The following is a 72,089-nucleotide window of genomic DNA, read 5'->3' as shown; positions in this document are numbered from 1 at the left end:
CCAACGAAGAATTGCTTGAGGAAGTCACAAAAAGAAGGGAAATAGAACATGATCTCCAAATACGAAAACACGTATATCAAACTAATATGGTGGAGAAATGGCATCCATATTGATGCTATGAAAGCGGATTTTGTCAAAAAGGTTGCAAAATTTATGGCCCATGAAGAACACTAACAAAGGCTATAGGCGCAGGTCAAAGAGCACATGAAGGAGCTCCAAAGTGAGAAAATAGAATGTGAAGTAGTGGATAATCAAGACCCAAGAGTTTCAAGACAAGCTACAAGTAATAAGCGGGAACAAAATATGAAGCAAGAGTTAATCAAGACCCAAGAGTTTCAAGACAAGCTACAACAAGTACAAAGTGAGAACAAAATGTGAGCCAAGAGATAATCAAGACCGAAGAGTTTTAAGAAAAGCTACAACAAATACAAAGGGACTTCAAGGCACAAGCAAGAAGCCGATAGAGGAAAGGATCTTGGAATTACACAAAGATGAAGAGGTAAAAAATCAGAGGATTGAGTATCTTGAGAAGGAGTGGGAGGAGTTGAATATGCAACTTGCACTTGCAAAGCCCACAACACGAAACTAAAAGAGAGCAAAGAGTAGCTTGTCAGTAATTGATAAACCACTAACAAGTGGTAGCACACCTCATCACACCTCTCTCCAAGACTCAAAGGTAAAATCACAAACCGAGGAGGAACTTGCACTAGGAATTAATACAGTTGGAAGCACATGTACAAACATCTCAAGAAGTTGCAACCAAGTATGACAAGTTGTTTTACAGGCATGGGCCATGAGAGAAGAAGCCATCACAGTGCTCTTGATAGATCTATATTGTTGCATGCTAAGTATCCTAAGGAAGATGTTTTGGTGCAGCTGTTAAATACAGATTATGAAGAATTGATCAGAGTTGGAAACCTAATACTCAGGACACAAAGCTGTTCTTAAAGGTGCTCATATAGGTGACTCCATTCAACCCAACAACAAGGATTTTTTTTAAGGCCTATAGTACTGCTTCTAATAGCTTGCCATATGCTCCCTTTCTAATTAAAGCACCCATACCATAATGAGAAGAATTAATGCCAATGGGCACGGGAGGGTACTCTATGGGAGAATTTGGTAGTCTCCACCAAGCTTGCTAGCCCACAATTGTAAGATTTTCTCTACATGATAGCGTATAATTATCGTTTACAATTATCATAGGTGGAAGAAGGAGCACCCTAGTAGATACATGTAATAGTGGATACTCAAGGATAGATATAGATGAAGCTAAGCCAAAGATAGAAGATTTTGGGATTCAACTAGAATGGAGGAAATAAATCCTCATTCCTGAGTATGAAAGCATTCGATGCACCCACCACTGTACATGCCAATCAAGAGGTAGTTCGCCCCCCATCTGCCTTTGTAGCAAAATAGAAAAGGGATTCTCATGTTTGTTATAATTTTTGAGCCTACCACTTTGACAACATAGAGAGACAAAGAAAGGGCTATTGTGATCAAAGATCATCCTTGGACTTGACCACTTTTGACAGCATAGAGAGATAGAGAAAAGGGCTATTGTTTTGGATTAGAGCATGGAGGCATATCATCCTCATACCTGGTTTGTTAGATCAAAAGCATGAGACAAAAGAAAATTTTGATAAAGAAGTACTATGCTTTGACATGAATAGGGGACTTAAAGAACATGACATTATGTATTACTATTATCGTCTCTATTGTGTTGAGGTACATGTATGTCACTTTTGAAGACATGATAGATACATCTTTCTAGACACCAGAACTCTCTGTAAGATGCGATCAAGGAGAAATCATTATAGATTTAAGTTGGGAGTTAGGCCTTGAATGTTTCGAGGATGGAACAACCATTACATAGGGGGATGCTAACCTCGTTTTAGGCTTAACAAAGACCCTCCCTACTACACATGGGAGTAGCCCAATAAGTGTTATATAAACGGCACTCAAAAAGTTATATATATCATGAGAAAAGTTGGTAAATGACCAAGCTTAGTAGATTAGGGTTAAGTTTGGGCAACCAAGTGTGAATAAGGGCTAGTTGTATATAAATGAATTTCTCATAATGAAAAAGACACAATCCTCCTTTATGCCAATTGATTTATGTATGTCTACTCGCTCTTATCTTCTTTTGAGAGAGAGAGAGAGAGAGAGAGAGAGAGAGAGAGAGAGAGAGAGAGAGAGAGAGAGAGAGTTGCAAAAGCAACGGATTCAAAAGGTTTTGATGATGATGAAGAAACTAAAATAATCTGTGAGAGCACCCAAACTTGATACCGTTGTACATGGTAAATGTGGATGAGGCAATAAGGCAACACACAAAAACAAAGTCCGAAATGCAGAGGTAGTTAATGATCAATCAAAGAAATCAGAAGCAAATTTTGGGAAAGCAGAAGGCTCAAAGCTAAGCAAAGCCTTGCAAGAGAAAGCAATGGAAGAAATTAAGTGGGCTTAGAATTTGGAGCAAGAAGAAGGGATCCAAGAGATCTGGGATTGGGTGAAAAAGCAAAAAGAGAACTAGGAAAACAATCCAACTAAGGTGAGCGCGAACAAACTACAAGAAGTAAATCTAGGAGATAGAAAAGAAGAAAGAAATGTAAAGATTAGCCTAGAAGTGGAAGATGAATTCAAACAGGACCTAGTATCACTGCTAAAGGAATACCAAGATGTCTTTGCTTGGTCATATGAAGACATGGAGGGCATTGACCCTAAGTCCTTCCAGCACAGCATCAATTTAAAAGGAGCTGTCAGGCAATGGAGTTACAGAATGAATCCAAATTATGCCAAACAATAAGTAAAAGAAGAAATTGATAGATCATTGAGGGTAGGTTTCATTGTACCAGTAGAAAAAGCTGCATGGATATCTCCTATTGTAGGAGTTCCCAAAAAGAACACGAAGATCAAAATATGTGGATTATCACAAACTGAATGCAATAACCAATTCAGATCCTTTTCCGCTCCCTTTCACAGATTCCTTGCTAGATGAGGTAGCTGGAAAAGAGATGTATTCCTTCTTAGATGGTTTCAGTGGATACAACAAAGTGAATATAGCTTCGGAAGATTGGGAAAAGACTGCTTTCGTCATCGAATGGGGGGTCTTTGTGGCAACTATCATGATGTTTGCTTGAAGAATGCACCAACAACTTTCCAGAGAATGGTGCAGGAAATCTCCTATGACTACCTGATAGATTTCATGAAAGCTTTTGTGGATGATTTCAGTGTGTCTGGGGATAAGGCGAAACACATCTATCACTTAAGGTTATGTTGGCAGAGATGTAGAGATACAAGGATGAAGTTGAATCCGACCAAATGTGCATTTGCAGTAAAATCTGGAACACTATTAGGACACATTGTGTCAGCCCAAGGATTGGCCATAGATCCAGCTAAGGCAAAGGCCATATCCAAAATGTTTGCTCCCCAGAACATAAAGTAGCTTCAAAGATTTCTTGGCAAAGTGAAGTGGCATACAAGGTTTCTGAAATATTTGGCCCATATAGCATATCCATATGCGCTTACAAAAAAGGATGCTAAATATGAATGGAGCCTGGAATGTCAAAAAGCATTCCTCTGGCTAAAGTGCATGGTGTCATCTGCACCGGTAATGATCAATTTTGAATGGAATCTAATATTTCATATTTATGTAGATGCTTCAGATAAAGCAGTAAGCAGTGCACTCATGCAGGAGAAATAGAAAGGGTACATGCAACTTATACATTACGCTAGCAAGGCTCTCACAAGAGTGAAAAGAAACTACAGTGTAACAGAGCGAGAAGCCCTCTCCATGATCTTCGCTGTGAACAAGTTCCGGCACTACCTTTTGGGAAACAAATTCGTTTTCCATGTGGATCATCAAGCTCTCATCTATCTAACAAAGCCTTTATTAATTTGAGTTCACCATTCAACACACACCTGTAAAAGAAAGGGTACATGCAACTTATACATTACGCTAGCAAGGCTCTCACAAGAGTGAAAAGAAACTACAGTGTAACAGAGCGAGAAGCCCTCTCCATGATCTTCGCTGTGAACAAGTTCCGGCACTACCTTTTGGGAAACAAATTCGTTTTCCATGTGGATCATCAAGCTCTCATCTATCTAACAAAGCCTTTATTAATTTGAGTTCACCATTCAACACACACCTGTAAAAGAAAGGGTACATGCAACTTATACATTACGCTAGCAAGGCTCTCACAAGAGTGAAAAGAAACTACAGTGTAACAGAGCGAGAAGCCCTCTCCATGATCTTCGCTGTGAACAAGTTCCGGCACTACCTTTTGGGAAACAAATTCGTTTTCCATGTGGATCATCAAGCTCTCATCTATCTAACAAAGCCTTTATTAATTTGAGTTCACCATTCAACACACACCTGTAAAAGAAAATGCAGTGGCACACTTTTTGTCCAGGCCAGATTCTGGAGAACTTGCTTTGGAGGGTGCAGAAGGTCAACTTCCAGATGCCAACTTGTTCACAGTTGCATCATCCAAAGTAGAAGAAGACTGGAATTATGACATGATGCAGTTTTTGGAAGATGGGTCTTTTTCGAAGGGGTATACTGCTGACAAGAAGAAGAAAATCACCATTAGAAGCTAAAATTTCACCATGATTGCCGAGAAACTTTACAAAAGAAGCATAGATTAGATTCTTTGAAGATGTGTTCCAGACCATGAACAGCCAGCGATGCTAAAAGGGAAGCACACCATAGCATTATCGAAGGACACATGGGTGGTGAAATAATAGCTGGGAAAATTTTACAAGCAGGCTTATGGTGGTGGCCAACTGTCATGAGAGATGCCAACATGGAAGCAAATAATTATGATAGATTGCCCATCACACCCATACTACCACTAGCACCATTCATGAAGTGGGGACTGGATTTTGTTGGACCTTTCAAACCACCCACAAAAGGAAGAAGATGTGAGTACAACATTGTAACAACAGAATTGTAACAACAGAGTACTTCACCAAGTAGCCAAAAGCCAAGGCTGTGAAAAGCAATTCTGTAGAAGTGGTGATGAAGTTCCTTTTCAAAGACATTATTACAAGGCACGGGTTGCCAGTAGAAATAGTCAATAATCAATGGTCGCATTTCATGAACAAGGTAATGAAGGGATTAATGGAAAAATACTTGATCAATCACAAGAAGTCCTCACCTTACTATCCACAATACAACGACCAGGAGAGTCTACCAACAACAAGGTGCTTACCAAGATTTTGAATAAAATCATAAATGTAAACAAAAATGATTGAGACTAGAAGTTAGCTGCTTCCCTATGGGCATTCCGGACATCATTCAAGGTTGCGACTGGGAAAACACCATTCAAACTGGGAAAACATCATTCAAGGTTGCGACTGGGAAAACACCATTCAAACTGGGAAAACATCATTCAAGGTTACGACTGGGAAAACACCATTCAAACTTGTTTATGGTTTGGAAGCAGTCATGCCAATGGAGTATGTGGTGCCCAGTCTAAGAGTAGCCATCCAAGAGAAGCTTCCAATGGAAGAATCATGGGAGCATAGAATACAAGAACTTCTAGCCTTAGAAGAAGAAAGACAAATCATCTCTATGAAAGCAGAAATAGTGCAACGAAGAAGGAAGGCTTGGACATAAAGACATCTCAAGCATATAATTTTTGAAAAAGTTTACCATGTGTTAGTTTACAATGCCAAACTGGGACCCCATCCGAGGAAATTCAAGATCACGTGGTTAGGACCATTCATAGTAAAAGACATGGTTAGCTAAAATGCTTTTTCCCTAGAGAACTTGGATGGTTCACCCTTCCCAAAAATGGTCAATGGCTTCAGAAGAATGAGAAAATACAAAGGCCATCTGATGGAGATTCTACCGGAAAAAGAAGAAGCAGAAGACCAAGAGACAATCAGGAGCATATATTGCAGCATGATTTCACTTGTAGAGGTCAATGCCGAAGATCCCACAAATTGCAAGACTGCAAAAGAGTGGCCAGCAAATCACAACCTAAACGACAAAAGAGCAAGTGACCAAACATGCGCCAGTCCGAGCCACATGGATAATTGCATGAAGAACAAGTGTCATAACATCATTAAATCTCCACTCACAAAGTAAGGCGGGAAAATGGTGAAAACGCCTTAATTCCATTAAACCAAGGTGGTAGCCATGATGTAAATCAAAGGGCACATCACATCGAAAATAGGGAAGCCAAAAACAACAACACCCCAAAAAAGCAAGCCAAGAAGAGGAAACATCGGCAAAAAGAGCACAAACACTTGCGTTCTCATTCTGTGCTCTCGCTTGAAACAATCTCACCCATCTGCAGCATTCTTTCAGACAATAGCACCATGCCGAAAATCAACAAGATGCTCAGGTCCGACAAAAAACCAAAGAAGGGCCTATGCATGCCCATGTTCATACTAGACATGAGGAAGTAGGAGCATCAAGAATGGACAAAAAGGTGCGGATTCAAAAAACTTCTAGATCGACAATGGGAGGAGCTGTAGGACCTAGAAGATGGAGGAAAACTCATTAATCAATTTCTGGAAAAAAACATTGTGCATGTGGAGGGGAAGGAGACAATAAAAATATCACAAAACGTAGTGCACCATGCGTTGGGTCTGCCTATGGATGGCGCTCTAGACACCAGCATGAAGCCAAGGGTAGAAGAAGATATTCCTAAGACCGGTAACATGCACCAGGTGAAGGACGTAGCAAACGAGACCCAGCGGGAGAAGTTTATCTTCTTCTTACAAAACATCATGTTTATGGGAAAGCTAGAGGACATGTCCAACAAGAATTACAGATTGCTCAGAGAAGCGGAAGCAGGAGAAAAGATAAATTAGGTGATAATTTATAAGGAGAATCTAGCGAAGAGAGCAACCACCTGGGCAAAGGAGAAACAACCACTATAGTGCATGTACACCTAAGGGCAATCGCCCAAGCAGCGAGATCTGTAGACCGCCGGATGGGAGGATGTCTCCGACAAGCAAAAGCACAAAGAAGCCGCAAGATCTTCAAAAGCCCCCAAGGTAACTTTTAGCTTGTTCAAGGACACGATGTGGACGATGAGGAGGAGTGGCAAAAGATCACCCAAAAAGTGAGCAAAAAGAGGAAGAATAGAGTCGATGAAGAACTGCGGCTTGACCCGGGAAGAGGTTAAGAAACAGAAGGCAGAAGAAGAAGAAATGAAAAAGGAACTAGAGGAGAAGAAGAAATAGGAAGCTGCTGGCTGAAGCCAAAAGAACGAAAAAAGTTGAAGAAGCAGAGAAAAGAAAGGAGGAAGAAGAAATAAAAAGGAAGGAGGAAGTAGAGAAGAAGAGAGAAGAGGAACATTAGAAAAAGAGGAAAGAAGCAGCCCAAAAGGAGAAGATGCCTGCGCCACAAAAGAGCTCATTATACCAATGCAACTGCAACCATGGGTAGTAGCACTAGCACAGAAGGCACAAGAAGGGCCGAGTCACGAGGGCAAATTGTCCAAAAATTTGGAGGCAGAACTCCCTAGCCAACAACTTCACATGGACAAAGGGCTACTATCCATGGCCCATAAGATTCTCTCACACACTCTCTCTACAGTAAAGGAATATGAAACAAAGGTCTGAAGTACAATCACCTAGCTGAGTGCACTTAATCACAAAAGTAGCATGGTACGTTAATGAGTGCCACAAGTAGAACCAAGGAGCTAGAGCACAAGTTATAGTCAATGATGCAACAAAATGAGGAGCTGCAAAAGAAGATAGCCATGGTGGAAAGGTCACTGGTAGACCAAAAGGAGCTAAGTGAAGGAAAAATCAAATCCCTCATTAGTGACATACAATTACTCAAAGCACAGATAAGAAGGTTGAAAGTGGAGTTGGAAGAAGATGCCAGGACTCCAGCCAAAGTCTGGGCCGACACAATTCAAGGTCTGAAGAACGAAGTGCTAGATAGCACAACAGTGTTGGCCGTAGCACAATCAAAAGCACAAGCCCTAAAGAGCCTGGAGGAAGAAGAAGAATTTTGTGTCTTCCACTGAACGCCAAAGTAGTAATGATTAGCATAGCAAAGGTCAGACTAAGCAAGGTATGGGATCAAGCGTTGCAAGCTTTGGTGGAGATCCATGAGCAAATGTCATGTGAACCCCAACAAGTCATCCATGACTTGGAGGACGACAAGGATAATGATTGGGAGCAATAGCAGCCACATCAACAACATCAGCAACACCACCAACGTCAACAACAACAACAACAACAACACCAACATCAAAAACAACAACAACAACAACAACAACAACAACATCAGCAACACCACCAACGTCAACAACACCAACAACATCAGCAACACCACCAACGTCAACAACAACAACAACAACAACCAGTAGACCATGAGTATTCTAGCACTGGTACCTCTAGAAAAGAAAAACAAAAAGAAGATGAAGATCCAAGTCTAATGCAGGTACTGAAGGCCACCACATGTGGAAGGCAGAACATTGGGAGAAGAAAGCAAAGAAGTTGGTGGAAAAGAACAAGTTATTGCACAAATAGTTGTAGGAGGCCACTCCTACCAAAGGAATATGCAGACATATTAAGAGATGCACTTCATGAAAGGGACATGGCAAAAGACCAAGTAGAGGAGTACAAGAAAAAGTTTGAAAGAAGTACAAAATTTGAAATGGACGCCATCAAAGGAGCTGAATGCACTAGAACTAGAATTGTAGCAGTGCATGGAGGATGAAAGCCAGCTCAAAAAGGAAGGATCCAGAGACTAGGAGAATTACAAAGCTACCCTTGAGGTACAAATAGAAGAAGCATGGCAAGTAGCTAAAAGGGTGCAGTAGACCCAAAAAACAAGATTACAATGGAAATTAGAGATGAGGGAAGCGAAGGAAGAAATCTCCAAACTCCAAGCAGAGATTGCAAAAGTAAAAGCAGATGCAGAGCTGAGAGCACTAAAAATACACAGATGCTATCATCCGGTGTACCCAGAAAGGAAAGAGGTGAACTGTTGGTTGAGGTTCAGAAGCTGCAGGATGCCAACCAAGGTTTGCTCAAAGAAAATGAATGCCTAAAGAACCGTCTGGTCAACAGTTCTTCAGCTCCATGGGTCAGCATAGATAACCCATTCTTTGAAGCATGTCATGTAATGTTTTTTGAATTGATAAAGGCGAATATGGAATTGTGGCAGTACTTTAGAAATGCAGAAAGAATAAAGTCTACACTCACCTAGAAACCTCTTCCCCTGGAACACCCGTACTCTCAATTTTTGTTCTCTAGACACCAGAGGGAAAGAGAATGCTTCCACCCAGAATGCAACCACCCGTAAATATCAACACATGGGAATGGGGCACCAGAGAAGCAATGGCATAAAAGGCAAAAATCCCATCATTAGATAACCTGGAAGAGTATGAGGAGGCCACCCAAGTTAAATGGAGACCCATACCAATGGCAAAAAAAAAGATTATGGGGAAAACTCCACTCAGACCAGTGGTGAGACTCTTTGATCAAAAGAGATCACATGCAGCCAACATGGGTCTAGGTTGTTTAGAAGAACGTGCAGAAAGGATGAAGAAAATACAAAAAGTGCCACCTACTCCGACGAAGTTTACATTTCGGATCATGCTCCCCAGAGATGTTCTTTAAATTCAAGAAGCAAAGATTTGTCAAGTGCCACCTACTCCGACGAAGTTTACATTCCGGATCATGCTCCCCCAAGAGATGTTCTTTAAATTCAAGGGAACTGGTCCAAAAGCAGAAGCTCTATCACTCGGCATGCCAGGTGTTGCACCTGTCGGTGCAATGGCAGCGGAAGGGTCAGTGGTGGCAGTTGGCGGAGTAGTCAACCCAACGCATGATGTGAGCACCACCTCGATGTCACACGTGTAGTAAAGGCGGCAATCTACAACCACCATGGAGCCGTTTGCCAAGATCAAGAAAGCATAACTTAAAAGAGCACTCAACTACTACGAAGGAGAGAGATGGATAAGGAGAGAGTGTTGGGGGGTGTGTGTGATAACATGCGGTCTGTGTACTGCAATGTAGTCTTGTAAGCTCACAATGTTAATCGACTGGCATGTCATGGAGCTTGTTTAATATGTCAGAGTCTAGAAACTGGTAATTGTATTGGGTGTCTCTTTTGTGTTACTTTGTAATGCTTCTGGAATGGATCAAAAGGCACACCACTTGCTCTTACTCTTCCCTTCTGTGTCATATGTTACTTTGTAGTGAATGAACATGTTGTGTTTCTGCTCATGTGTACATTCTATGTAAGAGGTGAGTGAGAAAGAGAGTGAGGTGGATCCACTATGCTTAAGCTTTCCCACAAGAGAGAAGTCTGATACTTTCCCCCACAACCACTTGAGAGTTGGTGTTTGAACCCAGAACCTCTTGGCGAGAGTCTTCAACTCTCCCACAACATTGCATGACTAGTCTATCACACCAGATTGTTGTCTTTCCATTCCACTGAAGGGAAATTAGCGAGAAACAACCTTACTAGACCAAGTGAAGAACCTTACCTGAAGAAGCTAAGCTAAAGAACCTAAGATATTATTCACTACCAAAGAGCCTTGCTCAAAGAGTTCCAAGATATTTTTGCATGGATGTACACTAACATGAAGGGAATTCCTTAAGAAGTGGTGAAACACTTCCAAGATGTTTTTGCATGGAAATGTACACTGACATGAAGTGAATTCCTTTGGAAGTGGCGAAACACTCCATGTCTTTCATTGAGATGAAGGCACAAAACCATTAAAGCAGAGAGCCTACCATATGAATCCCATGTACAGATAAATGGCCAAAGAAGAGCTAGAGAAACTTATTGATGTGGGATTTATGCATGAGATTGACCACACTGAGGTCATCAATAGTGATCATTCCAAAAATTAACATAAAGCTTAGTGTGCGTGCTAACCTCAAAAAGGTTAATGCCACTACTATAGTCCACGATCACTATCCCCTCATACACTAACTATATGTAGGAAAGAGTTGTTGTAATAGAGGCTTACATATGAAATTAACCACATCGAGGTCACCACCAATAGTGACCATTCCCAAAAAGAACATAAATCTTAGAGTGTGTGCTAACCTTAAAAAGGTTAATGCTACTACTATAGTCCATGATCACTATCCCCTCATACACTGAGAGGGCACCTGAATTGGAAGATCATCTTTCTTATCTAAGGTCATTTTTAAGAGATACAAACTCTACCACATCTCATTAAACCCACTCTAAAGTGCCATTTTTTGGGTGAAATATGCAAAGTCATCTTTGGGCACATTACTTCCGAGACTGGTATGATCTCTAAATATGAAAATAAGATATACGTGATCTTGGAATTAGATACATTATCTCTTCACTATACAAAATGTGTTTTGTTTATCGACTATCAAGCCTTGCTTTACTAAGCCTTGCACCACCATAGGGTGCATCTTGGTTGCTTATTCTTTTTTAAAATTCAACTTTAACACCACACTGAGAAAGGGATCCATGCATGTTCACACCGATCACCTCTCAAGAATTCCAAATAGAGAAACCCCTCTAAAAGTGGAAGATGATCTTCTCGATGCCTCTATATTTCAAATTGAGACCACGTAGTATTAAACACATAAAAACTTAAGGCAACATCTATAAATAAGGATCAAGTTTTAGGTAAACATGATGCGTCAAGAAAAAACCATTATGTACTTGAAGACCAGCCTATATAAACATGCAATAGCATACATGCCGAGTATAGGATGAGTAAGCAAAATTAGTTCTAACCTGATTTATAACTTAATGGTTTACAAGGAGTTGAAGGGAAAGAGATTTCATACCCACTCATTTTATTAAATGTGATTGAGATGTTTGAGGGCTATGCTTTTATAGTGTAGGCCAAAGGTGGAAAGTCTAATAGGGGTGAAATCTCCCTGATTGCACACACAATGGTTCCCTGAGAGTGGCGTGGTCATGTTCATCAACTCATAGCACGTAGGTTTCTAATTCTTGTTTTTTGAATTTTAAACTTTTACTTTCTTTTTCAAGTTGGCTATTGGAAGTGCCTATTTGGTTGGGTATGTGGTGCCTTAATTAAGTGGGTTCTTCACATGGATTTTGACCCAAACTCTAGTCCAACTCGCATGGGATTGCGAGTGTTTATTGTTCACTACTATGAATTAATAATGAGAAGATAGAGACCTACATTATCACAATTAAAGATTGTGATTGACCAACACATAGTGTTGTTTGATTGACTGGGGCTAGTCTTGTCCGTAGCGACAAGATGTACTAGTCCGATTTTATTTCATTGAATTGCTTTAGGTTTTACAAGAGAGGAAATCAATTAGTTTCATTTCTTGAAGATCCTCTTTCGTGTCCTTTCTAAGGTTTGGATAATCTTAGAATAAGGTCTGTAGAGATCAACTGATTCTAAGATTCGTAGTAATCTTAGAGTGAGGTCCATAGTGATCCTTGAGTTTGGAGTTTACCCAACATAGAGAAACCTAGGTGTTGATGACTTGAACTGTGGTTCAACATGACTTCTAGAAAGTACGAAGCTACTTAACCTACATATGGTGAAGCATGTCATTGCTCCTTTTGTTTGAAATGAGAGTATCCCTAATAGGCCTTGTTGTAAAGCTAGCTTGTTTGGCTATTCTTTAATGTCTTAAGAGATTACTTTTAAAAATACTCTAGATTGAGTATTGGAGGCTGTGGAGCTTCTTTATAACTCCTTAAAATTAAATCCATGTTGAACTTTGGAACAGCTTGTGCATGGTTCGTCTAGTGCAAACACTCATGGGTGCATAATCATCCATATGCTTGAGATTTTGTTTCTCAAGGAGAGGAAAAGAGTCTGCTTGTGTGTCATAGTGAGCTTCATGCTCATTTGATGGTATGGGACATCAAATGTTCATGAAGGTCATGGTGGTATGGGATACCAAGGCTTATACACATAGGTTGACCCTTTGGTTGCTTATACGCTTGCTCCATAGTGATCAAGTAATTGGACAAGATTGAGTTTGAGACTCACTTATAGCCTTTTGTTGTTGGGAAGAAATCCAATTGACAGAGTTTAGAGAACCTGTGTAGCATAGCCATGATTAAATACTCGTGCTGGAACAGAGCGATTTCTAGTTTGTGAGTGCTATAGAACCATTAAAGGAGGGAGATTAGTATTGTTGGATGGATTTAATATGTGGGGGACAACCTACAATATTTAGGGAGTGTAATCTTTCTATATCCAACACCAATGTTCATTTTTTAGTGCATGTTTGGCAGCTATCATGTTTGGCAGCTATCATACAAATTATGGAAGTATGGAATGACTTTCATAAATAAAAAAAGTAAATTCTTAGTTTACTTGGGCTATTTAGCATTGCAAAGTTCATGTCCTGTGGACTACATCACCTACCCACTCCACTTAGTGTGTTCACATTATGGAACACTTATATATTCTCTAGTATGTGTGTTACTCACTTTATCTCTTTAGTAGACCTCTTTTGTTGAAGAAGAAGAAGAAGAAGAAGATCAATTTTTAGCCTCTCATTTTGTGTGTTCTCTTCTAGGGTTTGTGTGAGTGTGTGTGTGCTTGCAAGAGCTCAAGCTCTCTTCTCCCCTGCATCTTTTCATGGTATTAGAGCCAAGTTCATGCTAAGAAGCTAAGAAACAAGAAAGAGAAGCATAGGAAGCGGTACGAGGGTAAGAGCTTCACCTACTCTTCCTGCTATTATGTGTTGGCTACTACTACACCCTTGTCGGGAGCTCTTGGGAGGCACCGGCAAACAAACTCCAATTGAGGAGCTGTCTTTGTGGGAGTGGAGCTACAGGGAAACTATAAAATCCTTTGGACATAATTTTGTGGCCTAAAATGCATTTCGGGCACGTCTGGACCTCTATTTTTCAGTTCACGGGTGTCACGGGCACTATGGGATAAGTTTTGATTCTCTATAGAATTCTATTTTTAACGCTACAGGAAGGGCGATTGGTTGTATAGGCATTGTGTGTACAGTAAAGAGGTCTTACATGTCCTATTGGATGTATGTATGCAAGTTAAGGTCATTGGTTGTTGTGACAGTTTGGGTGTAGCATAGTAATACTGCAAAGAATACAGTAGGTTATGCAGGTCAAATAAGAGTGTTATTTTTGGTGAGTTTGTGTTGCAGACAAGATGTCAAATGATGGAATTAACCAGATTGTTGTAGAGAAACTTGACAAGAACAACTTCCATGCTTGGAGGTCTAGATTGACAAACTTTCTAATGGAAAAAGGCTATTAGGACTACATTGAAGGTGAACATGAGGAGGCACCAGATATACCAGAGATTAATACAACTGCTGCAAATGTAAAAGAATACAAGGATTGGAATCAAGGAGCAAGGAAAGTCATGTATTGGCTTTCTATTAGCATAGAAGACACTATGATTGGGCCATTAGGGGAAGGTTGAGGTCTATAGGGGCCCTTTAAGCTGCCATATTATGATTTTAATGACTTTTTGTTAAAACGTTAAGTTTCTTTGACTTTAGATACCTTCTTGTTCTTCAAACGGCTAGAAGTTTGAATTTCAAAGTTTCCCGCCAAAATTGAATTTGAAATCGAGCGAGCAAAACTATATCATGTGACATATCTATGGAAAGAGCTCGACAAGTAGATTCTGGATCTGTAATCTCCGACAAATTTTGAGCTCATATGTAGAAGTTATGGATGTCCGAAATTTCAAAAACTTTCCCCTCCACTTTTTGGAAATGAAAAGTACAAAAAGGCATCTTCTAGAGAATCTTTTGACCACCTTTAATCACCCAACATTTTTGTATACATGGCATCACACGATTGGCTCTTTTCCTTAATAACCTTTTAATCACATGGCATCTTAAAGGGCCCCTATAGACCTCAACCTTCCCCTAATGATTACAGGATGCTAAGTCACCCAAGGAGGCAAGCACAAGACACCTTGGTAAAGCTGTATGAAACTAACACCAAGGCACGGAAGATTCAGTTGAAGAATGACCTTCATCCTTGCTTTGGGGTCCCGGGGGCAAGAGTCCTTGACCAATCATATGGGTTTATTATTAGTGGGGAGGCGATGGTCGGTTGGCCATGTTTTAAGGGTAGTGTAATCGTGTCTGCTATTGCATAACCATGTGCATTGTATACATGTCTACCACACCACTTGTAGCACTATATATGGACATAGTTATCACATATGCTAAGGTATCCAATGCTTTTATAAGTATCCACACCCTCTACACTTAGTACATATTCCATCCAAATTCTATCTAGATCAACATCTAAGCTCTAATTGAGAGCACACACAAGGGGAAAGCACCATCACTTATTACATCTTCCATCCATATTCTGTCTAGATTAACATCTAAGCTCTACTTGAGAGCATACAAGTGGAAAGCACCATCACTTTGTACCTATCTTAGAATTTTATACTCTCTATGTATCACATTGTCTATTGCACTTTATTTTTCTATTTATCTTTCCGTTGTGCTATATTGTTATATGGTATCAAAGCTTAGATTCTTTTAGTAGAAATAGTACATAAAGTGTAATCTTTCTTTATACAGAATACTAGGAGTGATGGCTTCTACCTCTGCTCCTATGAAAAGATTAGGGGAGAAGAGAGAGCTTGAGCTCTTACAAGCACACACACACTCTCAAAACAATGGATAAGACACACCTAGAGATGGAAGGTTGAAATCTTCTTCTTCTTGTTGCTCTTAAAAGAGGTCTATAAAAGATAAGTGAAAGCCAACATAAGTACTAGAGTACTATGTACAAGCAGTCCATAATGTGAACACACTAAGTTGGTGATGAGCTGGCAAGATAAGTATGCCATAGAAGACTAGGTAGGTATAGTCCAGTTGTAGAATCACTGGTAAAGATTCATCATATCAATTGCCAAATGTGCTAGTGGTGTAAAGGTGGAACGGTCACCCAAGCATGTCATGAGTGTCAGTTGGTATTGAGATTTATATCTTAACACTCCCATGTAAGCTTAACTCCATATTCAAGACTCCAAGCATAGTGTAAAATCTCTGAAGCTTCTCTGCTTCCAATGCCTTGGTGAAATGTCAACTACCTACTCCTCTTCTGTGTTGAGGTAAATGAGATTAGCATCTCTTTCTAAGACCTTCTCTTTGATGAAGTGATAATGGACCTCTATGTGTTTGGTATGTGTATGAAACACTAGGTTCCTGGGCCAACTATATGCTACTAAGGTTGTTGTAAATGGATGACAACCTGCTTGTCCAAATGTAGCCCTAAATCTCCAAGTAGCTTGCATAAGCAAGCTACCTCACATGCTGTAGTAGCACCCCTATACTCTACCTCTAAACTCGATAATGCAAATGTAGGCTACTTCTTATTGCTCCATGTAACACCACCGCTCCTGAAGAAAAACATAAACCTACTACTAGTAGAACTTCTGTCTAAGATGCTACCAACCTAATCTATATCAATATATCCATACACCTATAACTATATACCAGCCTCGTAGAAGAGTCCATAATCCACTGTGGAACTCACATAGCGTAGTGTGCACCTCACACTATCTAAATACGACTTCCAAGGAACTTACATAAATTGGCTCTCCAACCAACTATGTAGTTCATGTTTGGCCTAGTGATCATTATGTTTAGCCTCATGATTGTCATGTTTTACACTCATCTTGCCATTCTAATTCAACGGTATAGAAATGGGTTTATAACCATACTATATTTAAGTAAGATGTCCAATGCATATTATCTCTATGATAGCTATATGTCCTCAGGTGTCCTAATGACCTCAATGCCAAGAAAGTATCTCAGCAGCTCACCCAAATCCTTCATGTCAAACTTCTTCTTGAGAGAAGACCCTTTACATTCTCAACTTCCTCTTCATTGTCACCCCCAACAATCAAGTCATCGACATAGATGGTGATGACCATAAACCCCTTATCACTCTTTCACATACAGTGAATGATTAGCATATGCCATATGAAAGCCAACGGTGATAAGATACTATGTGACCTTATCATGGCATTCTCTCGATGTGTGTGCTTCAAGCCATTCAAGGCTTTACGTAGCCTGGACACATAATCTAGGTGACTCAAATCCTCATAACCAGCCAGTTGTTCCAAATATACTTATTCTTGTAACTCACCATGCAAGAACACATTCTTTATATCCATCTGATTCAAAACCCAATCTTTTGATGTAGCCCACTGTAATAAGAGCTCTCACAGTTGCCGTCTTGTGGAAACGAGGCTGAATGTCTTCTCATAATCAATGTTGTAGGTAACCTTTGGTAACCAATCTTGCGTTGTGCCTACTAATGCTTCCATTTGAGTTGTGCTTCACTTTATGGACCCACTTACATCCAATAGCCTTTTTACCCTCAAGCAAAAGCACTAATTTGCATGTCTTATTCTAATGCAACCATTTCTTTATCCATGGCTTTCTCCCAATGTTCATGCCCAACAACATCCTCAAAACATGTGGGTTCAACCTCCTACACAACCTTTGCCATGTATGCATAATGGTTAGCTACATAACCATCATATTTCAATCTCTGAATAAGGTTTTTAACCCTACTTGACCTACTTGGTCTTAGATCTATCATCGGTGTCCTTGCAACTACCTTAGCCTTCCTTGCACCAAGTGTCCTGATACATGGAATCCCAAACTCCTCATCAAGGCTCTGCTCTGAGCCACTAGACTCTCCATCAACATATGAATGTCCTACTGAAATGTTAGCCATATCAAGAGACTTATCAACCTTCTCTTTAATTTTATGTGATACACTTGCTGAACCTACATGACTCATTGTCTAACACAGCCTACCACTCCATGGTTTGTTAACAAACCCATTACTAGAGGACCCTCTCTATCCACTCAATAACTATGATTGCTGACTTGTATTCTATGCAAATACCTACTCCTTTTACAGCACCATACCAGCTAATCTCATGAAAGAAAACATCCCTTTTGCTCAAGGGAGTAACCAATGAACACATTTTTCAGCCTTTGGATCCAACTTACTACGTAGCTCATTAGGAATGTGGACATATGTAATACATCCAAACACTTTCAAGTGTGACAAATCTATTTTTTTTGCCAGTTTATTTCTCCTCTAGAGTCACACCATGCACTGCCACTATGGGGTCTTGTTTATAATATAAATTGTCGTTGCAATTACTTCAACCCAATAGTGGTGAGGCATGCTCTTGTCATCCCATCAATGCACGAGAAATATTTACAATATGCCTATTCTTCCTCTCAGCAACACCAGTTTACTATAGAGTGTACCTCGTTGGGGAAGTACTCTATCTGACCTTAGGCACTTAACCTGCAAACCTGTTTGCTTTCTAGCCAACATTTTGAAATTCTAAAAGTGAATAAACACTTTAATTTTCTCTTTCATGCTCACTTACATGTTTAATAATGGCCTCATGCTATGGTAACTCTCTTTCCTTTTAAGGCGTAGCAAATTGTCGAAATTCAAGTGACCAAAGTAGGCATGCCATAGCTTCACGTCACTCATAGCACGTGTGGTTACTGAACAAGCATTATGTGCCAATCCCTCATACATGTCCAACTTATAAATCCCATGGCTTAGAGTATTAAATACCACAGTGATGTCTCCATCACTCCGATCATGAACTGTACACATGTCATCAATAAATCTGAATAGTATGCCTAACCTAGGAATGGCAAAGACTAGCAAAGACTAACAACAAGTAATTTTAATGCTTAGCATAAATAAGACTTCTGAGAGAGTGATTTTCCTACAGCAGTCAATGTGAGCACAACCTTACCAAATATAAGGAGTTGTTTGCACATACGACTGTGCCTCCTTGAGGAGTACACTTAAGGGAGAAAAATTCCAAGAAGTAATGTGCTTGCTAGCACCACTATCAAAATACCAGATATGTTGACTGGCACACATCATGGATAGAAGGGTCATAACTGTAATAAACAATGGATGCCTAATGATCATATGTATAGTTTGTTAACTACTTCTTTTCAACACTTGATGTAGCTAATGCATCACAACCATGCCTAACTCATTCTTCTTCTCCTTTTTCTACATTCATATTGATATAATGGTTTGTCTTTCAAAAATAGTTGCATTTGCCTTTGTTCTTAGGCTTTTACCCAGAAGACTATGCTGATTTTGCCTTTGGTTTGTAGTCACCTTAAGAGAAGGCTTTGCCTTTACCTTTTTGACTAGGAATGAATTCTTGATCTCCCACACTCATGACGGTCTGGTTTTGCCAAGATTACTGTTCTTGCAAGGGCATTGTAGCCAACTCATCAAAGCGTAAGGGCATTGGGGTTAACTTTTCTCATGAGTTGAAGTGTGGATGCAAAACCCTAGTATGAATAGAAATAGATACATTTGTCATACCTATATTTATATCATCAACCCTGGATGCAAACCCTAGTATAAACAAAAAAAGATACACTTGTCATACCTCTATTTATATCATGAAAACCAAAAAGGAAATCTTTAATTTTTTGGCTTCACTTCTTTTTTTCTAACATTGCACTCTTCAAGAATAGTGCAATGAGAAAATCTTATAGATACACCATGAAAAATATATTAAATCCTATTTTTAAAAAAATCTTTAATTTTTTAGGCTTCACTTCTCTTTTTATAACAACATGAGTCGAATAAGAATCTTTACTATATATAGGAATGTGGGTTAAATAAAAAACTTTACTATATATAAGGATGTGTGTGTTCTTGGATTCTTGGATACCCCTCTTGCATGTAGCACATGTGTTAGCAATGAGCCCTAGGGAAATGTCAAATGACATGAAAGGAACGAGTTGGTTTTCTCACAAGAGAGAAAAAAAACTTTGACTTGTGTTCAAATATGAAAAAACAAAGGAGGATATCTTTAGACTCACACGACCTACCAAAAAACTAGGTCAAAAGACTTAAGGCAAGCTTTTTTGTTGACACTTTGGTCCATAGGGTTAAATGTATCAATGTCTCTTGTTGGTGTAAGAAGAAGCTTATGAAGATTAACTTATATTTTCACTGAATAGTCTCCCAGGATGCTAAAGAGTTTCCCTATGTTGTATTTTCGTTAAAGAGTATCCCCATGATGCTCTACATCCCTAGCAAACAATTGGGTTTTCTCTCAGGCACATTGGTCTAAGGAGAGGGTTCTAGGTCTCTTTTCCTTTCAGGTCCATTTATGTATCATTAGTCCTACAATTGAGCCACCAAAGTTGCATAAGATTGATTTTTAAAATTTTAAAGAATGATAAGGCAAATCAAGTTAGAACTCCATGAAACTCTTGAGAATTTTTTGATCTAAGGAGAGGGCTCTAGGTCTCTTTTCCTTTCAGGTCCATTTATGTATCATTAGTCCTACAATTGAGCCACCAAAGTTGCATAAGATTGATTTTTAAAATTTTAAAGAATGATAAGGCAAATCAAGTTAGAACTCCATGAAACTCTTGAGAATTTTTTGTTAGCATGTATCTACCTAAAATCAAAAACATGTAAATGTACAATCCTTATTTACTTTAAAAACATAAAAATCTTATCTTTAGGAATGTGTATAAAAAAGTTATTTTAGTTCATCTCTCTCTCTCCATATATGTGTGTGCGTGTGCGTGTGCGTGTACATGTGCGTGTGCATGTGCGTGTGCGTGTGCATGTGCGTGTGCGTGTGCGTGTGTACCTATATTGAAAATGCCTAAATGATAACCATGAAGGACTATATAAATGTGTGTGTGTGTGTGTGTGTGTGTGTGTGTGTGTGTGTGTGTGTGTGTGTATTAAAAGCACTTGATATTTCTTTAGGAATTTCTTTAAGATAATATGTGGGAAGAAGTGGTGGACATGTCTTAACCACTCCGTGTTTTGCATGTCGGACCTACCATAAGGCAATTTGCCATCCTACCCGCATGAAAACGGGAACTTAACTTTTGTAAAATGGTACTCAAACGTATAAAGAAGCTTTACCATGAGCTTAATAGGGAAATTCTATGGACATAGTGTACATTCTTACAATAGCTTCTTCTTCTTCCCCCACCTATGTGAGAGAGAACCATCTCGAAGAATCAACTCTTCTTTCCCCTTGAAATATAATTGTATTCCTTCTTTCTTGTACATAATACAAAGCAATAGTTTAGGACTCTTGTGAGTGCTATATGTGTGATTTCGCTTCACTCTTCTTTTTATCTCTAGAAAACCCTAGGACGCCACAGCCTTGAACCTACATGTGCATTCCACAAACTTTTGCACACATAGGTGCACACATTTTCACCCCATAAGCCCATTTGCATGTGTGCACACCCTTACAAAATGGTCCATTCACTTACATTTGCACATGTATATACTTGTGCTTTCTCGCATGTGCACCCATTTTACACATGCACGTGCACCTCACCACGTACCCCACAAGTTTCTACGCACATATGAACATGTGCACGTACACTTACACCCGTGCATGTACACATACCTCCCACATGTCCGCATTAAGGCACCTCGTGCACCCATGCACTCCCACATTCCCATGCACTCCCACATTCACATGCACAACCACCCCTCCCCCACGCACGTGTACACATTTTCATGTACACGTGCACCTTGCACTTCACATGAGCATATTTGTCGTGCGTGCACACATGCACACACACACTCCCATGTGCACCCATATTCACGCACTTATATGTGCACACGCACACCCACACGCACTTCACATTTGCATATGCATACATATTCCCATTTTCACGTACACGCACCCTTGCACACCACGTGCACACATGTTGTGCATGTGTGCACACACCCTTACACGCACACATTCACCCATGCACCCACGCATCACACCTTTACACAAGCATGTGCACACATCATGCACACCTTTACATATGCGCTTAGACCCACACGTGCACATACACCCACTCGTGTGTACACACCCAGTCACACACACACTTCATGTCCCCGCATGCACCCCATCCATTTCCATGCCCTAGACCCTACACGTGACGCGCGCTCCCATTTACACTGCAGACATACCCATGTGTACCAAGGCACACCCCCCAATGCAGGGTATGTGTGTCAAGAGAGAGCATCCTTCTAATGCATTAACCCATTAAATGGCATCCCTAGTGTGGTTTGCATGCTTATCTTATTTTATATACATGCACATGCACATATACGAATGATGTGATGTAAGAGTTAGGCATTGTGAGCATGAGAGTCAAAGAGAGGGAGAGAGACTATGTACGCCGTACCTAACGCTATGTAACAATCATGTTTAATGAAGCCACATTCATGATATAATAGTCATTGTGTAGTAGGGAGGGCTCAAGCTTTTTGCAGGACCAGAAAGATGCCCACCACCTTGGACTCTTCACCAACATAAACCCCAACCCCTTCATGTTCAAGGCACCAATACACCCACCATCAGCACAACCACCAAGGCCATCGGCAAAGCTACATGCCCCCGGTGGTAAGAAGACCACAATGCCAACAAGCCAACCTTGAAGCTGCAACCGTGCAACCACTGCAGATGAGCACACCACATCAACACCGACAATAAGGTAAAACTGTCGTCAGCAAAAGAAGCAACCAGCGAGAGAAGAAGACTTCATCGGGCCACAACTAGAAATCCAACAAAAGCAACGATCAATGCAACACCGACCTCTCCTTCTTTCCCAACAAATCGGTAAGTGCGGGTACACTCTTCAACCTCCTTTTACTGCTTGCTTTGGCTTCCCACTGAGTGGGTACAATGCTCCCCATGGATGGCAGAGTTGGTATAACTAAAACTACTTACAAGTACATTGCTCGCATTTCCCAATTACCAAATAACCCACAAGTCTAACATAAAATCTTGCTAAGACCAAACCCAAATCAGCTTACACTTAACAGCTAGACCCTTGCAAGTTTTCAATGTGCAATCAATCCTCTTCACTCACATATTTTGCCATTGGCACTTTGGCACATAGAACCTGACCGTCCTTCTTTCGTCCATCCGTGCACTCATGCTTTTCACCGATGATCACACACACCGAATGGTCTTAACTAGACCTTATCAACGCCCTCCCACACTGAATCACATTCTTGCACGCAACATCCATGCCAACACTTTGCATGGTTGCCTTTGATCTTGTTGTCTTGACTTTTGCATTGAGTCTCGTTCTTGCTTAATCTAGCCCTCCCATCCATGACTCACCATTCTGGCATCTACACCCTCACAAGGGCTACTAGACTTCCATCCACGCGTGGCATACCTGGACTTTGCAAAGACACAGTCACTGGAGAATCCTCCATCTCACCTAATTCAATGGGCATCCCAATCATGCCCTATGGAGCCGTCAGATCCTTGCACCCAAATAGAGTTCTTCACACAACGTGGTGCTTCAATTACCCATGCTCTGCATCTCTTCCCAAGGCCCAAAACTAGCCTACATCCATGCGAATCAAGCAAAGCGAAGATACCCAAAAGGTCAAAGCAACACTGCATGCTATAGGTCACCATTGCCCGGCATTTCACCCCCAAGCCACGATAGCTCTGTAATGCTTCACTTCTTTCCCGTGTTATCATTAAGCTTCGCGTAAGCACTCCGAAGAGCCACCAACACTTCAAAAATAGGCTCAAAAAGTGTGTGGATGCATTCGACTAGGTCCCAAAATCCACCCATAGTGTGTGGTTTACCAATGTTCCAACTATCCTAGTTGTCCTTTAATTCTCATGAAAACCCCAAACTCATTCTCACCCGCCTTATTGGCCAATCTCATTACACAACAACTACCAGTTTCCTATATCAAACCATGTGTAAGTGTCAAAGAAAGCATATCAATAAGTGTCGAAGAAAGAAGTGTTGGAGTTTTTACAAGAAGAAGCTTCTACACAAGCCCAACTTTTGTCCAGTGCCCATGCACGTCACCTGTAATATCCATGGACTCTACACGTAATCAACATGAACCTATCATCGCCTCATCTTCAACCACACCACTCATTTGACCCACACCACCTCTATTCCAAGTGCTCAACAACGCCAAATCCTTTGAGCCACAAAGGCCGCCCAAGCCCCTTGCAGTTATGGACACAATCCGCTACCATGTCTCAAACACACTATTGATTTTGACTTCCTAAGAAAAGGACTGTCAAGTAAATGTCAAAGAAAGCAACAAAAAGAGTGAAAGAACGCAGTTGTGCTAGAGAATTCTTTGTGCTGGAGGAGTACACCCACATGGGCACACCTTCCACCCATTGCCTATTCACCTCACTTACATATTTCACTATGGGCATCATTATTTTTTCACTTCTCGTATCTCATGGCATGCACATACACTTGCACTTGCAACTAACATCGTCAATGGCAACCCTCTAGGTAAATCTTAGGATAGAGGGACCATGGTGAGTGCAAGCCTGGCCCATGGTACAACCCATCGTCTAGAGAACCCTTCGCGCTTCGATGTATATAACATTTGCTTCGGCTCCAATTCACACCAACTACATCTCACCTTGACCGACATATTTGTCACAAAGAAGCCAAATCTCTAAGCATCACGCTATGAGATCCTAGCATAATATCATGTGGCGCCAAGACATCCTGCCTCTCGATCCATCCATGCCAATCATTCCATGGTATCTTGACACTCATTCCACCAGTCTCACAGGGTCGAACTGCTTCTACCAAGTGCCTCATGTTGAAGGGTCCACACCGCATTCACAACCAACAGAGGTCTGACATGCAACACCTCTGCATCACATGTCCCTTTCTATGCCGCACCTCGACAAGCGACCTGCCACATCAAGGCTGCCCAAAGCTCCCCATCACTTTGCCCTACATCTGGCTGTGGATCGGTCTTGAATTAACCACTTAACCTCGGCCAACTACTCCGTTTTTATGTATCTTTGACCATCTACACCATCCACTTTCTAGCAACAGCTTCACCATCGACTTGGGTGACGCAAGGACGCAGTCACCATTAGGAAGGAGAGTATGTCAACCACTCTGTATGTCGACATAGTTTCGCCCACCTGACCTACTGTAAGTCGCTTTGTCATCTCACCCGTGCGAGAACAGGCACTTAACTTTTGTAAGACAACACTGGAACATATAAAGCATTAATGTCAAATAAAGAAAGTCTATGGACTTAGTGTACATACTTGCTTACGACTAGTAATAGAGATCGGAGCATTTTTAAGTTTGGTTGGCCTAGTTTGAAAATTAGTCAATAGTATATAAGCCATTTTTTACAATAAGCAAGACACAATCATTCCCTTGCAATACTTTACTTATGAGCTCTCCCTCTTCCCTCTTCTTACTTAGCTTGCTTGTATGCTTTTGAATCTTGATTACTTAATGGATACATGCTAGATAGGTTTGATTGTAGGTTTTCTTCTCACTAGAGCTTCTTCTTCTTCCCTTGCCTATGTAAGAGAGAACCATCGTGAAGGACCATCTCTTCTTGCCTCCATCTAAGCATTGAGAGCTCTCCCTTCACCCTTTGGCAAGGAACATTCCTATCTAACAACAAAGTGAGGACATGATGAACGAGCTAGCGCAACCACAATAGAAAGTTGCATTTGCAGCTCAAAGGCAAGACCCAACGACACATGCTTCAGTGAGGCTAAGCTAAGCTCTTGACTTGACCTTTGTTAGAAAAATTAGTGGTATACTTGGGCATGGTGATTTGTATACGAGTGGAAGGGGATTACCCTTAGTTAAAATCTTGGTTTGCAATGATAATTCAAATTTATTTTCCACCTCTCTTGCTAGATCTTGATCTCTGTAAAGTTTGTTCTATTTGTGTTGATGCACAAGTTGCCATTTCTTAAAGTACATACCTATGAGGGAGCTTAGATGAAGATCTGGAAAGACACTAAGACGGAGGTTTTATGCACTTTGAAAGAAGGGCACTGAGAGTATTGAAGGTAGATCTCCAATTAATAATTTGAATATAGGGACAGTCGTATGATATGTCAATACATGTCCACTACAGTCCTACATTGAGTCTATTTGGAACCAACAGAACCCATCACCCTATTGGGATAATAATAGACCGCATAAATTCGATGTTTTGGTGGGAAATTTAAGTTTTGATGAATTTGGTGAGAAAATTTATGTGAAAGAGTAAAGCTAATCAAAAACCCTTTCCTATGATCACAGGGATAGGATTACTTTGCCTAGCAAGTTGGGTGTCTATGCTTACTAGACTTCAAGAATGATGTGGTGGCTAGGAAGGCTTACTTGCTAATGAAATATCTTTACACATCAACGGTCTTGCATTCTAAACAACGAAATTTGGTTGAGGATTCTCTTCTTCAATTCAAGGAGCTCTGGTATGGCATCCCTTGGTGGGATAAGACTGTCTTACACTCCCTTAAAAATCAAGGGATGCCCTTTTGCTCAGAATCTCTTGATTAATCGGAAGATTTCTTTACAAGGCATTAAGTGGCAAGGCAAGTTAGGATATAGATGAAACTCTTTGGGAGGGGAACTTATTTTTTGGACAAGGGTCCTTGATACTCCCTTGGATAAGGTTATTGGCAAACTAGCTCTTTCTATGCACCAAAATGTTTGATCTATCTAAATAAAGCGTGTGCTAATTAAGGTGTTTTACTAACGTGGAGGGACATCAAATACATAATTGGTTTACCTGCATACCTTCAACCTTAAAGGAACCTTGTCCATTTCAAACTGTGGAGCCTAGGCTTTCCTCCAAGATTGAAAATGGCAACCAGACAAAAAGATCAGAACTAGCAAAACAAAGTCCCTTTTCTAAGGGCCTTCCCTTCTCTCAAAAACTCTTCATTAAAAGCAAGTTGAATTCAAGACATGTGAAACCGACTCTTCATCCCAGATGTAGTATGCACTACGTGATGCTGAGACACTACTACTTGTCCTATCTATTCTTCTACATATGTGTGGAAAGCTATCTCCTCTTAGCCTTAGGCAACTTTTGAATCCTCTATGGGGTGACATAACTCACCCCTGTTTCATCTGTGTTCATGGTTTTCCTCATTGCTAGCAAGTTACGAGCCTTTGAAGTTTCAAGTTGCTCATATGTAAGAGACTTTTTGTAATGCTAGCACTTCATTAGAACAACTTCTTAGACCATTGCATATCCAAAAGAATCACTAAACTAGAAACAAAAAGCTCAATACAAAAGCTTACTAATTGGTCTATCACTCCTATATATATATATATATATATATATATATATATATATATATATATATATATATATATATATATATATATATATATATATATATATATATATATATATATGTAGATAAATCCAAGAACATACCCAAATTCACCTTATAAGAAAGTGCAATTTATAACCTCATGATAGTCATCCAAAAGACAATAAACCATCAACTCCATCATGCATAGTATGTACTAGATACTATGACATCCCCACTAACGTAATCAGTGCCCAATAGTGGGTATAGAACTTGGTATCGATATATGCTCCCACACACACCCCCCACGCACGCATAGCATATATTCATACAAAGGTCTATGTATTGAGTTTCTGCCAGAGCTTTGGAGATACAGGGCAGACTAGCACCAAGGATCATAACAAATAGAAAGAATTATTACAACAAAAAGATAGTTGGTAGGGCATATGCACCACTAAAGATAGAAAGAATTAACATAATATCAACTGGGTGCAACTTGGATCGAAAACTTCACAATGTGAAATTTGCATGTCCGCTAATACAACATAAAGATATAACTAGATGAATCCAAGAACATGCCCAAATTCACCTTACAAGAAAGTGCAATTTATAACCTCATGGTAGTCATCCACAAGACAATAAACCATTAACTCCATCATGCATAGTATGGAGTAGATACTATGGCACATCCACTAACGTCATCAGTGCCCAATAGTGGGTGTAGAACTTGGTATCAATATATGCTCCCACACCCCCCCCCCCACGTATGCACACATCATACATTCATACAAAGGTTTGTGTACTGAGTTTCTGTCAAAGCTCCGAAGATACAAGGCAGACTCAACCATAATGAAGCCTAGCACCAACGATCATAACAAATAGAAAGAATTATTACAACAAAAAGATAGTTGATAGGGCATATGCACCACTAAAGACAAAAAGAATTAACACAATATCAACTGGCTGCAACTTAGACAAAAACTTCACAATGTGAAATTTGCATGTCCGCTAATACAACATAACGACATACCTAGATGAATCCAAGAACATGCCCAAATTCACCTTACAAGAAAGTGCAATTTATAACCTCACGGTAGTCATCCACAAGAGAATAAACCATCAACTCCACCATGCATAGTATGTATGGACTAGATACTAAAACATCCCCACTAACGTCATCAGTGCCCAATAGTGAGTATAGCACTTGGTATCAATATATGCTCCCACACACACCCCCACGCACGCACACAACATACATTCATACAAAGGTCTGTGCGCTGAGTTTCTGTGAGAGCTCCGGACATACAGGGCAGACTCAGCCGTAACAAATAGAAAGAATTATTACAACAAAAAGATAGTTGATAGGACTAGAAAGAATTAACACAATATCAACTGGCTGCAACTACTTTGTCAATAGAAAGATCCTAAGCAAGGTGGTTTAGTTAAAATGACAGTATATAAGGTGTACTCTAGCTGTCGTCTCCACACAATTACTTCAATCCTAGGGTCAGAAAGCCATTTTTCTCCTCGTAGTATTGGGATTACCTTTTATATTAGTATACTCCTTGCATGTAGCAATCATGAAATACTACATATCTCCGTTGGGCACTTGAAATACCCACAACTTGCAAGACTGGAATGCCCTAAAGAACAGCACACATTACTTGAATATTTTGCCATTGACACCTAAAGATAATCAACAAAACACAACCTTGTTGGTTGTGTCTCCACTAAAACCTTATCGATGTGGCACTTAATAAAAGGCCATACAGCACCAATGCCCCAATGTTATCCAAAGAATGGGCTAATTCATTGACTATAATGCTCTAGAGGGGCAAGGAAAATTTCAAACAACACATCTGTGCTAAAAATATACCACACGCGCCCATGGTGGTTGCAATATAGAAAACCAAGACCCAGATAGCACATAATGTCACAAGTGAAAATAAATGGACCAAAAATCTGCCAACTCCAACTAATATATACCAATCAACAGTACACATTATTTCCCAGATTTAACTAAAACCAAAGTATAGCCTTAACTCCATGAGAGTCTACTCACAAAGCTTCAAATCATCAACTCCATCATGCATGGCAGACTACGTGCTATGACATAGTACGTGCAGGTTAATGCATGAAGAAATGTCCCCATAAGTAGATAGCTCTTCATAAACAGACCACCGTACTGAGTTTCTGTTGCTTCTCTGGAGATAAAGGGCAACTCAAACGAAGCATATTTAAGAGATTTTACAAAAGAGGAAACCAATTGTTACAGAAGTGGTTGGCATGACTCCGCATTATCTCCAGACTCAAACCAAGCATATTTAAGAGATTTTACAAAAGAGGAAACCAATTGTTACAGAAGTGGTAGGCATGAGCCCGCAGGACTTAGAGCGCCCAAGGTGGTCAATGGTGACTATTCACTCTTTTCAAGGAAAAACACTTCATTGACGAAGATGCATAATTTTTTCCATGAAAGGTAAGTTCATGTGCATGGCATCTCAAGACGCCCATTAACAAAAGGAGAAGTGTTACTGAAGAAGGGCAGGATCATGCATGACATATCCAAACACTAACTTTCCCTTCCCATTTAAATATAATCCAAAATAATAATTTTACTTCCCTCTCTACCTTGATTGTTACCATCTCATTACTCTGTTTAGGCCACCTCCACAGTTGAAAATTCCTGTTTTGGCAGCAACACCACTGGCAGACTCGTCTCAAGGCATGCTCCTGTACTGGTTACTATCTCTGCTGCCTTGACCAGAATCTGTTGTTTCGCCTGGTAAAAAGCCACAGATTCCTGACAGAAAAAACCACAACCAATTTACCAGTTCGAAGACCTCAAAGTCAAACCACCAAAATAAAAACTCTTCTTTCTCATCACCAATTTCACATTTGTCTTCCCTTTGTATTGTGTTCCTAGTTATCTTTCTTGGTGCTTTCGTTAGAGACATTGTGCTAGGCACGCCTGATCAGTCTTTTAAAGAAGACGATTTCTTGGGCATGATTGCCAAGATTTGGCCTCTTAATTTCAGCCAAAAACCTGCAGCCGAAGCTCTCTCTTTAGTGTCCTACGACTTCTCAGTGATCATTATCATTTGGTAGCACAGTTAGCAAAACAAGTAAAATGTAAGGAGAGCACGATTAGACATAGATTTTCAGCTCTTCAGAGGGAGGTTTACAGCTCTTCAGAGAGAGGACAAGAAATTTCCAAAAGACCCTTTGATCCATGATATATTGACATGGTAGAGAGGGTACAAGATGCTTTAGAGATGCACATTGTCAGCTTCAATTTGATCCCCCAAAAGACAGCAATAAGCCCCTTGCAGTTTACTTCCTGACTTTGCAAGGCTGGATTATGACTTTCGAAGCAAGTTAGTTTTCTGAGCAGTGGGTTAGAGGGGTCTCTGTTAGGTTTTATCCAGGAGAAAGAAAGGGGTGATCACTGATGTTGAAAAACAAATAATGAAGGGTACATGCAGAATGAGGGGGAGTGTGCACCTTAGAGAAAAGAAGAACCAAAGGGTCTATAGAGATCAAAGAGTAGATTCCGGATAACATAAGCCATGATGTACGCAAGCAAGCCACATGGGATGATTGAGAGAATCATGGAAAGGTGGAGTGATCCTAGGAGTAAATCTAGGACAGATTAATGGATCTGGAGATAATCTGTGGAAGCTATAAATTGATGTATTTCGGCAATACTCTTGTCTGAGATCTAATGATATTGCATCTTTGGTTCTATCTTATTGGCTTGTTTAGTTCACTTAATTAAGTGTTATATAAGCTCAGCATGTATCCAAGAGATAGAAAGACACAGAGAGAAGATAGAGAGAGGGAGAGAGAAAAGGGTTTAGGGAACTTTGCACAAGACACACACTGAGCGGGGAACAGGCCCCACTCCCTTTCAAGAATTTATTCAAGAACAATCCACGGGCTTGCAAGCTAGGATCAATACATCAAAGAATACAAAAGCAAACAAATATGCCGATGTAGAAACCCAAGTCGTAGTCGGTGTCGAGGCACAAGATCCTGTTGCCGAGCACACCACGGGGATGGCCCACAAGAATCTCTCACCGGGCTAGTACCAAATCCAAATTCAAATCCAACGAACCCCAAGTACATACACAAGGTACACAGGAGATACGTGTAGATGACGGAGTATATGATGTTCAGCTGTAGGATTGACGCCCAATCTGGAGTAGAAACGACCCTCAAAAGGACGCACTGGGGTGTACAGTTAGGATCAAGTATGTGTGGCAGTAGGGCAACCGGCGTAGACAACGGCAGCAGGTGGCATTAGAATTTTGTACAGCTTGTACGGACAGATGACGTGGTGCAAGGAGTCGTATAGTCCTCTGATCAGCAGGCGGTCATATAGTCCAGTCAGCGCACGATTCAGGTAGCTGTAGATCAGGCGTATGGCAGCGGCGCAGGCAACAGCAAGCGGCGCTGAGATCAGACGGCAGCAGTGCAGTTTGGCGGCTGTGCTGAAATCAGTAGACGGTGCTGTTAGCAGATCCGGTAGCGGTGGTTCAGGCAGCGGCGGCGGCGGCCCCGCTGGCAGCAGCTGGCACACAGGCAGAACATGGTGGCGTTGTCCAGTAGCGGGTGGCACACAAGCGGTGGCACTGTCAAGGTCAAGCAACGGGGTGGAAAACGACAGCGGCGGCTGGTGGCAGGTGGCGGCCAGCAGGTGGCGCATATAGCCATGTGCAGACAGTGAGTTGGTACCGGCAGGCAGCACATCAGGTGGCACAGCCAGGCGGCGCAGTCGGCGGCGGTGAGATAAGTCCCCATGCTAGGATGACGATAATGAGCTCCCCAATTAGATGATCATGGCGATGATGAGCTCCACCCTTGTTGATTTGATCAAGAGAGGCTCATGCTTGTTTTATGCCCAAGGAGATGTCCTGCTTTTTGCCAGAAAGCTAGCCAAGCTTTTGTTTTTGCTCTTTTTCACTTTATACGATAAAATATTACTCAAATATGACCAGCTTTTCCAAAGTTCTTTGTGCTATGCTTTTCCGGCTTTAGGGCCTTGCTTTTTGGCCCTAGAGCTTCTTTTTCTTTTTGCTTTTCTATCTTGCTCAATGCCCTCTTGCAAGTGGTGCTTTTGGCTCGTGGTCAACTCAGTTTGACTTTTTGCTTTTCTCACCAAAACTGGTGCTTTTTCATGAGCAAACCTTATGTGGGTTGCGAGAAAAGGTGAACCGCCCGTTGGGTTAATAGGTGCAGAGGGAAAGGCTTGTGGAGCGTGTAGAAGCTGGTCCCTGTACCCATGCCTTCTTCTACCTATCCAATGTCCGGGCAAGGGTTCCATCATGTGAATTGAGCTAGGAAGGCCAAATAGTTACATTCCCTCCCTCTTATATCGCAGTTGTCCTCAACTCTGAAACACAAGTGTACCAAGCATATCCATACATTGCAAGTACTTGCTTGTGCATCTGGTCATTCCCTATATTTGTGGTATCATCTACTCATCTGGCAACATCTCAATGCCTTATCTTTGACCAATGGCTTTGTCCTTGATGGTTCTTCCTCATGACATGTGACATATGTTAGATAAAAGAAATCCATACTTACCCCTTGCAAAAACTAGATAGAATCTAGTCAACAAACAAATATGCATCATTCGCGTCTACTAGGTATTTCCAATACTAGCCAGGTAATCCGGAGTCCACTGGACTATCACATGCCATAAATTCAAGCATTGTCCACACATCAAAAACAACACACAAAGTCAAAGAAATTCAAACATACATAAGTATGCAACGCACATGTAAAGATCCTCCTATTCATGGATTGTCCTGTCTGATCTCATCGGAAACCGGTTTTGAGCTATCTGGTCTCATCAGAAACCAGTTCTGAGCTATCTAGCTCCCGAAAGGAACCGCTCAATGAATCATCAGGGCCATCTGGTCACGAACTGTGCAAAATTTGTACCCAAGTCTCAAACAAACTCATCCACATGGAAAATCTCTTCCTTGGTTCTAAGCAACAACAATGGTTTGCCATAGATAATCTCAAAAGGAGCTTTGCCTGCCGTTGAATGAATGGTGTTGATGTAAGCATACTCAACCGAAGGCAAACACTTCTCCCATTGATCCTTCCCTTCAAGAGCATAACACTATAGCATATCCAAGATAGTGAGTTCTGTAATCTCACTTTGTCCATCAGCTTGAGGATAATAAGCCGAAGAGAAATTCAACTTTGTCTCCATATTGTCAAAAAGAGCTCTCCAAAAGAAACTGGGAGTCCGAGGATCTCTATCCCCTACAATGGACTTGGGCAATCCATGGTGCTTGAATTCTGCTGAATAAACAATCTCGCCATATACTCTGTGCGAATGGTCTTCTTCACTGGAATGAAGTGGGCTTGCTTACTAAGTCTATCAATAATAGTCCATATACCATCATTCCCATTTTTTGACTTTGGTAATCCAAAGATAAAATCCATAGCAATACTTTCCCATGGAACATTCGGAATCGACAATGGTTGCAATAGTCCCATTGGCTTTTGTCGATCAAACTTAATCTTCTAACAAACCAAACATTCTTGAACATATCGGTCAATGTCCTTTCTCATGCTAGGCCAATAGAAATAGCTCTCCAAAGCTCGAGTTGTAGTCAAGATGCCTCTATGCCCCATGTAGGATGGAGCATGGTATTCTTCCATCACTTTTGGCCTCTAGTCCTTTGTCACACATAAACGGGTTTGCATCATAAGGAAACCCTCCTAGATGACATAGGAGGCCACCAAATCTCCATTCTGCAATCTGTTTAAAATGTCCTGGAAATCCTCATCGATAGCATAAAGATCTTTCATCAAAGTAAAATCCAGATGATAACCCATAAAAACCGCATGGCTCATGGGTCTTCAAGATAATGCCTCCAAATCTTCAATGCATGAATGATAGTCATCAACTCTTTCTCATATGTGGGTGTGGTCTTTTCGACTCCTTGAAGTCTTCGACTTTCATAGGCCACAGCATGGCCCTCTTGGTTCAAGACTTCTCCAATGCAATCTCCTGAGGCATCACATTCAACCACAAGACGCTTTGACAAATCTGGAATAATCAACACCGGTCCTTTGCTAGCATAAAATTTCAATGCTTCAAAGGATTCTTTGGTCCACCGAAATCCCTCCTAAAGTCTTGGATCCGCCTCATAGTTGTTCCCTTCAATAGGCCCTTGGTTGCCCTCTACCCTCCACATGGCTCTGTCACCCCAAGAAAGATTCCTCGAGAGAAATCCTACTCTGATACCCCTGTAAGCCCAATGGAGAGTGCTCTGATAGATTCCACCACGTATCCAAGAAAGAGAGAGAGAGAGAGAGAGAGAGAAGGGTTTAGGGAACTTTGCATAGGACACACACACTAAGCGGGAAATAGGCCCCGCCCCCTTTCAAGAATTTATTCACAAGAACAATCCACGGGCTTGCAAGCCAAGATCAATGAATACAAAAGCAAACAAATATGCCAATGTAGAAACCCAAGTCGTAGTTGGTGTCCAGGCACGAGATCTTGTTGCCAAGCACACCATGGGGATGGTTCACAAGAATCTCTCACCGGGCTAGTACCAAATCCAACGAACCTCAAGTACGTACACAAGGTACACAAGAGACACGTGTAGATGAGAGAGTATATGATGTTCAATTGTAGGGTTGATGCCCAATCTGGAGTAGAAACAGCCCTCAAAAGGACGCACAAGGGTGTACGGTTAGGATGAAGTATATGTGGCAACAAGGCAGCCAACGTAGACAACAATAAGTGGCCGTAGAATTTGTATAGCTTGTACGGATAGATGACATGGCGCAAGAAGTCATATAGTCCTCTAATCAGTAGGTGGTCATACAATCCAATCAACGCACGATTCAGGTGGCTGTAGATCAAGCGTATGGCAACGGCGCAAGCGGCACTAAGATCAAGCAGCAACGTGCAATCTGGCAACAGTGCTAAGATCAACAAGCAGTCCTATCGGCAGATCCGGCAGTAGTGGTTCAAGCAACAGCAACGCTTGGCACACAGGGGGCAGATGGTAGCGCTATCCAATAGCAGATGGCGCACAGCCGACGGCACTAATCAAGTCAGGCGACAGCCAGGTGGCAAATGGCAACGGCGAAAGGTGGTTCGTGGTGGCCAGTAGGCGACGCAAAGTCAAGTGGTGCAAACGACAGGTCGGTGCTGGTAGGCAGCACAGGTGGCGGTTCAGGTGGTGCAGCCAAGCGGCGCAGGCAGTGGCATTGAACAGGCGGTGGCGTTGAACAGCCGGCATCGGTGAGATAAGTCCCCACGCTAGGATGACGATGATGAGCTCCCCAATTAGATGATGGCGATGATGAGCTCCACCCTTCAATGATCTTGTTGATTTGATCAAGAGAGGCTCATGCTTGTTTTATACCTGTGGGAGGCACTAGAGCTGCTTTTTGAAAAAGCAACTTTTTGCTTTTCTGTCTTGCTCAATCCCCTCTTGCCAGTGGTACTCCTAGCTCACGATGTAACATGCAGCGGAAGTATTCGTATTGGAGGATCCTGTCACACAAATGCTCACATCGTCTTCTGTATCCTGAGTTTCGCCAGTTTAGCAATCCACTTTAATACTTCAAACTTTAGAGAGATATGAGAGAGAGATGAGAACTCTACACCATATGGGGTCCCAAATTACCACTAAAGGGCCCCGTATCCCATTACCGAGATAGTATTTGCTTTATTATCTTTAAAGAGACTGACAATGTGACTGACGATAAGCCAAACGCAAGACCTCTGAAGACCAAGTGTTGGGCTGAACTGTGCCCTGCTGTAGAAGCACCAAAGATATCCAATCTCGAGCCTATGCACTGTTCCCAATGGAATGAGGGAGGGATGCAAAGCTAGGGCTGAGAGAGAGGCTGTTTGGGACTGTTCTAGAGAGAGTATGAATGCTCTAAATGAATGAGAATGCTGCGTTTTACCTTCACCAAGTGGCTGGAGCAAAACAATGAATGGATTATGGATGAATGCTGAAAACTGTATGGATGCAGAAAACGCAAGATGGACTGAAGGTTGAAGGCTGAATGCTGAATTGCTGCGTTTTACTGATGTAGATGGCTGAATGCTCATGCGTTTGAGGCGCCTAGGGCTGTAGGAGACAAACGCTGAAGAGAGAGGGCTGAAACTGCAATCGCGTATGCTCTTGAGGCTGACGATGACAAGCGCTTGATGGCTCTCTTGCTGAATATGATTGAATGACTAAATGATTATGCAAAGCCTCTTTATATGGACAAGATGTGCCAGTCGGCTGGCTACAGTGCTGGCCAACTGCACATGTCCAAATAAAATGTCTAAATGATGTATAAAATGCTGAAAATGATGGGAAAATAACCAAAAAAAATCTTGGATAAATCTTGGATGCTATCTAGGGTTCCTACAATGGTCAAGATGCTATGCATGAATGCTGTGCAATATGCAGGATGCTTTCTGATGCAAACCCTAAGGTTTCTACTGACTCTTTAAGTGGGTTAAGGGACTTAGACTGACTGACTATGGCTGAGAATGACCTGCGTAGCTCGTGCCTGACTTATCCTGGACTGAGGATATACAATGGGGTCACAGCGTACGACAAATATCATCCTAAATGGTACTTATTCTGTACAAATGTTTCACTGCTGATGATGAGCCAATTTGTCACCATGCACTACAGTGCAGAGCACATGTGACATTCCCTCCTGCTTAGCTTGGCGGCAGGTTCATGGCATCCAAGTAGTCCGCCAACAACTGGGGGTACTCCTGAAAGAACTCCTCGTCTAGCCATACAGCTTCGTGGGTACCTCAATCTCGGAATTTCGTATAGAACTGACGTATCCGTCGACCGGAACCATGCTTCCAACGATGAAGAAGGATCTGCTCGGGCTCGATGACTTCTGCTTCGTCTACCACGTCTGGCTGCTTCGTCTACCACGTCTGGCTGCTGTTCATCTGAAACATCAAACACTTCTGGACCAACATATGGTTTTAGCCAAGAAACATGGAAAACATCATGCATTGTCCAACTCGTAGGCAACTTTAACTTCATGGAGACATCACTTAACTTCTTAACTATCGGAAAAGGGCCAAAACTACAGAATGAAAGCTTGGGACAACGTTTGCCCACTTGTTTCAATCTTTGTTTCATGATACGCAAATAGACCCAATCCCCTTCTTTGAAGTGGACATCTCGTCTAGACTTATTCACCTGTCTGCTATATGCTTCCTGTGCTTTGGTCAAGCGGCCCTTGACTGACTCAATGATCTCGGAAAATACTTCCGTGGTTTTCTTAGCCTCTAGAGATGGAGACACCAATCTCGTCAAAAGAGAAGAGAAACGGTGACCAAAGGTTGCTTCATATGGAGTCCGTCCGACACTAGATAAATGAGTGTCGTTCAAAATAGCTTGGACCAATGGAAGATAATGTTCCTATTTGGACTGCTGGTCATGACAGTATGACTTGAGAACATCAAAGGGGAACTGGTTATAAATTTCCATTTGGCCATCTGTCTGTGGATGGAATGCACTAGACAACTGCAACTTAGTTCCAAAGTTTTCAAATAATGCCCTCCAGAAATGCGAGGTAAACTTAGAATCTCTATCTAATGTAATTGTGCTAGGCAAACCACAAATTGGGTACCAATGCTTGAGAAACAAACGGGCTACATGCTCAGCTGTGGCCGTATGCTTGCATGGGATGAGCATGCAGAATTTACTAAAGAGATCCACAATGGTAAAACACTGAGTGTTACAAGATCCAGTGGATGCTGGTAGAGGCCCTACAAAGTCCATAAATATGTCGATGAAAGGTCCGTCGGGAATAGGCAAAGGTTGAAGTAAACCAGCCTTCTTTGTATGTGAAACCTTTCCTTTTTGACAAATCTTACAGGCTTGTACATGTGCATAGACATCACGCCTCATCTTTGGCCAATAAAAGGACCGTTCTAATTTCTCGAGGATACTGTTGATACCTCTATGTCCTCCAACTAAGGAGTCATGGGCATCATGGAGAAGAGCAAAACGCTTTTTTCGAATGACACACAGGCAGTTCTTGAAGAACAACCAACCGTTCTAGATGGAATAATGGCCTAGCTCAAAATTGAGAGCCAAATTGTACTGAGTACCAAACTCAGGGGAGTCAACATATTGGTCTTTCATACTATCTAAGTCCTTTCCCGTGATTTCGAAAATGGTAGATTCTTGGACTGCCTGGATGCTGGCCTTTCGACTACGAGCATCTGCTACTGGGTTATGCTTACCAGGGATATATTCAATCATTCCTCCAAATTGTTGGAAGAGTTGACTCCACCTAGCCTGTCGATCACTCCACTGGGCACTCGGCATAGTTTGAAGCCACTTAAGTGCTTGGTGGTTTGTTTTTACTATGAAGACCTGTCCATAAAGAAAAAGCTTCCAATGTTTGAGCTTTGTGATCACACCATAGTAACATGAAACGTTTCGTCCGTTTCATTGTTCATCATTTCGAAGGTTTCGTTTCGTTTGTTTTGGACGAAACGCAAAGGTTTCGAAATGACGCTTCTTATATACACATACCAAATTTATAACATAGCCAACAGAAAGATGAAGATGCATTTTTTGGGACTAGGGAGTATGAAATTCATCATTTTTGGGAGTAGGTTTTTTGGTATTTTCGAAATTTGGGCAAGAAAAGAGGAGAAAGAGAGGAGGAAAGAAACAAGTTGGAAGGGAAGAGGGAGGTGAGAAGAAAAGGAGAGAAAGTTGGAAGACAAGAAAAGGTGAGAAAGAGGAGGAGGGAAGAGGAGGAGGGAAGAGGAGGGGTGGACCGTGGAGGAAAGAGAGAAAGAAGAAAAGGGAAGAGGAAGAGGAGGCATGGAGGAGAAGAAGTGAAGGAGCGAAAAGGAGGAGTGGACGAGGAGAAGAGGCGCACCAACAAGTCGTGGCCGAGAAGAAGCGTCGGATGCGTGAAGTAGTAAATGGGCAGCAAACAAGGACAGAAACGACGGCAAAAATCGCATTTGCAAAAAAAAAAACCTCCCACCTGTTTTTTTGACCTCACTTTACATTTGGGCGCAACACCATTTCGATGGGTAGGTTTCATTTTGTTTCGAAACGTTTCGTGCCAGAAACGTTTCGTGCCGTTTCGAGAGGGCAAAACGGGTTTTTATGTTACTATGGATCACACCCAAAAGCTCTTTGTCATATACCAAATAATTCTTTTCGGCGATATCCAACTTTCTACTGTAATATGCCACGGGTCTATTGTGCTATTGAAGAACTGCACCTATGGCTACATTGCTTGCATCGATGATGACCTCGAAAGGTTCATCCCAAGGTGCTAACTTTAATACAGGGGCTTCTGAGGCAGCTTTCTGGAGTGCACGGAATGCATCAAGTGCCTTACCTGTAACTGAGACTTTCTGCTTGCAAGTCTTCACCCCCTTGAGCAAGTAGGTAAGAGGTACTGCAAGGTTGGAAAACTGATGGACATGGGTACTGTAGGCCTGACAAAGACCTACGAATGAGCGGATTTCTTGGGCGGTCTTAGGAATGTCCCAATCTAAGATTTCCTGAACCTTTGATGGATCCAGTCTAATCCCATCGGAACCGATAATATAGCCCAAATATTGAACTTCTTTAACACCAAAGACAGACTTTTTGGCGTTTATGTAGAGCTCATTTTCTCGCAAAAGTTGCAAGACTTTCTCCACATCTTTCTCATGCTGCTCCGCAGTGGCTGAGAAGACTAGTATGTCATCAAGGAATATGAAAACACACTTCCCAATGTGGACTGCGAAAATCCTAGACATCATCTTATTGAAGGTTGCGGGTGCATTTGTAAGCCCAAAAGGCATGACTACGAACTCGTAGTGACCACGCTCTATCCGGAAAGCTGTTTTGGGAATGTCAGCTTCAAAAATGCGGACCTGATGGTAACCACTCTTGAGGTCGACCTTAGTGACAAACTTAGCACCGTCTAGACGCTCCAAAATGTACTCTATCCTTTGCATAGGAAACTTATTCTTAATGGTGAGTTTGTTTAATGCCCTGTAATCTACACAAACGCGTGCAGACTTGTCCTTCTTTTGGACAAATAGGACAGGTGCAACAAATGGTGAGGAATAAATCCGGCTCGGAGAAGCTCAGATGACTACTTTTCTAACTCACCCTCTAAAGTCTTTGAAAGACGATAGGGAAACCTGCTAGGAGGATCTGATCCAAGGACCAAATCAATGTGATGGTCCTCAGGGCGAGAGGATGCCAGACTGGGTGGGAGATCGTCCCTAAGCATAACGTCCTGATGTATGGACAAGAGATGCCAATGCCAGCCAGCTCCTACAGAAGGTAGGACTCCTCAATTTCTTCCAGTTGCCACCTTCGGGCATGTACTACCTGAGATGTTTTCGGGCCATGGCCTCGTATGACCACACAATAAAAGCTTTTCACATAAATCCCATCCAAGGCCAAGGAGGGCAAAATGTAATCCTGCGACTAACCATGGAAACAGTGCAAAACTCTCTCAAACTGCCAAAAGTAGGCCACACTTGGATTAAGCACAGTGCTACACAGGGCAAAGCGGACAGCTATGTTCGGCCTGACCAAGCTTACCAAGTCCCACTGGATTCTGTAAGTGCTAGTGCCCCAAAAGTGTGCCAAACAGAAACTCTTTCCAAAAGAGTTGATGCACCAAAAGGCCGAAAATCTGTAAAGAAATACTGAAAAGCAAATGTACAAAAATGCTTCTGAAATTTTACCCGAATTGATCTTAAAGCTCTTGAATGCACAGATCACAAGAAGATGACCCGCTGCAAGCTAAATTTCTGGTAGCCGACGTGGCTCGTCTTCCGCCAGCTTCTCCTTTGCCCACAGCAGTGACAGTGGTTCCCCCCACTCCAACGGAGGTTGCTGCTCCTCCTAGGCTCCTTGGCAGCACTGCTGGATGGATACAACAAACATCACGAGACAATAGAACTATCGACAGACGAAATGGAACGACTACGGAACTGTCAGACAGATGGTGACAAAACTGTCCACAGACAGATGGAATGTTGTCGACAAAAATCTACAGACAGAAGTTGACGGAATCTCTCAATGGAAACTTGCAGACAGAAGGTGACAGACGGAATGCTGGATGGATGGAAGTCTGATGGACGGAATTATCGACGGATGGAAATCCGCAGTAGGACAACAGCAGAGGTAAGTTCTTCCCTAACCCTAGACCAATCGCTCTGATACCATTGTTAGGTTTTACCCACTTGACTTGGCATCTAGGGTGGTGCTTGTGACTTGGGTGCTTGCAGCAACTTGTAATATTGCTTCTTGTCACAATCATCTAGAGTACAACCTTTGAGCTCCTGCCTTAGCTCCACAGCCTACTCCCTATATGGCTCAAGTAATCTGATGATTCTCCCAATGGTCTGGTAAGTATCCGAGTGGAAACTCTAAGCTGGATCAACTTATATCAGTCCCCCTAGCAACACAGCTTTCAAGGGCTGACCAAACGTGGTTTCATTATAGTGGATTGCCTGTTAATTTATGGAGATCCATCATAGGTTCACCCTCAAAGGTGGTTTCAAATGGTGGTTTGCCTGCAAATTTATCAAAGCCGATCTTCACCCTCTGCCTTCCGGTACCCTTTTCATGCCACCCACTCAGCTTCACAAGCACTTTTCCTGCTTCTAACACAAGGCACTTTTTCACCTTCTTTGCTCATGTCCTAAGACTTCCATCCTCGGGCACTGCAGTGCACTTGCTACTTCAAAGTCCTCCCCCATTGCACACATGAATGTCATCACCAAGTATAAGTCATCCCTTACACTAAAGCCTAATTTCAAGGACAACCTTCAAAACACACCTATTTACCTACCATGATAGAACCAGGCTAGCTCTTGTTGTGCTATAGAAACTTGTGAGCACATCTATCAGATTAAACGCTCACTAAGCAGACACACCAAATGAAACTAATGCTAGGAAACCAAAAACTAGTGCCTTGAGAACAAGAGGGAACCTTTTCTTTGAGGGAGCAGAGCAGCTCAAGTTCAAGTCCATTGGGGCCCATGGTCTTCAAATAGCAAACCGGCTTGGTGCCATGTTCAAGATCAACTTTTGGGTGGTTGATAAGGTACTCTGTGATCTTGTCAGTAATCTTGTCAACAAGAAAGATATCCTCATTACGCAAATTAAAGACTGCGAATAGCTGTCGGCATTTTGCCCTCGAGTAATTTATTATGACCTACAGAACAACACTAGGAACTGTCAGTTGAAGGACTTGTTAGGTTGGCTCTAAAACTTTCAGATAAGAAACAGAAAGACTTCAAAGTCTATATGAGATTTTGGATAACCTCATTCATGATTGCTTGGTTTGGTACAAGCACAGGTGATCTGTCATGTCCGATTAGTTTTGTATGGAGGAAATCTATATCCTCCACCCGACCTGCAAAAGACTCCGCCTGCAAAACAATTGAAGTTAAGTCTGAAATGAAATATGAAAGGAAGACTGAATAAGAATATTCAATCCCGGTGCATGGCTATCAGAGGCATCTTAGATACATTTTCTAAATTCTTCAAGTTGCTTCTTGGCATCTTCTAATGCAACATGCAGCTCTTCTGTTTTCGTGTCCTTACTTGCCATTGTTACTTTCATGTCTGTGAAATCCTACTTTATCTTTCCCCTATTCTTATGTTGAAAGACTAGCAAAATTCCAATCAAATAATTGTTTTCATTGGAAAGATTGAAGTTAAGAATTTTGATTATACATGAGCAGATTGCCGCTGCTGTGGATCTCTTAAAGTCCCAGTGCCATTACCTGTGGGAGCAGTGAGCAAGTTTGGCGCAGGGTCCTGCACCTGTTCACCTTGGATTGCCATGATGACCACTTTATCACTTAGGGTACCATGGCATGGGTGGTGAAGGGGGGCAGGGCTTCCCTACAAGGAGGATGGCACTGAGCTGGCTCTTCATCTATCACATCAGCAGATGTCCATCATGCCCACATCCATGATTCCTGTGGTTCTTGCTAGGGGGTTGATCAGAAGCATAGCAGCATGGCAGATTTAGAGAGCACCGTACACAAGACCACCAAGGGCTTAGCGACACCTCCTGTAGAAGCCATCCATGCTATCCAGACCAATCTCATAAATACTCGTTGCGGCCACTAGGAGCACATCCCGCATTACGTTTTGCTTCGCACTTAGAGCCCCAGCCCTTTCTTCACCATAGGCAAGGATGGCATTGTCTGGCATTACCCAGTGACAAGTGTGGCTATTGTCCCCCCAGTTGAGTATTATGAGCCCTTCTGTAAATTGTGACACCAAATCATCACCATTAGCAAGTTCTACGGGTTGTTCCAGTTGTTGGCCTCTCCCATGTGAGCTGCAGATGGGAGATGCTGCCCATCTTCAGTATAATTTGAACCCGTTCTAGGCAGCTGGCCTGTCCCGTGAGGTCCCACCAACACATCTCAACAACCATGATGTGTTTGCCAGCTCCCAAATTGACATAGAACTGACTCCCTTAAAGTTGAAGCTCATCACAGTCCAAACTGAGAATGAGTCAGTGGTCATTACCCATTGGGGATTCCAAGTAGTAGTGCTTCGTCTAGATGCTGATACGTGTGTATAGGAACCTAGACAGACTTAGACAACATTATTAAAACATCATTTGAGCTCATACCTTTACTTTATCTCCAATCACAAAAGGCCTTGTAATGAACAATAAAGCTCCCCCTAAAAAGTTTCCCACAATCTCTTTCGCTGCAAGCCCCACAGCAATACCTATTATACCAGGCAAAAGGATATAAGTAAAACTCTTAATCAAAAGCAAAACCAAGAGGTACACCTTTCAAGGACTTTGACTACTTACCAGATACGCCACCTATTGCCAGCACAGACCGCAAAGCGAACCCAGAAACTTCTCCTATGCAGGTACCTGCTATATAGTACAACAAGAGTGACAGCACTTTGTCCAAGGCGATAAATCGTGGCTGCGATGAAAATAATCCATGTCAGAAAGATTCGCAAATGTAAGTCAAGAAACCAAGACATGGAGAGGGAGAGAGAAAGAGAGAGAGTCACCGCATCAGCTTTGTTTTGGGTTAAAAACCTTTGCAGTACCAGTTCCTTCCACCGGAACACAAACCAGGTGACTATAAGAATGAATCCTATTGACCGAACCTTCCCAACCATGAGGAGACTAAACTTCAACTTAAACAAGGGTCCAGCCACGTGCAACCTGTAGGGGAGTTTTGTTTTTTAAAATGTGTGTAAAGCTTCATGCCATCCTACCCTTTCTCAACAGAGGTTGCAAGTCATCAACCCCCATGTAGATGTGTTACCAAGCAACAAACTTGACATGCATTTGTGATGGTATACCAATTGCCAGATCAAACATTCCAAAGATACAAAAAATTTCAAATTTTAAAATAACAACTCAATAAAGTAGGTTAAATGCCATGTGTCAAGGGCTTGAAAATGCAAGGGCAGTCATGACAAACATCCAAGCAAATCAAAGCCAATGTAAAATTTGAGGTTTTATGATCGACTTAGTGTCACACAATCTACAGGATAGGTATACCGTATGCAAAGTATAATCGATGTCAATGCTAGCTGTGATGGTTACATTAATTCCTATATGACCAGCCTTTTTTATTTACTTAGATACCACTTGTTAATTTATGCTAAAAAGTAATCAATTTAAAAGGAAAAGCAATGAGAGAGTGTGTAAAGAGTAAGAGCTGCCGAGAGCTCCCTAGTCCATTGCTTCCAGGTCAACCAAATTGAAATGGCTCGCTCCACTTGGCCAATCCCGACAACACAACCTGGCTGTTGGTGGCTGTTGGTGGCTGTTGGTCAGAGCATGTCCATCTTTTCCTGGCACTAAAGAAAGTTTGTCAATATGGGGACTGCCTCCATCACAATATCAGACACACACAAGGGTGATTGCTAACAGTAACCCATCTGGCAAAGAAGAATTGCAAGCTCTTGTGCAGGCTGTCAGAGACCATAAATTCCTAACTGATTCCACCCCACAAGACGTCCACTACAAACTTCCGGTGCTTTGCATCCAAACCCCCATTGATGAAGAAGCATTACCATAGCTATTAAAGAGGTCCTTCACGTTTGCATTGATGAAGCTTGCTTTCTCATCCCCATAGAAGATGAAGATGGCAAAAAAAGCAGCCAGTCATGTTTTTCATAGTGCTTGCATGTGTTCTCCCTTGATCGCAAACCACGTGCTCTGATACCAAATTTCAGGCCCTCCTGCCTGAACTCTTATCAAGATTGAGATGGAAACACAGAAAGCTTAAGCACAGAAAAAAGCATGAAAACCCTAGCGAGGCATAGTGATGATGAGCTACTACTCCTACATATATATCACTAACCTCCCGCTGTCGAGAGGGACCCTAACCAACCACACCATTCTCACACCGCCCCCAATGTCTTTCTCGTGCCCCATGCTACACGTCAATGAATCCCTAGACTTCATGGCTGTCACCCAAGAGCCCTGTCATAACCCACAAGAATTCACCTTTTAAAACCTAAGTGGTGATGCGCAAATCTTTGCCGCCAGGTATTACTGGAGTTGTACTAGATACATAGATAGATAGATAGATAGATAGACAGACGGACAGACAGACAAGCAGATCGATAGACAGAAATATAGATAAAGAGAGAGTTATGCTAATGTCTACAAAAGACCAAAACGTCCAGAGACCAAAAGTATTACAAGCTGATCGATAGACAGAAATATAGATAAAGGGAGTTATATTAATGTCTACAAGAGACCAAAAGGTCCAGAGACCAAAAGTGTTACAACAAATCCATGAAGTAATGGTATCATGGTGGGGAAAAGAAAACAAACTCGCTACCTAGATAAAACCAGCATGGAGAAATCGTGTTACAAGGAACATGTGACCAAGTTACAAGTAGCCCTACAATGGCTGAGACATGTAATAGGAAACCAGCTCTAAGAGGGAAGGAGAGGTAAATGTGTAGGCTTGGCATCTATGACCTCATATATCTGCCATGTGGTGGGTTGCATCAGCTTAATAGACCTCGGCCGTTGAGGTTCGTGCAACGAGAGTGCTCTCTCTAAAAAACCACCTAGGAGGAAGAGTGGCCAAGGTGGCTCTAGTACCATCAATGCCCTGAATCGTCTGTCGGGTGAGGTCATCCGAATCTGTGCGCCCTCATGGTCGATGCCACCAAGTACCTCCATCCTGGGTCGGACACAGCCTCTAAGAGAGGGGGAGAGAGAGAGAGAGAAACATTTATTAAGCGTCTATTAAAGACCCAATGGGCCTATGAGACCAAAGTGATACAATAATGTCCATGGCATATCTCACCATGGAATGGAAAATAAAACAGAAAGAAAACATAAACATAGCTATCTCACTGGGGTGATACAAAACTGTCCATGGAAACTCATCATGGAATACTAAGAACATAGAAACATGAGAGCAACATCAGCTCCGAGTAGATGGTATACCACTCTCCGAGAGAGAGAGAGAGAGAGAGAGAGAGAGAGAGAGAGAGGGTTGTTTCATTATGTCTGGCAAACTGACTTACAAGCGAGTTAATTCCCAAAGTACAAGTCCTGCCCTTAGCGGACCCTCCATGGCACTATAAGGTGAGGCTTCATAGTCAAGTTCTGCTGGTTTATGGCCTTCATGAATCTTTGAATAATGTACCCTGTCCAAAAAACATATCATGACAACGTCTAAAGAATTAGCAAAGAAGATGAAAAACACATCACAAAAAAATAATCAAACTTTTGAGTATTGAAGGTGACATTGGGACATACCGACTTAGCCAATGACAGAATCTTCCAACTCTAGTAAATAAAAAGTAGAAAATTCCCAATAGCAAGCACTCACGAACAAAAATTGTTGCCTGTCCAAAGTGCAAGGCAACATAAGCTGTTACAGAATATACATACAGAGCTAAGAATAGCATCAAGTCCCTATTTTAGAGAGGTAAAGAAGTTACAAAAGGATAACTTACAAAAAGGCAGGCAATCCAAACACAAATACTTGAGCAAAATGAATAAATAAGGGTGGCTTTGGATGAGGCTCCCACATATACACGGACACGTGATCCTCAGGCCCTATGTACGCAGGGTGTCACTAGTTGCATGAGCGACCCCTCTACAACCAATAATCTCCTCAGCCATACACAATCTACCGTAGCAGTGAAGGCTACCATGTACTCAACCTCACATGTAGATGTGGCAACAATGGGTTGCTTTTTTACTCAACCAAGATATGCATGAACTACCACAAGAAAAAGACAATTCCCACTAGTGGATTGATTAGTATCATAATCACTAGCCCAATCTGAATCACTATATGCATAAAGTAGCAAGCTGCCCCCCTTGGGATAGAACAAACCAAGATCCAAGGTACCCTGTAGATAACAGAAAATGTGTTTCACTGCTTGCCAATGCTTTGTGCCTAGGCTGTGCATGAATTTTCTCAACAAAGACACCCCAAAAGCTGTGTCAAGCCTCGTGTTACACAAGTAAATGAGGCATCCCACTGCCTGGCTATAAATACCGGCTTAAAAAGGTTCACCAACGCCGTGCATGCTGAGCTGTAAACCTGGTTCTTCTGGAGTAGAACTCTTGCACTCTTCCATGTGAAACCTTTTCAGTAAACAATTTATGTACTTAGTTTGCTGCATAACAATGCCTTCATCTCTATGCATAAACTCAATGCCAAGATAGTGGTGTAAGCCTTCCCTAGACTCTTGCTAAGACTTGGGATCCTCAATCTCCTTCTTGAGTTGTGCCAAAGTACTTTCTTCCTTCTGGGTCTTCTCACTCAGCTTCAATGCCTCTAGCTCAAGCTTAAGTTGAGCTACTAGGTCCTCCGAAGGTAGAATGGAAAGAGTTGAGGAGCCTGTATCACGTTCAAACATTGTGCGTGCATTTTCCAGTTGGGAAGCCAACTCCAGAAATTCCAGCAAGGTGGTAACTGGTCTACTTTCCCGGATCTTCTGTTGGGTTGTCCCGGGCAAAGCCTGCATCACCCACCTCTGACGTGAGGCATATCCTAAACAGGGGCTGACTGAACTGAATCCCCACTAATGGCTATGGGTAAAAGCCCATCAAACGTGTCATGTGAGCCTATATCATGACTTTTATACAAGCTGAGCATGGGCTGAACTGAATTTTCAGCAAATATATCACCTCTGCTATAAAAATCCAACGTGTCACTAGATTATAGAGACGGTATTCCTTGCTCTCTTTATTCTAGCCCACAAAGATGCATTTGATTGCTTTATCATCTAGCGTTGTTTTGAGTTGCTCTGGAACAAGAGCATATGCCAAACACCCAAAAGTACGCATATAATCCACTTTTGGCTTTCTATTGTTGTACCAAGCCAACCAAAGAAATCCATAATTGGAGCCTGTTTAGGCCATCAAAACCCTTCTATGAAATTTCAGCTTTCTCGAAAACAGAGCTCAATTGAGCCTTGGGTTGATTCCGGCATTCCTCGTGCAATCAGCGTCGACATACAACATTGCGACACCCATCACTGGGGTCCTTTTTGGTCATGAAGCCTCTATTCAGATAACTTTTCTACCCTACACTCTGTCATTTCAATACACTTGGAGGTCTTTGTCATCAGTGGGTCATTGGGCATCTCAGAAGACTGCCTTCCAGTGGACATTGAGTGTCTGCAGTGCATTGTGCAAGGACATTTGCTTAGGGAAACTTGTTAGTTTGCTTTGAGTCATGGCTAATAATGATGTATTCGAGATGCTCTCTGCTGAGGACAAGCTTGACAGGACTAAATACCCGTTGTGGGCCTATATGATGAGGTAGCAAAAGGGCTTTGGGGTATTGTCATAGGCGATGATGCTCGTCCAACGGCCACTGCATAGCAACCTACTCCTGGAGCATCTACTGGAGAAGTTGCAGTCGCTACATGATACAGGCACAAGCACCTCCTACTACAAATCAAAGACGATGGGACTCTAAAGATGCACAAGCACATGCCCTCATTGCCCTCTCCATGAAGAGGAGTATCGTACCGCACATCCGTTCATGTGTCAAACACTAGGGAGGCAAAGAATGTTGGAATATATCATCTCCAGAGGGTCTACATCACCTTTTCATGCTTGTACTGGTCATTATATGAGATCCTACATTGGCATATTTAGCAGATATTATTTGGGTTTTTTCTACCATTTTTTAGGCATTTTATGCTACTGGACAGCTGGCCGACCAGCTCTCTGGAGGGATATATAAGGGTTCTCACCCTTCCCCTCACTTTTCATCTCATTCTTGCATATCTGCTGGAAGTCATTGGCTATAGCAACAATCTCTTATGCTTGTAAGCACCTACGGGCTTCCCTCATGCTCATTTCAACAATAATCAACTGTTTCTAGACTTCTATAGTTTGTGCTTTGGGCCTACAACCTGTGATGCTCTTTCTTTCATGGTATCAGAGCCATAGGCTGATCTACAGAAATTGTTGTGTTTTTTCTGATTGGAGCAAAGGCTTCATCAATTTTGCCGCGTTTTCTACATCTGTACTCTGGGACTGCTGCATTTTTTGCACTTGGAGGCTGAAGCTCCCTTCTAGGTGCTGAGGATAGGTTTCCTCAGAGATTTGCTTTCTCTGTTTCTCTTTTCCCACGCTCCCTCCCTTTCTTCTTTCTCTCCTCTTGCTCCCCAGGCGGTTCCTCTTCCCAATCTTTCTTCTCTAAGTTTCTCTCATCCAGGTCTTGCTCCCACCCCTACCATATACCATCCTACAATCCTCCCCGAGTTAGTGACTCCATGAAGATTACAACAACCAACTATCATACTTGGTCTTTCTACACTCAGTTATCGCTAGAAGGAGCCGGTGTGTGGATGTCCATCTCCACACCTCACTTGGTGGACCCTACTTTGAGAAGCATATTGGTGTTAGCAGTCATCTCCTGTCTGTACATTACACACTAGGGCCTTTGTTGTGGGTGTGCCCGCCCAATAGGTGTTTCTCCATTTTTCCCCTGTTTTTCCATGTATTTTCCCCTTTTTTGTGGTCGTGGGGCAGAAGTGTGCTGGCTGGCTGTTTTCAGGCCCGGCCGACTGATATATGTCCTGGCCGACTTGCATATACCGGCCAACTTGCTATTTTATGGAGTCATGGACATTCAGGTGCTGTCGGTTGCTTTTATGGTGGCCGACCAGCACTGAGGGGTGATATAAATATCACCCCTGGCCCCACACCTCTTGTATCATTGGGTATTGTGTCCGGATCTATTGTATATAGCAGAGTTTATACAGCTTCTCTCTCTCTCTTCTGCGTTTGCTCTTCCACACTCAGTTCTGCATTTTCAAGCTGGTGGTTCTCTCTTGTGTTTGCTCATATTCATCATGGAGTCTTGTTGCGTGTGCTCTCAGTTGTTTGTCTCATATCCGCTGCATATTCCGACATGGTATCAGAGCCCCAGGTGGCTTGAAGGTTGGAGACATTGGAGAGCTTGCAGGATTGTTTCTTGAAGACCTTGGAGCTTGCGGGACATGGACTGCTGGATTTTGGTGCTAATTAGAGATCCTGTGGGCTGTTCGGGACTTGGAGATTGGGTAGAAGGCAACCATCACCGTTGGACAGCCACCTTGCATATTAGTTGCAGCCTCTTCTTCATTTTTTTTCCCACCCACACTCCCTTCATAAGACCAAAGCAACCCCCCCGAGATGGCAGGCTTGCTTGAGATGGCTGAGAAGCACATGAAGATCCCTACTCTCCCCACGTTCTCGGTGGATCGGTAGTTGGACGGGACCAACTATGGCATCTGGAAGGTTATGATGGAGTCTGTATTGGAGTCTTATGACTTGGCTGATTTCATTATTGTCGGTGTTCCACAGCCAGAGTTGGAGGACGGGGAGCTGTTACCCTCTACTCGGAAAGAGCGGGAGGCTCACGCACAGTTGTGGGATCATGTCAATGCCCATGTGCGTTCTTTCATCTTCCTTAATTGCACACCACAGGTGATTAATCATATCAAACATATGATGCTAGCGAGAGGGATTTGGCAACATTTGGTTTCTCTGTATGACAGGGTATCACCCATGAAGCGGATCTCCTTGGAAGTGCAGATGCGGGTGATGGATCCTACAAAGTCTTCGACGATACAAGAGCACATCAACAAGTTGTAGGCTCTTCAGCAAGAGGTTCTTCAGGCTGGGAAGGAGATATCTTCAGATGACATGGCCATCACTTTGCTATCTCATCTGACCTCTCAGTACTCAACTTTCTACTCCTCTTTGATCACCAGTGGTGGCAGGCTCAGCACCATCACGTGGGAGGAGCTTGTGCCTATGGTCTTGGACCAGGAAGAGCGTTTTACGAACCCTCCACAGGGCAAAGGTTCTAAGGCCTTGACTGGCCAGCGGTTGAAAGGCCGCAATACTGGCAACGGGAAGTCTTCACGGGCGAAGTCTTCCGAGCAAGAGTCCAATGTGGATCGTGACGCCTTGAAGGCAAAGAGGACCTGTAACAATTGTGGCAAAGAGGACCTGTAACAATTGTGGCAAGAAAGGCCACTATTGGAAGAAATGTCCTAAGCGGAGCACCAAGAAGGGTGCAGATTTCTCACCAGTAACCGTAAAGACTCCAGCTTTTGTGCACTTGGAGATTATGGACACCAACGTTTCGTCTTCTTCGAGCAGGAAGGTGGTTGGACTCACCGCTAGGGACACTCGAGACTGGATTCTAGACAGTGATGCTTCCAGGCACATGACTCCTTCCCAGGAGTTATTACACGATCTTCGAAGGCACGCAGGTCACATCTTGATTGGTGACGACTCCACTATACCTATTCACAGTTAGGGCAGGTTAGAGATCGTTCCCGATGGCAGATGGGGGAAGCATTCCTCCCAGGTTCTTTTTGTCCCATCTCTTGGTTTTCATCTGTTGTCAGTGCATGAGGTTTGCAAGACTAGTGTACAGGTGGAGTTTGAGGAGCATTCTGCTGCTCTACGGGACAAAGCGACAAACCAAGTTGTATGGGAAGGCGGAGTGGAGAATGGGATTTACAAACTCTCAAAACTCTCTTACAAGTTCTCAGTTAGGTGATGTGTGGCAGTTTTGTCATAACCACTTGTATGTGGATACGTTGTGGCAGGCTTTTCGGGACCAGATGGTGGATGGCTTGCCAGATGATGGCAACAAGCAAAAACATTCCAGTTCTTGCGTTCGTCAGTCAAAGGAGCCTTTACAGGTGAGCTATGCTCTGATGTCTCATATCATTCGAGACAAAGAGCCTCCTGCAATTGAGGAAGCTCTTTCCCAAGGACTTGTAGGAAAGCCATGCAAGTGGCAGATGGTGACTTACACGACGAGGTGTATGTTGAGCAACCTCCAGGCTTTGAGGTTCCGGGTTCAAAGGGGGTGGTTTACAGGTTCCAAAAGGCCTTGTATGGTCTTCAGCAGGTTCCAAGACTTGGCATACCAAAGTTATAGTTGATGATCCAGTAGGTTGATGCCTCTTTGTATCAGAAGCGATTTGGTTCATTGATTTGGTTGCTAAAGACCAGATTGGACTTGAGCTTCCCGGTGGGGCTGTTGAGCTCATTCATGCATACGCCTTTGAAGACTCATTGGGATGCAAGATTGCGGATCTTGCGCTATCTGCAGGGTATGAGGATCTTGGACTCTTCTACGACACTAAGGGGGAACGACAGATGGAGTCCGACTCCAAGGCTGGAGTGACTCAAATTGGGGAGGAGATCTAGACACGAGGAGATTTACATCGAGTAGCAAGAGGCAGCCAACTATTTCCTTGTTAGCTGCAGAGGCAGAGTATCGGGCTGCTTGTGGTGCTACTTGCTAGGTGGTGCGGTTGTGGAGGTTGCTTGGCGAGATTGGGTTTCCATAGCAGGAACCCACAGTCATCCAGAGTTACTTTGTTCATGAGAAGATTTTTGTTGATGACATCTTGCTAGAGTTTTGTTCAACGGAGGACAATGCGGCGGACCTCCTCACGAAGTCTCTACCTCTGGCTATGCTCCAACAGCACTCCAACTCACTGGGGTTGGTTCCACATCTAGGAGGTGAGAGGGGGTGTTAGCAGTCATCGCTTGTCTGTACATTACACACTAGGGCCTTTGTTGCGGGTGTGCCCGCCCATTAGGTGTTTCACCATTTTTCCCCTATTTTTCCACGTATTTTCCCCTATTTATGTGGTCGTGGGGCAATAGTGTGCTGGCTGGCTGTTTTCAAGCCTGGCCGACTTGCTATTTTATACAATCGTGGACATTTAGGTGTTGTCGATTGCTTTTATGCTAGCCGACCAGCACTAAGGGGTGATATAAATATCACCCCTGACCCCCACACCTCTTGTATCATTGGGTGTTGTGTACCGGATCTATTGTATAAAGCAGAGTTTATACAGCTTCTCTCTCTCTCTTCTGCGTTTGCTCTTCCACCCTCAATTCTATCTTTTCAAGCTGGTAGTTCTCTCTTGTGTTGGCTCATCTTCATCGTGGTGTCTTGTTGCGTGTGCTCTCGGTTGTTTCTCATATCCACTGCGTATTCCGACAATTGGATGCTTGGGCCTGTCTTATCATCATCCATTCATGGTCACCATGAAACTCGTTTCGGTGGCTTTGAAACTCATTTCACATTTCAGTGTTGAAAAGTTTCATGTGCACATTGAAACCATATTGTTTCATGCGGGGAAAAAGGGTGTGATTTTGTGTGCTTTTTAGCTTTTATAATTCTTTCTCTTTCCCTCTTTCATCCTATTTGTTCTTTTCTCTTCTCTTTTGTATGTCTTCTTTGTTTACCGATGATAAATACACTAATATCATCTTATAACTATTGGCCAGTACCTTCACATTTTATGTATATGATCGTTTCAGTCCAATGTTTCATTGTCCACCTACCTGGTGTTGAAACGTTTTGTTCCAAAATTAATCGTTTCAGCATCGTTTTGTTTCGATATTGAAACGTTTCATTGTGACCTTGCATCCATTGCATGACTCCGTCTATACGGACACAGTTTATCTCTACTTGGAATAATGCTCATCAGATGTGGATGGAGATCCAGAGGAGGTATGGGAGAGTTTCAACAGTGAAGATTGCCAAACTAGTGTCAGATCTGGAGAAGCTCACAATCAATGAGTCCGATAACATGGTTGAGAAGATTGGAGACCCTGCATTGGCATATTTAGCATGTATTATTTGGGTTTTTTTCTACCATTTTTTAGGCATTTTATGCTATTGGACAGCTGTCGGCCTACTACAGTTGGCCGACTAGCTCTCTGGAGAGATATATAAGGGTTCTCACCTTTCCCCTCACTTTTCATCTCATTCTTGCATATTTTCTAGAGGTCATTAGTTGTAGCAACAATCTCTTATGCTTGTAAGCACCCACGGGCTTCCCTCGTGCTCATTTTCAGCAATAATCAACTGTTTCCAACCTTCTACAGTTTGTGCTTTGGGCCTACAACCTGTGATGCTCTTTCTTTTAAAGAATGCAAAGTATTTGGGACTAGCTATTTGTCTGGGATAACCTCATCAATGTTCAACAACTGTTCCTACAAAACTTTCTGTTTGGTGAGGTGATATGTCATAAAGTCACCCTCATCCATAGAAAGAGTATCCAATTGCCTCTTCAAGTAGAGCAACCCTTGCCTCGTTGCGTACCTGGTACATTGCTTCCAAGGTGTCCCATGCAAGCTTTGTTGTCTTGCAGGACCGAATTTGCAAAATGATAACCTCTTGACAGAAAGGGTTATCAAAGACATGGAATGTGCTGTAATCCCATCTTCTCTGCTCTCGTGTAGGAGCAAGATGTTTTACCTTAGCTCCTAGAGCTCTTTGAGCAGCTTCCCTCTGAGATGTTACTGGCTGCAAGGTAGGTGGGCAAGTGTCATCACCACACAATGCCTCAAAGCCCTTTGGCTACCAACAGATTCCAGATCATGAAACTCCACAAGGAGTAGTTTGATCCATCTAGCTTATCCTCCTAGGATAGCACGCCAATTACATTTGTCGCATTTTGAGCCATGATGTCAAAATCCACACTTTAATACTCGCAGGCAAATAAAAAAGTACTTACGTGGACGGCCAAGCAACCCAATGTTCCTATGCAAACAAATGCCAACCTCAAGCAAGAGTATCCTTGCAGATTCTGTATAGTGTCTAGAAAAACACTCAATGTGTACATATGTTGACTTCAATTTGTGTTGAATTACATGAATTTCAGAAAAGCCCCAAAAGTTGTACAAAGAGTTGGCCTCAATTTGTACTGAATTGCATGGATTTCAGAAAAGCGCCAAAATTTGTCACTCTCCTCTCCCCAAAGTGGACGAGGAAGATCACGATGCTCCAATATCGTCCTCGCCATCTCCACCACAATCCGGTTCTTACGTTCAACTACTCCATTCTCTGAAGGCGATCCTGTATTGGCCAGCTCTTGCTTAATGCCATGTTCCGTACGAAAGCATTAGAAGAAAACTCCCCTCCTTTGTCAACCCGAAGAGTCTTCACCTGCAATCCAAACTCCTTTTCCACCATAACATGCCACTCCTTGAACTGAGCAAAGGCTTGGTCCTTCTGGGAAAGAAAATAAACCCATGTAAACCTGCTACAATCATCCACAAGCAGCATGAAGTACAAGAAACCTCCCAAAGATGGAGTCTGCATAGGTCCACACAAGTTGGTGTGTACCAACTCCTAAGGTTTCGAAGCCTGCCTGGTAGCCTGCTTCGGAAAAGACCCCTTGTGTTGTTTACCACGAATGCAAGAACTACAGTGTCCCTGCCTGCTGCCAACATCTCGCAAGCCATCCACCATCTGGTCCCGAAAAGCCTGCCGCAACACATCCACATTCAAGTGGCCAAAACGGAAATGCCACAAATCACCGAGCTGAGCACCTGTCAGAGAAGAGAGTGCTGAGAGTTTGTAGATCCCATTCTCCAATCCGCCTTCCCAAACTGCCTAGCCTGTTGCTTTGTCCCGGAGAGCAACAAAATCCTCATCAAACTCCACCCGCATGCCAATCTTGCAAACCTCATGCACTAACAAAAGGTGAAAACCAAGGGATGGGACATAAAGAAGCCGGGATGAATGCTTCCCCCCTTTGCCATCAGGAATAATCTCCAACCTGCCCTCATTGTGAATCTGGATAGTGGATTTGTCACCAATGAAGATGTGACATGTCTGCCATCGAAGATCCTATAATAACTCTCGTGAAGAAGGAGTCATGTGCCTGGAAGCACCATTGTCGAGAATCCACTCCCGCGTATCACTAGCAGTGAGACCAACTGCCTCCCTGCTCGAAGAAGATGAAGCACCTGTGTCCATAATCTCCAAGTGCACAAAAGCTAGAGTCTTTGCACTGCAGCTAAGGAATCAACACTTTTCTCGGTACTCCACTGAGGACACTTCCTCCAATAGCGACCCTTCTGGCCACAATGGTTACAAGTCCACTTGGCCTTCAAAGCATCACGCTTTGAGTCGGCCTTCAAAGCATCACGCTTTGAGTCGGGCTTCTTCTCAAAAGACTTCGCCGGTGAAGACTTCCCTTTGCCCTTGTTGTTGTTGTTGCGGCCTTTCGACCGCTCGCCAGTCAGAGCCTCACAATCTCCGCCCTATGGAGGGTTTGTAAACCGCTCTTCCTGATCCAAAACCATCGGCACAACCTCCTCCCATGTGATGGTGCTGAGCCTCCCACTAGTGATCAAAGAAGAATAAAAAGCCGAATATTGAGGGGTAAGATGAGACAACAAAGTGATAGCCATATCCTCTAAAGATATCTCCGTCCGAGCCTGAAGAACCTCCTATTAAAGAGCCTGGAGTTTGTTGATGTGCTCCCGCATCGTCGAAGACTTTGAAGGATTCTGCACTTCCAAGGAAATCCTCTTCATGGGTGATACCCTGTTATACAAAGAAGTGTTTGATGTGATTGATCACTTGGGGTGTGCAATTAAGGAAGATAAAAGAACGAACATGGGCATTGACACGATCCCATAACTGTGCATGAGCCTCCCACTCTTTCCTAGTAGAAGGTAAAAGCTCACTCTCTTCCAACTCTGGCCGTGGAACTCCAACCACAATGAAATCAGCCAAATCATAAGACTCCATCATTACCTTCCAGATGCCATAGTTGGTCCCGTCCAACTATCGATCCACCGGGAATGTCGGAAGGGTGGAGATCTCCACATGCTTCTCAGCCATCTTGAGCAAATCTGCCATCTCAAGCATTCACAAGGTCTTGTGAAGGGAGGGGGGGTGGGAAAAGGAATGAAGAAAAGGCTGCAAACACTATGCAAGGTGGCTATCCAGCAATGATGGCCACCTTCTACCTACTTCTCCATGTCCCGAACAGCCCAGAAATTCTCCAATCTGCAGCAAAAACAGCAAACCCTCAAGCTCTCACTATCTCCAAGCTTCAAGCCACCTGTGGCTCTAATACCATGTCGGAATGCACAGCCGAAATGAGACGAACTACTATGAGAGAGAAAATGCAGGAGTGTAGAGAGAGAGAGAGAGAGAGAGAGAGAGGCTGTATAAACTCTGCTATATACACTGAAGATCCGATACACAATGATACAACAATGTGGGGGGGCAAGGCCCAATATATATATGGGCTGGGGCTGCAGTCGGCCCTGTCTAAAACAGGCCGACAGCCCCAAGACAAGCCCACAACCGGAAAATATCCAATCGGCCAGCATACACAAGTCGGCCAGCAAAAGAAAATGGGCCCTTCACCTGAGCAGCCAAACAAACAGGCCGACAGGGCAAACTTAGCATCCCCCACGACTGGAAAATCTAGGAAAAGTATGGAACATGAGGAAAGATGGAGAAACACCTACACGGGCAAGCACACCAACAATAGCCCTAATGTGTAATATGTGAAGACAAGAGATGACAACTAACACAAGCTTATATCACAAGAGAAGGAAGAACAAACAAGAACCCAATGACATAGAAATAGAGACTTGTGGCACATTTGGCTCACCTGAAATGCATTCATCTTCCATGGCCAGTCGGGTAAACAGGGCCATATTGGACGAATTTGAGGCTTGCTGTTGTGGCAGCTTTTGGCCATGGCTTCCGCGCATGTGGTAGGCCACTTCTTGGATTCAGATTGTCCGCACAATTCCATTGCATGCATAGTTGATAGAGGGTTTTTTCTCGGCGCCATCGTCACTGCTCGGGAAAATGTATTAATTGTCTGGACTGTCTACTATTTCTGTCCCCCCTTTTCCTGAGTTAGTTTGTGTTCTAGCCCAGCTGTTGGCCATGAGGTCTGTGTACATTACCTGTGCATAATATTACGTTCTTACCTTTACAAAACAAAAACAAAAAAAAAAATAGAGGGTGAGGAGGAGCTCACAGAAACAGAAATGGAGGGTGAGGAGGAGCCCACATGCCTAGAGACTGAGGATGTATATGATGAATGGGGACATATGGAGAGACCTCATGTGATGATCTCACGGATGATCAGGAGTAAGCCATCTATGCCACATGAGATTGTACGGGCTGAGATGGGAGGCCCACCGATGGTAATAGAGGCCCTATTCCAGACAAGCATTCCTACACAGTTGGTATGCACAAGTGGTTACATGCATGGCATGCGGGCAAATGCTTTGCCACCATTACAGTATAGTATTGAGGCCCCCACCTATGACCTCAGCCACACAGAGCAGAATAGAGGGATCCGGCACGATATCGTCAAGCTTGATACTCAAACGACACACCTCTCTCTCTCTCTCTCTCTCTCTCTCTCTCTCTCTCTCACACGCACGCACGCACGCACGCACGCGCGCGCGCATGCACCCACGCACTACACAGACACAATTTGACAAACATATCATTGCATGCCAACTTCAAAGTATGAAACACTTACAGCCCTTTCCACAGAATGGATTCTGCCATGGAAGCTACTTGGAATCCAGTCAAGAACATCGAAGTTTTCCGGTAAATAAGGACCAATTTTTTCAGCTACTTTCTTTGAAATCCAATGACTAAGGTCATCCAAAAAGTGTTCACCGCTCTCTATCAGATCGTGAGAGAAGTTGCTGTTGTTCTTGTTCAGCTGTGCTCTGATAAGAAAATAGGGGGCATGAACACGGCACTGCATATTGCTCTCTTGGATTCTTAGCTTCTGCCCTGAAAATCCAGAGGCCAACTGACAAAATGACCACATTTAGCAAGGTCTAGTCCCTAATAATCATTCACTTCAAAGGCAATGGCTAACACAGCATATTCATACAGCACAGGCAATGGACATCATAATATTATTATTTACTTAATTCTTCATTTATATTGCCTCAAATTCAGGCAGTACAAATTCTCTGCAGGCAGCATCATATATCAAAAGTACGTGCACCGTGCGCATGTGCGCACACACACACACACACACACACACACACATACAAAATCATTTATATCAATATTTATTGTTGTCATAACTGTTGCTTCTTCTAAGGCTAGAATGGGAGTGCTCACCATCTAGACCCTCAAGTGATAAGATTTCCGTGCACCTTTGTCATGCAGTTGCTCCAACAGAAACAATTGTGCAGCCTTAGCACAAGAGCAACCACTCAGTGCTTCACACTGTTTGTGACATCTTAGGCATATATGTATTCTCTTAGGAAATGATTTCTTATACAGAATTCATTACAAGATGTACTATTTTGGCCTAATCAGTTGTTTTAGCACTCCACAGCTTCTTTGGCTAGAGATTAAGCAACCCTTGAGTGACATTCTTCCAGGTACACGTCCAGGCACTACACTCCTCTTCAGTTTCAGGGAAAAATCAAGGGTAAACATCTAGCTCCTTGGGTATCTATAAGGACCCATTCGCCCCTCTCCCCCCCCCCCCCCCCCCCAACTTGTAAAACAACCCTCCTCATATGATACGAGCTTCCATTGTCAAAGTCCTATCAGCATCTTAATGGCATCATTGGGCTCTCTTGTTCTCTTGGTATTCGAATCACATTTGCATATTGGAACCTGTCACGAGCCAATAATAAACCTTTGATTGCACAAGGCAGAAGAAACAATTGCACCACACTCATAACACCAGCACTGAGCCCCAAAGCCTGCCCCCTGCTCGCCGAATACTTGCTTTACTGATGTGAAAATATTGAGTGCAAAGGCCTCATAGGTGAAATCCGATGAAAAATTTGGTTTCCTGTGCTCTCAATGTCTACAGGCCAGGAACTAGGCAGATGCCCTGGTCTCCTCCTCCAAATCCACAACTTCCTGAATTGGGGGCTCAAAAACCTCCACCTTCTACTGCTGATTCAGGGCTGCACCTGCACCACTGTAGAGGAAGGACATGACTCTAGGTGCAACACTCTCGTAGAGTTTGTCATCTATGCGACATCAATTAGGTGAAGAGTGAGAGATGCTATTTCTTCAAGCGCCCCATCTACTATGAAACCAAGGACGGCACAACTGCTTATTTCAAGATGGTTTTGGACCATTCCTGCGCACAGCATTCCAGCCAGCTTTATCTATGTAGATTATTTCACATAGACACATATTTCCATGGCTCGAGTCATACTCAATCATAGATATGCTATTAAAGGGCTCACATTCTGGACCCTAATACTATGAGATTCTCTGCAACTTTGCCATCCAGAGACTGAGCTTGCAGCCTTGACATAAGAGCACCTAACCAGAACGCCAGTGTCATTGTATAGTGATTTGTTGTCATGATTGTTCATTGTCGTGAGCGATCATACATTGTTCTATTGGGAATACACCAAATTGATGACCTCGCTCTCTCTCTCTCTCTCACACACACACGTGCTCGTGCTCGCGCGCACATACACTTATGTATAGATAGCCATTGCCTGTCATGTACGTAGCCAAGAATGATAGCCGTAGGGCTTCAACAAAAGAAAAACTGAATGTGTGAATAAAGGATCTTACTTGGGGAGACAGAAGCTTGCCAGACGGGGAAGAGAGGGGCACCATGTTGCTGAAGGAGAAGCTGGTGCAAGGTAATACAAGAGCAGCAGCCATGGCGGAAAACGAGCAGCTGATGAGACCTTTGCCTTCTCTGCTAACCAGGTTTCCTTTGCGTTCGGCAGCTTCGCATTTAAACGATTGGGCATCATGTCAACGTACGAAAAAAGGAGAGTCGAGCGTTTCTTGTGCTCTTTTAAGTTTTCGGCCCGTCCAAGCTTGACAGGCTGTAAAGCCAATCAGCTCTGGATAAAAAGGGACATTTAAAAAATATTTTAAGAGAAGATTTAAGCAGCTACAAGGGAGCTTGGAGGCATATATATATATTATATCATATATATATATATATATATATCCATAATATAATATATAGGCCTAAATAGGGGAACAAAATGTTGTTTTGCATTTTCATTAAATATATTCTCAAAATTTTCAAGAATAAGAGTGTTTTTTTAAGGCCTAATCTAGCAACATAAGCATTAAATAAGTAATTCTCTTTAGTCCTCTAAGGGGTGGGGCGTTGGCCATCTTGGCTGGTGGTGCTCCCCCTCCCCTTGCTCCACAAGATGGGGTGGTGTGAGCAATGTCTTTTCGGAAAAAAAAAACCTCCATGTAACATAGAAGCAATCTAGTTAGCTTAAACAACGCCATGTGAGTAACTTATAGGCCTAAGCATCTCCATGTCCCCATACTCAATATGTTACCGATCTTTTCCGTTTAGACACTCAAATAGTTGGCACTTTCCACAACTCATCTCTCTTTGGCATCCTCACGAATACACGTGATTTTATTCAAAGCATGGTATCTATGTTGTTCAATTGTAGACTCCCTATCCCTTGCATTATGCTCTAACCCATTAAAACCCACTCCACGTATGATATATACAAGCTTGAGAGGGTGGGGGGTATTCTTTTGTCTTGTAGGCCTCTCCCCATCCTCTTTGCAAGAGGCATGCAACCGGCAATGGGGATACCATCCTATGGGGAGGACCTCTAATATAAGCAATCTAATATGCCTAAGCACATCCATGTGAATAGCATATAATAGGCTTAAGCACCACATGTGAATAGCATCAAAAAATAAAGTTTCAACGGGTATTGGCATACTCTTGTGAGAGTATCCTCATAGAGATTTTCTTGTAGACTTGTACAATTCTTATTTTGCAAGGAAAACAAAGCTTCTTAACTCACTAACATTCAAGGTTGTACTTTCTCCTATCACCTCATATACATAGCCATAAAAGAATCGTATGGCCTTACTTGGGCCACGAAATGACTTAATCTCATTTTTCTATGTTGCCCATTGTACGATCTGTTTTTTCTAACATTTTGGATGGAATGTATCATGTAAAACACAAACATCTTCATCGCTCTAGTTTAAACGTTGTACCCTTTTCACACCTATGTATTATGACTAAACTAGGTCAACAATGTGAAAGGTACTAGATGCATGACATACAAGCACTCCTAACATCCTTCTCACATCACATGCCAAAGTTGAACCTTTCAATGTGAGTTTTGGCCTCTAGAAGTTTTTACATGTATTACTTGAAAAACTCTCAATACATGTAAAAACTTAAGCGACCAAAACTCTCATTTACATTTGGGAGGTGAGATCACATACCATATGATACAAGGACAAGCCTTCAAATATTCAAAATGATTGTGTAAAGCAAAGATTACATGTAACTTTAATAAAGATTTGATTAAATATCTCATACCCCATTTTACCTCCAAGATCTATTTAGTATACAAGTAATTATGCCTACTTAGTTATTGTATACAAGTAATTATGCCTACTTAATCATTATATTGGATTGTAATTCATTATAAGTATAGTGCACACACATGCATGCGCAAACACTCAATTACTCAATCACACATGCAATAAATGTCGCTATAATTGACATAGACTAGTCATTAATTAAAAGTATCAAACTTAACATGTAATTCACATCAAACTACACACATATACACATCGATGTGTATGATTTGTGTGTGTGTGTGTGTGTGTGTGTGTGTGTGTGTGTGTGTGTGTGTGAAAGAGAGAGAGAGGGGGGGGATAGGGAGCAGGGGGGTAAAATGTGGGAAGGGGCCCATTATCAAATAAAGAAATGTGGATAAAAAAGGAAAAAGAGGACCATTGTCCTCTTAGAGGAAGGAGAGGAAATTGCTAGATGATTATATGTGTCATTTCCACACTTTCATTCTATCCTCTAAGGAAATGCCTAGATAATTATCTGTGTCATTCCCACACTTTCATTCTATCCTGCTAATAAAATGTCCATCGAAGGAGCTAAAAGCATATGTCATAGATGGGCATTAAGTGAAGTTAGAAAAACATGTTCATCACAAGATACAAAGATTCCAAGTCTTTAAAACCTTAAAGATGTCTTTATGTGCACCAACAACTCACTTTTTAGGTCACCTTAAAATTTTCTTTATGTGCACTAGCAACTTACTTTTTAAGTGACCTAAAAGTTGACATTGCTGTTAATTCACCTCCATGAAGAATATAAATATAGAAAACTATGCACGACAAAGAGAGTGGTTTCAATCTGTGCTCAAAAATAGCTTGATACATTCCACTTTGGGCCATTAATATCAAAAAGTAACTTGGTCCCCAAGCTTGGCTATTTACATTAAAATTGTAGCAATTTAATCAAATGAAACTATGAGCGGGCGACCATCAATGCACACAAAATCTGACGGCCGCACACCAACAAAAATCCATCGCACCCATGCCACTCCATGCACTGATTTGCTCACCAAAAACAAAAGACAAATTAAATCTCACTTATCCGCCCATCATGATGTGACCACTGCTCCACGCTCTCGCGCGTAGCCAGACCCACGACCATACGACAAATGAGCGTATCATAAATATCACATAAAATATCAAATAATTTCACAATTCCTCAATTCATATTTCCATAACATACCACCGCGCTGGGTTTAAAAAAGCAACTATCCTCAATTGTGTGAAATAAACAAAAGCAAGGGTGGCCAACCTCATGTGCTACCTCAGTCAGCGAATCGGCACTAAATCAACGTGCTACCTCAATCGATGAACCTAACATGAAACATGACATTGCAAAATTTGTGTCTAAATGTATTGTTTGTCAAAGAATTAAACGCCATCATGGTAAATCTTTTGGCCTTTTAATGTCCCTACCTATTCCCAAAGGTCCATGGGAAGAGATTTCAATGGACTGTACTACTGGTTTGCCAAATATGTCCTCTCATAAAATGATATGATATGGACCATAGTTGATAGATTTAGCAAGCGAGCATACTTTGTCCCTTGCAAGAAGACCATGTCTACCCCTCAAGCTGCTAAGCTATTCATTAAGACTATCTTTCCCCATCATGGCTTTCCCAAATTTATTCTCTCTGACCAAGATGGCTGCTTTTGCAATCATTTTTGGGTTGCTTTATTCAAGAACTTAGGTTTTAAAATGGACTTTACATCTGCTTTTCATCCAGAAAGCAATGGCCAGACTGAAGCTACCAACAATACTATTATGGATCTTAGATCCTACACTATTGACCAACCCTCTAATTGGGATCAACATTTGCCTCTACTTCAATTTGCATACAACAATACCCCCCCCCATTCGGCTACTAGTCAAGCTCCCTTTGAAATTATCTATGGCAAGAAACTTCCCATTCCTGTCTCTACCATAACTAGTGATGTTCCAGCTGTGCTGACATTTTAACTCATGACCATGCTACTATTCTAGCTAAAGTCACTGAATCTATTAAGTGAGCACAATTGAAATACACTACTCAAGCCAAGAAGAAACGACAACCAATGAAATTCAAAGAAAATAATCTAGCTTGGCTTCACATAAAGAAAAGACGCTTAAAGAATATCGCCAAGCATACTAAGATCAAGTTGGCTCCTAGATTCTATGGACCGTTCACAATTATCCAACAAATCAATGAAAATGTATTCCGCTTGGGCATTCCCACTCACTTGAAGATTCATAACTCATTCCACATTAGTTTATTGACACCCTTTAAAGGCCCCAATCATGTTAACCCTCTTATATTGATGACCCTCCTCTCCTCGAGGATGACTTTGAAGTTCTAGTTCCTGAAAGTATTATTGACCATGACCAAACAATCACCCGTACACTGGCACTATGTATAATCATTACTTGGTGAAGTATAAGAATCATTCTATTGAGGAATCATTCTATTGAAGAATCATTCTATTGAGGCATACCATTCGCATTTACATTGATTCTTTTATGGGACACTGATTCGCCGACTAAGGCAGTGTCATAGTTCCTCCACCCAGTTATGGCTAGTTCTCTAAATGTAGCGATGCAAAGTCTCTTTTGAAAGAACAAAAATCAATTTGCATAAGAATAATCATTTAGTTGTGCACAGAATTGTTAGCATGTATGGCATTTCATGCAGGTGAAAAATCAGGATCATCAACATATGAATCAATCGTGGCATCGAAAGATTGGACTTGCATAGCAGACACATTATTCAAATAAGCATGTTTAAGCTCATCAAATGAATTAGAATTGCAAACAGATTGGATGTGGCGATCCGATATTAAAGATTGGGTCAATAAGTGCTTAATAGCATGTTGATCCGTCTTTATCAGTACCTCAGATGCCACGAGATAATGCTTCCATATTTTGAGCGCATGGACAACAACCAAAAGTTTCTTGTCATAGGTACTATACTTGGCTTCATTAGGTTTGAGCTTGTGGCTCTCATAAGCTATGAGAGGGTCATCTTGCATGAGGACTGCACCTATGCTAGATCCACTAGCATCTGTGTCAACTAAAAAAAAAGAACGACCAACGTCTAGTAGTTGTAGGATAGGTGCATGGGTCAATAAGTACTTCAAAGTTTTGAAGGACTTCCGCTGACTATCACCCCATCGAAAAAGTGTTCTTACAAAGCAAGATAGTCAATGGGAGAGAAATGAGCGAGAAATTCTTTACGAACTTGTGGTAAAAACTTGCTGCTAGACTAAGAAAAGATCTAACTTCATGGGCGTTTTTAGGAGTAGGCCAATCTCGCAAATGGTCTGGACTTTCTTAGGGTCTACTAGAATACCATCGGCCGAGCAATATGGCCTAGATATTCCATCTCAGTTTGAAAGAAAGAACATTTGTCAGGGTTAGCATATAATTAACTTTCTTGACAAATCAAAGACAATGCTTAAGTGATCCTTGTGTTCTTCTTCAGAGTGACTGTAAAAAAGAAGAATATCATCTTTCTTTCACGCTCACCGTGAAAGAAAGATGCCGACCTATACTCGGCCTCTGGAGGGAGACTTTGGAGACGTCAGGGGCTGCAACCTTGGGGATGACAGGGGCTGTGTTTTTGGGGATGGTAGGGGCTGTGAAATCAACAATTTGGGGCAGACATTTTTCTTTCATGTTGAGCATGAAATAAAAATGTCTCCTCCCAATCAGCCCCACGTTGCTAATTTCAGGAAGACGTCCTCCTATATAGGCAGATGCGTTAGGGGCTGCGACCTTGGGGATGGTAGTGGAGCTGCGATTTTGGGAATGGCGGGGCCTGTGAGACCAACAATTTGGGGGATACATTTTTCTTTCACGCTCAGAAAGATGCCTCCCCGAATCAGCCCAATGTTACTATCTTTTAGAGAAGGATACCCTATAGGATTGTACGTTTTTCTGTACGGCATTCTCTAGGTCTATGCGAGGTCATGCAAGACCTTGCTATGTTGAATTAGCTCTTGCATACTATCTAATATCCACGACATTCTTAGGAGCCAAAATTTACGTTTGCATGTACAAGAAATTTGCTGTCATAGAGCCAAGGAGAGAGAGACGTACCTTTCATTTGCGTGGAGTCAATTGCTTGTGGAACGGAGACCACTTCCCTATGAGGGTCTTCATGGTTAAGCTTTGTGAACTTATGTCTAAGAAATCTTGCATTCAAGAATTAGGAATCAGGACAAGTCACCCTAAAAATCAAAAGTCAAAACAATACACTCTAAGAAAGCAATCAAGGAGGTATATAAGTAGACGTGGAAATTTCCTAAATATGAAATACTGAACAGTAAGTCGACCCTTTTATAAGTAGACCCTTGATTTTAAGTGGGGATCCAATGAGATAACCGTGATTCACACAAGAATTATGTATAAATTGTCGGGATTTATAACTAAACAATCCCATTTTCAACCTTGAAAATTAAAAGTCATATATAACGATAATTAGGATTTTTAAATCTTAGCCGAGAAATTTACACAATGAAATTTCCAAATTTGTGAACACTGGACCTTATTTATATTTGTGCTTCAACAAATCACGTACTTTTACTTCAAGCACATAAACAAGAATACTCAAAACTAAGAAACATAAGTGATTTGTATTGCTAGATAACATAGTAGAAAAGAAGTTGCACTTAGAGTAGCCGTTACACACTCCTAATCACCATTATTCATCAATGTCGTCCATGTATTCATCTTCCTTAGCATTTGCCTCTGTACAATTGTCGTCTGATGGTGGTGGGGAGTCTTTGGGAGTGGCGAGGTCATCATCGAAGGTGAGGTCATCCATTAGGAGTGGATGTACTTCCTCCTCCTCCTCTTCTTCTTCAGACTCATCCTTCTCTTGTGTAGACTCTGAGTAGCCTGGTGGAGTCTCGTCCGGGAGGTCGCTTGGTGAGAGAGCTTTGGCGAGGCATTACTTCTCTCTTTTTGATCTCCTCTGATCATCATTGGAGGTGAGGTCTAATGATGATGAAGAAGAAGAAGATGGCATGAACAAGAGCTAAAATGCATAAAAGGAAGAATGATTGACAACGTTTACAACAATAGGTGCTTTATATAGAAATAAAAGTCCACGTTCTTCTTGTGAAAATGATGCATGTAGTGAGCCCAAGGATTACTATATAATTTTTAGGATAGACAGATGTAATAATATTTAAGACTTCATTAATGGGTTAGTTTGTGAATGTTCATTTAGACTTTGATAAGACTCCCAAGGTAGTCCTTCATACAGGACACCTTTCCAGGATAATTAGATTTTGCAAGAGCGGGTAAGAGTGCATTAATTAGTCCTTGAAAATGGGTGAGAAGATAAGTTATCCTTTCTAGATTTGTTTATGATATTTAGGTGGATGAGTAATAAGGAATACTATGAACATTGAATTTGTACATATTAAACAAATGATATCCTACATTTGTATATATTAAACAAATGATATCCTACATTTTTTCTTTATATTCCCAATGAATGATATAGATACAAAAAAAAATGACATTTACTTTTAGCTTTCATTAAGAATAGGCTACATTGCATTGCAAGAGTTGCCAGCTCTTATGTTAGTTTAATTTATTCTATATTTAATTTCTATTGACACTATTCCAAATGTCTGAGGCTCTTATAATTATCATTGAAATGTTCATGTATATTAATTCTAAACTATTTTTTCTACATAGGGACATGATTAATGCAACCATTTTTTTGGTCGAGACTGGAGGTGTTTCTTCCTTAGAGGTTCCTTTCTTGGGGGGTGAGCAAGGGCTTCACAAAAGTCATTGCAACCTATCTTAGGTGTCTTCTCAAACATCACTGTGGAAGTTCTTTTGAAAACATAAGATGGTTTTGTGGTACTGGGTCCCACAACCACGCTGACCGAAATCGAGGGAGACAAGTACTTTGTTCTTGAACAAAAACTATCCGACTTCTACCTAGCACGTGGTGACGAGGTTTATACATCAAGCCAAAAAAACACCGGGTTAAGCCAAAAAAACACAGGGTTAACGTCAAAGGCTTGAGGGAGTGCAGCATCACCCATATATGTTTTTTTAATTATTTATTTATTTCATCTGTTGTGTTAATGCTCAATCGCGCTAATATTGCAAGTTTGTGATATTGCTAACTTGTGGTTCCATGCTCTGGATGGGGCACTAAATAGTGCAGTAGAAGATGAAGAGATGCAAACCGCTTGCAAGTTCTTTGACCAAGATGTCATTGATATTGACATGTATCTGTCATTTCCAAAATCGGTGTCTATATTCCAAATTATTTGGGTCCTTCCATCCAACGACGTGCTACACGCTTTTGTGAGAGACTGTGAATATAAGGGCAAGCTAGAGTTCCTCCCCAAAGAATACAATGGAAATTGTATTTTTGAGCTTATGAATGGAATAAAGTATATGGGGATGGAGCAAAAATATGAAGAAATTGTGTGGACAAAGCCTCAAACATAGACTAGGTCAAATAAGTCCTTTGTATTGAGAAAGTCAGTTTGTGGTGGCACTTTTCAATGCATGAACGAGACGTGTGTGTTCTTGCTATGCTCCTCTAGGCCAAATAAGATTTACTAGAAAGGACAATTGATAAAGGCACCACCTCAATGTAGTGGATTTGAATTTGGGAGGGCAGACTAGTTGGCTCCAAAGGTTCATAGGAAGAACCTTCGAGAATTTCTCCCTCGTCCCCTTCTTCAAAAATTTCCATCAAGGTTAGTTGATGAACAGGTGTGACTCGTGGCAATGGGGGTTGAGGTGGGAGAACTGGGGGTGGTAAGGGCACTTCAGGTACCTTCAAAATTCCTCTTTATGCCACTTCTTTGCCTGGTTGAGGTACATTGTGAAGCACAAGTGTTGGCAAGGCCAACAGTTGCCTTGAGTTTGCAGAGGTAGGTCTTGAGATAAAGCACATGCTTAAGCAGCCCTTTACAGATAGCAGTTTGTGACTTCATGATTGCCCCATCTTTGGCAATATGTGCAATAAAGGGTGAAACGGGGTCACAAATGTGGACACTCCATGCTAGTATGGTTAGCTCGATAGATCGAGCACCATACTAGCTCCCTCTTCAGATAGAGATGGGGTTGGCCAACCCGACTCCGGCCTTGGCTGGTTCTCCAATGTTGGGTCATTTGCTACATTAATGCAATGGCCAACTGCTAAACCTATTGGCTAGAAGTGGACTCCTTCCTCTTTCCACTAATGTTGGGTCATTTGCTACATTAATGCAATGGCCAACTGCTAAACCTGTTGTCTAGAAGTGGACTCCTTCCTCTTTCCACCATCGATTTTGTGTTGGTGGTCTTGAATGAGGCTTCTGATGTATCCTCATGGAGTTCTCGGGAACATGTTCCCTTGAAGTTGTCCTCAAAGTCCATAGCACTCCTACAACATTGCTCAAAGGAGGTATGGGCCAAGGTATACAAGGAATTGTGTAGGGGGATATCATCTAGACCTTCCAAAAATCTCCCTATTAAAAACTTTCATCAGAGAACTTGTCTTTGGCACTGCAAGTCCACATGGCCAAAGGCTTCACAGATTTGGTTGAACATCTCTAAGTGTGGGATGGGGTCTCCAGTCCCATCGAACTTAGTGATTAGCTTTGAGATGTTTGCGGGTTTATTCCGCTCTATTCTGGGTCCTGGTGCTGGTTGAGCTGGGGATGGGGGTGTGATGCCCAACCACCCCCTCCCTATTTCCATGGCTATTCTCAACATTTATGGTGTTATCCCTGCCATGGCTGGAGTGGGTTCTATTTGGGGAATGATGGGTGGAGGAGCCGGGCCACATGGATAATAGACCATTGGAGGCTCTTGTCTCATGGGTGGATTAGGTTGTGCCTCATGTGACCCCATGTGGTATCCAAGGCTTGCTCCCTGAGGTGGGTACTATTGATATACATGCGGTTTAGGCTGATGAGACGGTGCCGGGTAGGCCCTTTCTCTCTGGTACAATGTTTTAGGATTTTGGGAAGATGGATCTGACCCTGGGTTTTGTATGGGTCTCTAGGCCTTGAATCAATCGGCCACTCTCGAGATGGGCATGGTTCTCTAGACTGGTGGTTGAGTCTAGGTCTGATGGCTCTTGCTTTTCTGGACCAAGGGGATGGTTGGATTGTTTGGGGATCCACAATCGAGATTCACCCTCATAGTAGCCTTGTCCTTTGAGTAGCTTCTTCGATACCCAAAGTCCAGATGGTGAGCGTTGTGGAATTTTGTTAGTGGTGTTAGTTGTGTTAGTTAGGTTAGTGCCGGTTAGTGGGGCAGTAGCTTGTGAAGTCATAATGTGAGCGGTGGTTTGCTGCCATGTGTGGTGGTGGTGTGGGTGTAAGAGGCAATGATGTGGTTGGCATGATTAGTGGCCTCTTTTTCGGGGGGGATGGATTGATAGGGGATGAGGTGATGGGATGATTGTGGGTGGTGGAATGGGAAGTGCTTGGCATGGGGAAGCAACGGGAACTGGCTCTTCGTCCGTCATGAGAAAAGTAACTTGACCCAAAGCCAATTGTAGGGTCACCGTTCGTGCATCCCAGTCAATGTTGCATCGGTTGGGTCTCCTTGCCCCAAGGAGGATCTCTTCACACATTGTTCCTATAGGTATCACATAGAACTTCCCTCCTAAGGGATTATTTCCAATGTGGAATAGGAGTGTGACTGTGCTTATGCAATGAACATGCTGTGAGGCAACTGTTGTAACAATGGCAGGGGTCTCTTTGAGCATGGATTCCCCAAGGGAATGCCATGTTTCATAAAACATTAAATTATAACTAGCCCCTGTATCAACAAGAGCTGATTTTTGGAAAAAGCTTGTCGGGGTGGTCATTCGTAACCACAACTGAGCTGGCTTTACTTCCCAATCTTCTTCTTCTAAGTTGACCACTTGGGCCATATTGACCATGATATGTCTTTGCCTAAGCTTGGCTTGGCTTGCTTTGGCTTCTTCTTGTGCAATGTGTTTCATATCCTCATGGTCCTTCTTTCGATGTTTTTTATCACATGGCTTTTAAGGTGGCCTCTGTGAGAGGGCCATAGTAGCGTTTTAGTTTGCTAACATTGAAGTAACTAGCCATCTCAACACCATCAAGTGTTTCAATGCACACTGTGTCTTCCGGTGTTATCTCAATGACTAGGAAAGGTTCTAAGCGTCTGAGCTTGAGCTTTTTCTTATGTATCTTGGTATTGAATAAGAGGACCATGTCACCCTCATTCATCTGCTATTTATCCTTAAGTTGGTCGTCAACCCATTTTTCACGCCTTAATTTCTCGGCAATCATGTTGTATACAGCTAGAAGACATGTTTCATCGAGCTTTTCAAGCTCAAAAAGGCAATAGC

The 72,089-nt window shown here is 42.3% G+C and overlaps 1 protein-coding gene across 2 annotated transcripts; it reads right to left on the bottom strand.

Moving 5' to 3' along the window:
• Positions 1–29,352: 29,352 nt before the first annotated feature.
• LOC147641678 (mechanosensitive ion channel protein 1, mitochondrial-like) lies at positions 29,353–61,170 on the bottom strand. Of its 2 annotated transcripts, none has more exons than XM_086798244.1 (10): positions 60,964–61,170; positions 58,928–59,209; positions 46,872–46,960; positions 46,637–46,759; positions 44,144–44,300; positions 43,932–44,052; positions 43,743–43,843; positions 42,412–42,519; positions 42,078–42,302; positions 29,353–30,129 (listed from the first exon to the last, which is right to left on the bottom strand). In XM_086798244.1, exons 1-10 carry the CDS (start codon positions 61,054–61,056, stop codon positions 30,118–30,120), a joined length of 1,311 nt encoding a protein of 436 aa, XP_086654370.1. In that variant the 5' UTR covers positions 61,057–61,170; the 3' UTR covers positions 29,353–30,117. The 2 variants fall into 2 exon arrangements, with proteins under 2 accessions (XP_086654370.1, XP_086654360.1); XM_086798234.1 differs by having other exon boundaries at positions 29,353–29,886.
• Positions 61,171–72,089: the final 10,919 nt, after the last annotated feature.

This window comes from Cibotium barometz, chromosome 1 (assembly GCF_041138505.1).
Source record: "Cibotium barometz isolate CiBa-2024 chromosome 1, ASM4113850v1, whole genome shotgun sequence".
NCBI lineage: Eukaryota > Viridiplantae > Streptophyta > Polypodiopsida > Cyatheales > Cibotiaceae > Cibotium > Cibotium barometz.
Note: the sequence above shows the minus strand (reverse complement) of the source record. Positions and strands in the feature narration are given on the sequence as shown.

Excerpts from the sequence above, each read along its gene's own strand:
- LOC147641678 (XM_086798234.1), bottom strand. The coding sequence starts at position 61,056 with ATGGCTGCTGCTCTTGTATTACCTTGCACCAGCTTCTCCTTCAGCAAC. Across the intron at positions 42,303-42,411 it reads ACCAAGCAATCATGAATGAG|GTCATAATAAATTACTCGAG; the intron begins GTTATCCAAAAT and ends GTTGTTCTGTAG. Across the intron at positions 29,887-42,077 it reads TCTGCTCCCTCAAAGAAAAG|GAATCTGTGGCTTTTTACCA; the intron begins GTTCCCTCTTGT and ends TTTTTCTGTCAG.